Source organism: Gastrolobium bilobum, unplaced genomic scaffold, assembly GCF_033153095.1.
Source record: "Gastrolobium bilobum isolate Gb01-03AN ecotype WA unplaced genomic scaffold, APGP_CSIRO_Gbil_v1 utg1487, whole genome shotgun sequence".
NCBI lineage: Eukaryota > Viridiplantae > Streptophyta > Magnoliopsida > Fabales > Fabaceae > Gastrolobium > Gastrolobium bilobum.
The window spans coordinates 510344-574599 of record NW_026899081.1 but is presented as its reverse complement, the minus strand read 5'-3'; the positions used below and the strand labels follow the sequence as shown (position 1 = coordinate 574599).

At 32.9% G+C, this 64256-nt stretch overlaps 7 protein-coding genes across 7 annotated transcripts; 4 read left to right on the top strand and 3 right to left on the bottom strand.

Annotated features, from left to right (window-relative positions):
* The first annotated feature begins 7599 nt into the window (after nucleotides 1-7599).
* LOC133287073 (heat stress transcription factor A-1b-like) lies at nucleotides 7600-11451 on the top strand. Its single transcript, XM_061484631.1, has 3 exons — nucleotides 7600-8026; nucleotides 9385-10676; nucleotides 11169-11451. The coding sequence occupies exons 1-2, from the start codon at nucleotides 7796-7798 to the stop codon at nucleotides 10645-10647; spliced, it is 1494 nt and encodes a 497-aa protein (XP_061340615.1). The 5' UTR covers nucleotides 7600-7795; the 3' UTR covers nucleotides 10648-10676; nucleotides 11169-11451.
* A 1428-nt stretch (nucleotides 11452-12879) lies between these two features.
* On the top strand, nucleotides 12880-15646 carry LOC133287041 (binding partner of ACD11 1-like). Its single transcript, XM_061484591.1, has 5 exons — nucleotides 12880-12885; nucleotides 13441-13544; nucleotides 13674-13749; nucleotides 14750-14836; nucleotides 14930-15646. Exons 1-5 carry the CDS (start codon nucleotides 12880-12882, stop codon nucleotides 15644-15646), a joined length of 990 nt encoding a protein of 329 aa, XP_061340575.1.
* A 1513-nt stretch (nucleotides 15647-17159) lies between these two features.
* Nucleotides 17160-20432, bottom strand: LOC133287075 (mitochondrial import inner membrane translocase subunit TIM22-4). The gene is made up of 5 exons (XM_061484633.1): nucleotides 20251-20432; nucleotides 18770-18985; nucleotides 18004-18194; nucleotides 17842-17914; nucleotides 17160-17520 (listed from the first exon to the last, which is right to left on the bottom strand). The coding sequence occupies exons 2-5, from the start codon at nucleotides 18930-18932 to the stop codon at nucleotides 17435-17437; spliced, it is 513 nt and encodes a 170-aa protein (XP_061340617.1). The 5' UTR covers nucleotides 18933-18985; nucleotides 20251-20432; the 3' UTR covers nucleotides 17160-17434.
* Nucleotides 20433-27498: 7066 nt separating this feature from the next.
* On the bottom strand, nucleotides 27499-29442 carry LOC133287040 (geraniol 8-hydroxylase-like). The gene is made up of 2 exons (XM_061484590.1): nucleotides 28564-29442; nucleotides 27499-28104 (listed from the first exon to the last, which is right to left on the bottom strand). The coding sequence occupies exons 1-2, from the start codon at nucleotides 29440-29442 to the stop codon at nucleotides 27499-27501; spliced, it is 1485 nt and encodes a 494-aa protein (XP_061340574.1).
* A 7179-nt stretch (nucleotides 29443-36621) lies between these two features.
* LOC133287039 (uncharacterized) lies at nucleotides 36622-42190 on the bottom strand. Its single transcript, XM_061484589.1, has 5 exons — nucleotides 42012-42190; nucleotides 39325-39421; nucleotides 38601-39081; nucleotides 37225-38370; nucleotides 36622-37121 (listed from the first exon to the last, which is right to left on the bottom strand). The coding sequence occupies exons 1-5, from the start codon at nucleotides 42188-42190 to the stop codon at nucleotides 36622-36624; spliced, it is 2403 nt and encodes an 800-aa protein (XP_061340573.1).
* Nucleotides 42191-47559: 5369 nt separating this feature from the next.
* On the top strand, nucleotides 47560-50052 carry LOC133287079 (TOM1-like protein 1). Its single transcript, XM_061484636.1, has 3 exons — nucleotides 47560-48078; nucleotides 48650-48895; nucleotides 49590-50052. Exons 1-3 carry the CDS (start codon nucleotides 47560-47562, stop codon nucleotides 50013-50015), a joined length of 1191 nt encoding a protein of 396 aa, XP_061340620.1. The 3' UTR covers nucleotides 50016-50052.
* Nucleotides 50053-51417: 1365 nt separating this feature from the next.
* Nucleotides 51418-56078, top strand: LOC133287061 (probable arabinosyltransferase ARAD1). Its single transcript, XM_061484614.1, has 9 exons — nucleotides 51418-51886; nucleotides 51979-52152; nucleotides 52290-52447; nucleotides 52537-52684; nucleotides 53045-53160; nucleotides 53243-53381; nucleotides 53916-54026; nucleotides 54683-54751; nucleotides 55783-56078. The coding sequence occupies exons 1-9, from the start codon at nucleotides 51437-51439 to the stop codon at nucleotides 55912-55914; spliced, it is 1497 nt and encodes a 498-aa protein (XP_061340598.1). The 5' UTR covers nucleotides 51418-51436; the 3' UTR covers nucleotides 55915-56078.
* Nucleotides 56079-64256: the final 8178 nt, after the last annotated feature.

Here is a 64256-nt window from a genome sequence, read left to right as displayed (position 1 = left end):
TTAACAATGGATACTATTGCTCATTGGAGAGAGTCTTCGGATTTGTGTCCAGTTTGTAAGGCTGCTAGTGACTCAATTCTACACTCTGAGAGATTGTCATGAGGTTAAATTGATTTGGAACAATCTGGTTCCTTCCTATTTGGCCACTCGGTTTTTTAAGGATAATTTTGAGGAGTGGATTAAGTCTAATTTAATAGGCTGGATTAAGTTGAATGGTCCCACCAACTGGTTGTCTGTCTTTTTTATTTCTTGCTGGAAACACTGGCAGTGGCATAATGAACTCTGTCATAGAATTTCCATTCTTAGCTGGATTTTTAGGGAATCCACTATTCGTACTGTGGCTAAGGAGAATGATGTTGCTTTTAACAGTTTGAATAACCAGAGGCTGGGTATAAGAAGTACTATGACTACTGTTTTCTGGAGTTTCCTTGAGGATGGCTACATTAAAATTAATACTGACGGAGCCTCCCATGGTAATCCAGGTCCTGCTGCTTGTGGTGGTGTTTTGCGAGATGCGAGTGGTAGATGGCTAAATGGCTTTGCTTATAAGTTAGGTAAATGTTCTTCTTATAAAGCGGAGCTTTGAGGAATCCTTTGTGGTCTAGAATTGGCTTGGAAGGAAGGATTTCGTAATATTGAATTGGAAAGTGATTCTTTTAGTGCAATCACTTTGCTATCCAGCTCTGGTATAGCAGTCCGTGAGAGTCAACTCGTCTCCCGCACACGGACTTGGATCAAAAAAGATTGGAACATTAAGTTGCGTCATATTTGCAGAGAAGGCAACATGTGTGCGGACTGGTTTGCCAATTTCATTCTAGACAAAGGGGAAGATGTAGATGCTTTGCTGTTTCGTGTGCCTCCAAGTGACATTTCTTTTTTGCTTTTAGCTGATGTTTCTTCTGTTGGTAGGCCTCGTGCCTCTTTAGTTTCTTAATTTTTTTTCTGGGCTTAGGCCCTTTTATGTACCAAAAATAAAATAAAAAAATTCATAGTGCATTTATTAAACTACACTTTATGCCATAAATTTCAATCCCTAATATCAACAATTATATACCTTAGCTCACTAGTCAAACTTAATTAAAATTGAAAAGAACCACTTCAACCCAAAACCTTAAGGTGTTGGGTAAGAGCCTTTTTAATGATTTATATTATTCTCTAACATGCCCCATCACGGAAGAGCCTTTTGGGGTTGAAGTGTGTATATTGCATAGGCCCAATTTTTGGTTTACCTTGTGCTTATTTATTTCCACAAGTGGGGGTAGTGACTAGTGAGGATCGAACTCGTGATCTTGTGGTCACTGAAGCTCTGATACCATGTAAAAAACCACTTCAACCCAAAACCTTAAAGTATTGTGTAAGGGGATTTTTAATTGTTTATATTATTTTCTAACAGAAATGATATAGATATCTATACTAAATTAGGGAGGGTAAGTAGTAACATTATAATCACCAAAGTTTATAATAATTTTCCATTAATTTAAATTTGAGAAAAATAAGTTAAAAATGAATCAAATTTTAATATTATAAGAGATTTTCATCCAAAAAATATTATACTCAAAAATTGATAGATTTATTATCAGTAAGCACCAATGCCTACATAAACCAATAAATAATAAGAGATAACAAAATCAATTATAATCCCTTATTAAAATTTGACATCTTAAATAGTAATATGAAAGAAAGGAAATTTTTTTATAAATTTTCAAATAAACATGTCAAGATATTATAGCCCAATAGAGTAACAAAACTAAGAAATCACAAATCCAATAGGTTTGTTTTAAATTTAACTCAAAATACATGCACAATCTCATGCTTTATGACAACGTCAAGTGAGGATTAATTCATCAAATCACATTAACACATGGAGGCGTTTGGTTGAGGAGAAATTTTTTGAATACTAGAGAAATGTAATAGATAGGGAAATGATTGAAAAGTGAGATAAAGTGAGATAGGTAGGAAAATGTAAAAAAAAGTTGTTTGGTGGGGAAAAACTTTACTGGAGAAATTAGGTAACTTTTATGAAATCTATGTTTGGTTGGAGGTAAAATATAGATGGGAAAACAAGTTGGTATTACGAAAATAACCCTGATATCATTGATTGTTAAAACTACTATGACTTTATTTAACTCAGACGTGTTAAAGACATATAATGCAACAAGGGATTCACAGTACTGTTAAAACTTCGGTCATGAGAAATAACAGGTGAGCATTTCCATGTAATTTCCAAACTAAATTTGGTTGTTCCTCACAACAAGGCAACATGAGGTCATTTGTTATCAAAATTAGATAATTACAGAAAGCATTATTTCATCTCATCCACAAACTCGTTGGTGGAAAAATATAGTCATGTAAAGATACACAAACTCATGTAGATGATTACAATGTATCAAATACATATACCATACACAAACATTGATAAGCAGAGGGGGAATTCTAATTTATGTTACTTAGGTGAATATTTTAAATAGTGAAACAAAGAGGCATATGCTAAGGTCTAGGGGCACTTTGGCTAGTTGCCATGAGTCATCATGTCAGTGCAAGATCTCCCACACATTTCTCTGTTGCCATAAGTGTTCCTGGAGGAACACACTTGCACCTCGCTATTTCCATGTCTCACTTCAAAATGGCCTTGAGTGCCTACTATACGTCACCTTACACCTTCCTCCATAGTAAGCAAATTCATAAAATAACAGATAGCATCTAGTGTATGGTATAGAGTGTAGCATCTAGTGTTGTGACTGTCTTTCACATTGAGTAACAATACATTACCAAATCAAATAACAGATAGACACTGTTTTATGTTGATAACCATTTAACTCAAATCCAATATGAAGTTGTATTAACATTTCAGTTCAGACAGTAAATGGAATTGTGAACATAACCTGGTTAACATCTCACATTTATATTAAATAACAGAGTTACAAGTGAACAAAGCAAAAGGACTAAAAAAACTATGACAATGAAACCACACTGGCTTCATTAAGCAAAGGTCCATATACAATAGGATTTACATCTGCCTTCAAATCTGAAGTTTAAAACCTACACCCTACATCTTTGACAGTAGCTTGAATGGTTCATGGTGAGGGCCTTTGGAATTTAACTGGGATGATATGGATTAGCAATTTTTCACATCATCATGAGGCATACATCATCAGCTGATGCAGTACAGTCAATGGCCATAATACTGAATATATCACTCCAATTTTCTTCTCCACAACATTAGTTTTGAACCGTTGTAGCATGACAAAAAGAACATGCTGCAACAAGTAGTTGAAGCAGTGTCAAAAACAATTACACGGAGCATTAGACAATGCACACAATGAGAACCATGCTGACAGAATAAATATCATTGACTGAAACTCCAATGCATAAAAGAAATACATCATCAATGCTAGTACTTATGACTTACACATGGAGATGCAGAACAAAATTAACAACTCCCCCAAGTCTGAATCAATATTTGACCGAATCTGTCTTGCAATTATAGGACAAATTAAATCAGTTAACAAAAAAAAATTATCGTAAACGACAGGGCAAATCAGCGAAGCGTACAAATTAGTAAATTAAAAATCAAGCTATATGATCAAAATGATTCATCAAGTTAGTTCACACTACTATATGCAAGCAATAAACCTCATTGAGAATAACCATTTTGAACAGCTAAACTGAGCAGGGAAAATGGGATATATAACCATTTTGAACAGCTAAACTGAGCAGGGAAAATGGGATATATAAGATACCTTTATTGCAGCTGTTAGAGCATGACCTATATGGAGAGCACCAGTCACATTTGGTAGAGGCAAAACCTAAAATACAGCACAATCAAATTCTCAATAGACATAAAAAGGAAGCAAGAAAACATAAAGTTTTATATCATTTGAATTTGCACAGCCACTTTGCACATTCCTCAGAAGCAGTGCAAACATGCATATAGCCTAAATCTTTTCAAGATTTTAAGCAAGAACAAGACACTATATTTCATTCAAATCCAAAAAAGATAACCATTGATCAATAATACACAATTTGGGAATCTATTAGTGCAATTTAATGAGATAACATTCAACACCTAATGTAATGTTATTGAATTTTGAGAAACATCTTAATCTACAAGACAAATCACTTCAAGAAATGGAACAATGGATTTTAATTTTTCATTAGAAAGATCTCCGAAATTGGGAAGGATCACTCCCACTATTCAGCAAATGGTTACTTTGCACTCCATAACGCACACGTAAATCTCTAATTACACCAAATCGTCTAATTGTACACACATAATTGATTTTTACTCTCAGGTAGAAAAATTGGAGCCAAAACAGTTTCACATGGCATCAGAAAACAACATATATATGTTCAACAAGAAACTCACAATAACAAAAGGTCGTTTGGAGTTGCTAGCATCTGCCACAAACAACCTTGATTTCTCCCATCACTCATACCACCTAAAGTTTAGCAAACGTAAAAGATGAGCACTTAACACAATAAAAGTATAATGAGCATAAAGATGGATTTAACACCCACGATTTTTCCACGGCAGTTAGACTGTACTGTTTTGCCATTTGACTAGACATACGTTTCTTATCACCCAATGTAGTCTCGGGATCAATATAATCTTCAGGATTCTCATCCTCTGCGCCGCGCTTCACAGTTTTCTTTTCACTCTTTTTAGAAGCATTGGATGATTGTTGCTGCTAACACCAAATGAAAGAAAGGGGTAAAAATACAAAAAAAAAAATGGTGATTATGAACATTGTTTACAAGATCAAATTGATAAAAATCACACAAGAAAAATAAAAATTTGGCAAAATCAAATGTTGCAATTTCACCTGAGCTTGCTGCTGAAGAAACTTCTCTTTCTTCAATTGTTTCTCTCTTGCCTAGGACAAAGCCATAACATTGTGACATGAGGAAATATAAATTAGAAACCACTGCATATTATAATTCCATTCAAAATGCCTTCAGATAATTTTAATTTTTTTTAAAAAAAACTTGGCAGTAGCCATTCTATAAGACAAATAAACTCCCTCCATTCCCATGAGTACTCGAATTTAAGAAAAGGGTATTCAAAAAGCATAATTTTTTTCTTCATAAATCTCATCAATGCAAATCCCGATTTGCAAAACAATCAGGATCAAAAGAAGAAGAAGATGAAGATGGTAGAAAAACCTTTTCTTCCTTCTTCTTTTTCTTCTCGGGGTCTTCGGGTGTGGGTGGCACTTGCTCTTTCTTGTTGTTGTCAGAGGACTCCATTGGTGAACAGTGAAGATTCTGCTGCGTATGGAGTCCGCGCAGCCAAAGCCAACAACGGCTCTTGAAAAATGGAGACAAAGCAATGTTAGAAGCCACAGCACAAACCTAGGTGTGGTAAGATTCTGGACCATAGTTGTCGGCAAAGACCAAACGCTGAAAATTGTAAGATCAGATGTGAAGGACAAATTTGACGGTGAAGACAAAAACTTTTTTCACCTACATGCAATTTATGAAATTAAAATCTAACTCCATGGATCAAGGGAAAAACACAATCTTTGTGTGTAATTTACACCTAAAAACACAGACGAAATATTAAAGTTTTGTACCGAACCAACGTTACCTCCCACTGTACCCAACCTTCAAGCCTAAACTGATGGTTTGTTTTTCCTTTCAGACCAGAAACAGGAACATGGTGAAGACTTATTTTCACATCCAATTCCTCTTGCAAGTTTTCCTCTTCGTCTGTGAAGTCTATGGTCTTTCGCGCGCTTAATATGTGCAGAAGGTGACAAGATACAACTCTGCCATTTCGTACGGCTGTCTTCAATTTCGCGCACTTATGAGGGTACCATGGTCATCGTTGGCTTCGCAAATTTCAGCAAATTGCTAGATAAGAAGCAATACCACGATGGAAGTGGGATTATTTGCCCTGCTTTTTTTGCCTCAGAATGCCTTGCAAATGGGTTAACTAGGGAAGTGAGATAGATAGCATTTTAAGAAATCGGTTGAACCAAACACGGTACTCCAACAAACCCACTTCCAATTTACCCATCTATCTCAACAAAAACTAGCAACCAAACCCCCCTAACAGCATTCTTGTGCTTGTAATACTTCTCTAGCATCAATATAAAATGTAGTGTGCCCTTACGACAAAAGGAGACAACAAAAGAAACTAAATCATGGAGAAGCCTATGCTTTGGCACATATGAATTTTTAAATCCATCAATGATAGTTTTTTTCAATACAAGGGATAGGTTATTCTACTACCTTCTTTTTCTGCCTACATTTTTTTACCACTCTAAAATACCATTAGATCAGAATCTTAACTAATCTTTATCTTTCTCTCTTCTCTTGATATTCTGATCTAACGGTGTTGGAGAATAGTAGGTAAATGTATGCAAAAAAAAATGATAGGTAGAATAATCTATCCCTTAATCAAGCGTGCAAAAATGTAACGGTGTTGGAGAATAGTAGGTAAATGTATGCAAAAAAATGATAGGTAAAATAATACAAATTATACAGTAAAATATATATATGAGATGAACCAATGATAATCAAGCGTGCAAAATCTCCCACTAGACAAACATTATCTTGGTGATGTTCTTCACATTTTGATGAGAGAAGGAGATTGAATGATTTGTCATTAGGGTTGAGGATAATATTTATAAATATAAATTTTGAACAAAAACCAAACAGAAAAATAATAGATTGCGACAAGTAAAATTCTAATTTTCTAAGTTGAGGAAAAAATTATCAGTTTTTTTAAAATTAAAATAAAATTATATGTTTACCAAAAAAAATTATTTAAAATTATTTAATGTATAACGCTAATATGAAGGGAATGAATATACTTATCGTGAATAAATAAATTAATGAAGATTAATTTTTAATTTTTTTTTTTACAGAATATTAATCTGAGTAGCGAATAGAGAGGGAGAAGAAAAATGATTGGATTAGGAAAACACCACGCAACCCAAAATGCATCCGTTACTAATTAGTTAAATTAAGCAGTATATGAGATAACATACTCATTTTATTTACGGATTTTGCATGTCTGTTGTTGCTACACAATTTTATTGGGTGCAGCAATCGTATTCTAGTGTTGAAATTTTATTTTATTTTGCAATAGAAGAATTAGTCTTCGACTATCGATCGAAGATATCTTGAAAAACCAAAAAAAAAAAAATCCTTTAGTTATACATTAAAAATTATATTAATATTTATTTATTTATTTTAAAATAATAGCTCTTTATATATTTTGTGTCTATCATATAAAAGGGAGATGATTCTCTTATGTTGCCGAACAGAAATCATCTCCTGTTGTTTCACAGAAATTTATTTTTTAATTTTTTTTAATTTTTTTATTAATTAAAATGAAAGGACTCACATAAAATTATTTCAATCACGTAAGAGATGAAACACCCTACCTACGGCATAAGAAAAGTTTTCGCCAATATAAAATAATAAATCTTGACTTGTATTTCTCTTAAATTAATGAAAAAAAAATATAAAGACAAAAACACTTATCGTGTTACAGGAAAAGTCTGTTTTATCCTGTGACTCACAATTCGTTTTCCGTCCCAATTGTTGAAAGCCCAAAAATATAAACCCTTCCAGTTTCCAAAATTGGGGTATGCATCGAAATCTAAATCCCCAGGCAATAAAACCCACCATTTCCCCTCTTCGCTTTTAATTTGTTGTGGGTGTGTGGTGTTTCTATTACTTATATTTCTCTTTTAACTGTCACTGTCTCTGTCTCTGTCTACTATCTTTCTTGTTATTGTTCTTCTTGTTGTTGCTGTTGTTGGTCTATCAGAGTGGTGGGTGGATGATGGCGGCGGCGGCGGCGGCAGCAGGGAGCGTGAATAGTGGGGTGGCACCGTTCCTGAGCAAGACGTATGATATGGTGGATGACTCGTGTACCGATTCGATGGTGTCGTGGGGGAATAACAACAACACCTTCGTTGTTTGGAATGTCACCGAATTCGCCAAACACATCTTGCCTAAGTATTTCAAGCACAATAACTTCTCCAGCTTCGTCAGGCAATTGAATACTTACGTACGTAACACATGACATCTCTTCTTCCATTTCCTCATTCATTTATTTCACTCCTCCCTTCAATTTGGGGGATTTCTTAGGGTTTCATTTCATGATGTGTCATTCTTAGATTTTGTCTTTTTTCCTTAGATTTTTAGAGTATTGCTGTGTGGGTCAATGAATTATGGCTGTTGAAACTGGAAGACGAGATCTGTGCCTTAAAAACCAATTTTTTATTTATAAATTTATGCTTGTTTGATTACTTCATGTGCCTTGGTGACCTTGTCTTTACTTACAGTGACGAATTGAAGGTAGTTTCTTTGAATTGAGTTCATGTCACCTGTATTTTTTCTTATTCTTTAGGTGAGGCAATTAGCTTAATAGAATTTATTCATCATTGAGTTCATTGTCGAGGGATCATCAAGTGTTATAATTAGAAGCCCAAGAGTAAAGAGAATTACCTTCAAGAGGCATTTGTGATTGTAAACAAAGCAAAGGATATAGTTAGCTGTCACCATCATCATGATGCTGCTGCTTCTGCTGCCATCAGGCTACCTTACCACCACAGCTGTTGCTGCAACCACCATCCCCATCCCACCATAGGTGTTATTTTGGGAAAAAGTCCAAGATTCCTAGGAATTTTTTTTTTGTTCAAATCGAACACTTGAATAAAGTTAACATTCCTAAGAGTTTCATGAAATACTCTCAGGAATATTTTTGGGAAACCATGTTGGGACCGAACAATCACACACGCAATAGCAAAATAGAAATGAGAGGAGAGAATGAAGACACATATGTACCCTTGTTCACCCAATGTGGGCTACTTCCAGTAATATTTCACTATATTCTCCTCATCACACTTGTTACAAAGCACTCTATTTTATAAGGGAAATATAAATAGGCTTAGAAACCCCAAGCAACAGTATCTATTTATGAGCCCAAGCCCAAATAACTACAAAAGAGAAAAATAAAATAAGCCCAAACCCCCGTTGGCTTTCTCTGCTTTCTGCCTATAAGAGTAGTCATTTCACTCATTTGAGTGCGAAGTATGGGCCATACCCAACAAACCAAACACTTTTGGCTGCATTCCCAAGAATTGAAAAATAATTCTGCGCTGTATTATGCTGTACGAAAATGATTGCAATTGTGTAATAAGAATTGTAGATTCTGGTAAAGATATGTTCCTTAATGGGAATTCTTTAGTGAAGGTAGTTAATTATCAAAATCATTAAATATCTGTTCTTCAGTCAAAAGATTATATTTTTGACATCCCATCTTCCCTTCATGCATTATTAATACTTCAGTCATGCTGGATGCTTTGTATACTGTATGCATAATCTCAATCTTTATTCAATCATCTTCTTTTGATTGACAAACAGGGCTTTAGAAAGGTTGACCCAGACCGCTGGGAATTTGCAAATGAAGGTTTTTTAAGGGGTCAAAAACAATTGTTGAAGAGTATCAATAGGCGAAAATCTGCTCATGTAAATGGTATTAGTCAACAACCATCTCAGGTGCAGAACTCACCTGTTGGGGCATGTGTGGAAGTTGGTAAGTTTGGGATTGAGGAAGACATTGAAAGACTGAAAAGGGACAAGAATGTTCTTATGCAGGAACTTGTTAGGTTAAGACAGCAACAACAAACGACTGATAACCAATTGCAAACTGTTGGGCAACGTGTGCAGGTAATGGAGCAGCGTCAGCAACAGATGATGTCATTTCTAGCGAAGGCCATGCATAGTCCGGGCTTCTTGTCTCAGTTTGTACAGCAGCAGAATGAAAGTAATAGACACATAACTGGAGGCAATAAAAAGAGGAGGCTCCACAGGCCGGAAGAAGATAATTTAGCAACCAATCATCTCCATAATGCTCTTGATGGACGTCTTGTCAAGTACCAACCTTCTATAAATGAGGCAGCAAAAGCATTATTTTGCCAGATATTGCAAATGAACAATTCTACAAGGATGGAATCATCAATTAAGAACTCTGATTCATTCATTATTGATGAAGTTCTGTCAGCCGTTCCATTGGATAGTAGTAGTTCATCCACTCAAGTTTCTGGTGTAACCCTTTCTGAGGTTCCACCTATTTCCAGACAGTCATATATGGCAGCAGAATCTCAGTTTCCTGGCAGTTGTATGACCAATAGCATATCTGAGGTGCAATCTTCACCTGCTGTGTTGACTGACTGTGTCGAAGGAGCTGAATTTCCAGAACTAACAGTGCATACTTGTGACGACAATGTTTTAGATTTTGGTGAAGTCCAAGGGATGGGGGCAGAAAGCAGCTTCATGAATCCTGATCTAAAGTTTGTAGGGTCTGACACTGTGAATGATGAGGAGATAGATGTGATGTCAACTGTTTTAGATGGGTCACAATCTGTAGAAGCTGATGTTTTTTCTACTGATGCAGATGGTATTTCTAAGCTTCCAGGAATCAATGATGAATTCTGGGAACTGTTTTTGAGGCCAAGCCCACTTACTGGAGATACAGATGAAGTTAAATGTAGCTCTCTGGTATGTGGTTTGACCGAAGACCTAGAAATGTCATCAGAAAGAGAGAGTCAACAGGAAAAGATGGATAAGAAACAGCATATTGACCATCTTACTCAACAGATGGGGCTTCTAGCATCAAAGTCTTAATTGTGTATATATGTTTCTTGCAGATGAAGGTAAATTTTTGAGCTTACATTATCATAATAAGCATGCTGGTTCTCATTGTTCCTTGACTTGAAACTAGTGCAAAATTTTCTGTCATTGGCATGCTCAATTTCTGTCTTGCCTTCTTCAGTGGTGGCGGCTGTAGAGATAGAGGGAAAAAAAATATAGTTGTTTGTGAATGTCTATAATAACATAATAACATCTGACCTTGTTTGAAATGTAACTATTAGCATAGATGTACTTCCAAATTGTATTACAGGAAGAAGAGGAAGGGATTTATTTACCTCCATTTTTCCTTTGTTGTATACATTGTATAAATAAAAAATGGATTATATGCTTATTTTTGGGAGGGAAGAGGATGGAACTTTTCTTTTCTTGTTGCGGAGGAGGATGAATTTTCTTTCATTTTTCCTTTGATGTATTGGTTAGGGAGAAGAGAAGTTGAAGTTGGTTATAGTATTTATATTTTATTTTCCAATATTCTTTGTCCATGATTCCTGCAGACGTTGAGGTCCTTTGCTGCTGGGCAGACAAAGCCATTCTGTTTCTACAAAGACACCAGAAAGATATCATCAAATCCCTGTTTCTCTTTCTCCCATCCGTGTGACTGCCCCTTTTCATGTATTTTGTTTGTCATATGGGGCCAAAAAAACAAATAAAGTTTACGTAAATTCCTATATATCCTTATATGTATTTTGACAATTCTCTGTGCTCGTTCTGATACCAAATGTTAACATTAACAGTCATTCTCCATCTCCTCCTCTGATGATGTGTTAATATTTTAGTGGGGGTGTTCTGTATAATTGCATTATTGAGTTGTTTTCATCAGCATTGTTTCTTACAATTTTTTTATTTGCTGGGCAATTAGTACTAAAATACGAGTTCTGCCCAAGCAAATAAAGCTTTGTTTGGGAGTTTGGAGGGGAAGGAAAAGAATTTAGGGGAAGGAAGGGTATTTTTTCCCCTTGTTTGGGAATTAAAACCCTCCCTCCAAATTGGGGGAATTTAAATTTTAAGAACAAGAAGGGTTTTGGAAGGTTTTGTGAAAGTCCTCAAATCCTTCCTCTCATTTTTTTAAACTCACAAACAGGGAAAGGAATTAATAAAATTTTTCTCTTCCTTTTCCTCCTAAAACTTACTTTCAAACAAACCCTAAAAGAATATGTCATTGGCTGGGTTCTTTGGTGGAAGCTCATCTACGGTTATTGGGTTCGATAGAACTTTGACCTGGAAAAATAGAGAATGTGTTCATCAAAGTTTTCGGTATTTTAGTCTACTATGGAAGTCGATTGCTTTTAATAGGTACGATGCGCAATGAGCTTATTTTATTCTGTATTATGATGGAATACATGGTCTTCTTTCAAATGGATATTAGAAATAGTTTAAATTATAAAAAGAAATAATGTACATTACCATATAAAACTTTTAATGGATCATAAACATTCTGATTTTTAGTCCCTGATATAAATCAAAAGCTTAACAATGCATGGTCCCTTTACACAACGAAAAAAGATGGCACGTTTTTTTCACCAATCTAGATATTTTGTGCTCAAGGTGACAAGAAGAACTATTGCCTCCTCTGGATATCCTTAGTCCACAGGCTCACGACAGTATAGTTTCCTATGGTCTTCGCTTCACATTGAAACAATATTGGCAGTGATAATGAAACATTAGACCTACCTAACATAAACCCTTTATGGAGATTGTATGCCTTTTGGCAAAGTCTTCCTTAAAGCATGTTATTTCCTATTAGAAGCATGTTATTTCCTTCTAAACAAACCAAAGCTCGGCGACCACTCCCACTCAACCAAATTGAAGTGAATAAAATAGCCAAGAGAGACAGAAACATGTTATCATCCGTTACATTACGAGCAAAGGTCATAAATGAATGTTGAACGGTTGACACATATTTCCAAGAGGCACTCTTTTGTTGTGTTTATTAATGGAAGCATACCAAAGAGGGAACATATTTGAAACAAATAACTGATGTGGCAATTTGAAAGAGTACAATATTATAAATTTATTTACTATAAATAGATAAGATTTGATCATTAAAGGAGAAGGGGATGAAAAAGGATAAAAGACCATTCATTCTTACACAAATAAACATTATCAATAGCATCAGCAAGAATACAAAACCGCATCATTTTTCTTCTTCTTCTTCTTCTCTGTGGAAGATTGATCTCTGGCATAGGCTTCAGAATAATCAACGTTATGGCGGTCAGTTGCATGGCTCTTCCATTTTTATGTTTTTGTTCATAATTAAAAGGAACAAACGTGAGGACATTTTGTTGTAACGTGCATGATTCCGTTTTCTTGGAATTCTTCTGTTGTAAATCTGGCAAGGATTTCCAATCAATTTAAGATCTTATTCGTTTTAATTTTACTTTTTTAGCATATAAATCCGTGTATATTTTTTATCCTACATTGAAATGAGGTTATCGGTTTCTGTCCGAGGTTTTTGTCATTTGATTTAATGCTTTTCCTTTGCCTTTTTTGTGTGTGCATATTTTCATTTCTTTGATTATTGTTATTGTAAATAATGTCATTGAGGTCCCACATTGTGTATATGTCTTTGTATCTCTCTAACACACCGTCATTTGGGAGCGTGGATATGGCACAAACCCAATTTTAGTTATTGGGTTACATGGTATTAGCCTCGTGTCCCGGGTTCAATTTTCGTGTGAGGGGTGTGTTAGAGAATAATATAAACCATTAAATAAACTGCAAAATTGGAAATTGTTGGCTCTTAAAAATCCAGAAATTGTTGAACAGGTAAGATCGGTGAAAGTCAGCAACATCTCTTCAGGTGTAACACAGCAAGAATTGGAGGAATTTCTGACCTTTCCTGGCAAAATCGAATATATTGAAATGCAGAGGTTTGTTTATATTAGATTAGTTTATTTTCCATGTTATGAGGCCAATAGATGGTATTCACCAACTTTAGGATAGAGCTTTTCTGCGTTTACGAATGTGTAGATTATAAATAATTGCACTCATTTTTTCAGTGATAAGGGAAGTTCCCAAGTTGCATATGTTACCTTCAGTAATCCAGATGGAGCAGAAACTGCAGTTCTTCTATCGGTAGATTCATTTCTTAGTGCCTTCTGTCAAATTCTGTTGTTAACTAGTGTTCTCTATTTCCCATTCGCTCACTGTTTATTGCAACATGCACCTTTCTTTCTTTTTCTTTTTGGGAAAGCATTACTTGTAGTGCTATGTACCACTTAAATTTTGGTTGGAAAGTGCATCCTCTATGATTTATGACAAGTTAAACTCAAATTTTAATATAAAAAGAAGGGGTAGCCAATTAGTGTTACTACTAATCTTATCACTGTTAGATATTGATCAGCAGTTATATTTATTACCATCTTTGTATGGTTATGATTCCCTAAATTTATTGTGAAAGCATTAAATATGGAAAATTATAACCATACAAATGTGAAAATAAATATAAAGTATTAAATATAGAGAATCATAACCATACAAAGATGGAAATAAATATAACCGTTGGATCAACATAATCGATGTAACAGTGAAATTGATTGGTAGTAACATTGATAGTAACACTAATTGTTGGTTGTTACAATATCATTTCTCCGAAAAAGAGCAAGAGGTGGTACAATTGGGCTATTTAACCCTTTTACCCCTCATTAATTATTTAATAACCATTTTGCCCCTGATTGCAAACTATCTACCAATCTGCCCCTCTTTAATCGATTAAGCCAAAATTTTAATCGATTAAATGGTCAAAATAGACAAAAATCGTTGACTTGGAGATTTAGTCGATTAAATATCCCTATTTAATCGATTAAATCTCCCGTACATAAGGTTGTTCTTCTGATAAAGAGGAAGATTTAATCGATTAAGTTGAAGATTTAATCGATTAAATCTTCATTTGACCATTTAATCGATTAAATACTCAATTTAATCGATTAAAGAGGGACAGGTTGATAGATAGTTTGCAATGAAGGATAAAATGGTTATTAAATAATTAATTAAGGACAAAATGGTAAAAAAGCGGGTACAATTGACTTCATATTAGTTTTTTAAGCTGACATAAAACTTATATTGGTATCTCCAGGGAGCAGTGATGGCTGGACAGTCTATAACCATAGCTTTGGCTCCAGATTATGCTCTACCTGCCTCTGCTGCATCTACATTGCAAACTGTAGTATCTATTTTCTCTTTATTTCGTAGTTATGTGATATATCTCTGTTGAGTTGACAACAGGTTTTGACATTTTATAGTTGAATCTGATCAGGCAAATGAGACCAAAAATGCTGACACTGCTGAATCTGGTTTGAGAAAGGCAGAGGATGTTGTCAGCAGCATGCTAGCCAAGGGCTTCATTTTGGGCAAAGATGCATTAAACCGTGCAAAAGCCTTTGATGAAAAGCACCACTTTACTTCCACAGCCACAGCAAAAGTTGTTTCTTTGGACCAAAAGGTTGGTATTAGTGAAAAAATCAGTGCTGGTACAACTTTGGTGAATGACAAAGTAAAAGAAATGGATGAGAAACTTCAAGTTTCGGAGAAGACTAAATCTGCAATTTCAGTAGCTGAGAAGTCAGTGAGTAATGCTGGATCTGCCATCATGAAGAATCGTTATGTGTTAACTGGGGCTACATGGGTCACTGGTGCTTATAATAAGGTTGCTAAGAAAGCTGAGGAGGTGGGACAGAAAACAAAGGAGAAGGTTTTAGCTCAGGATAATCAAGGAAAGACAGAAGGCCATGTTGTCCACACCATTATGCCTGAACCTCAACCTCCCAATACAGCTAATCAACCATCCAAACCTGAATCTCCACAGGCCACCATGGCTGGTCAACCTCCCAATACAGCTAATCAACCATCCAAACCTGAATCTCCAAAGGCCACCATGGCTGGTCAACCTCCCAATACAGCTAATCCACCCTCCAAACCTGAATCTCCACAGGCCACCATGGCTGGTCAACCTTCCAATCCTACAACAACTTAAGGTTTGATCATCTGGTTTTGCAAGGGATTCTCTGTTTGTGTGCCTGCCATATAGTATATATGGAGTTTGAGCTATATTAATATAGTGCAGGTTATATTTACAAATTTTTTTTGTTTACAAACTATACTATCTTCTCCCGGGAGAACACTAATTTCACTATGTTCTCCCGGGAGAACATAGTGTAATTTGTAAAAATTTATCAAAAAAGTTTCTAAACGGATTCTTCCTCTATTAACATATTACTTGTTTTATGAGAAGTTGGATGGTATATGTAGAATAACCTATACTGTAAAAATAAAATAAAACTGAAGAATAATTTCTGTGTATTGATTCGTTTATGATACTCAATGCACTATCTGTATGCCATGTCTAGGTGCAATACCATGTATCTTTGGTTTTTTACACAAGTTAGTTGTCTCTATATCTGGTTCAGACAACCCAGTTAATAGAGTTGTGGAATATATAATGAGAATACCTGGAGATAAATTATCCAAAAAAACCCTTAATATATATAGGTAGATAATTGATTCAATTTAAAAACAAAAATGACATTTACATATGGTTTAACAGCTTTAAGTCCTGCTGACAGGCTTTAATTGATTAAGCTATCCGTTTAATTGACTCATTGACATATTAGGTCATGTTTTCGACTTTCCAGAACATTGTCTGATTTTCTAAAAGTTGTGTCAAGGTTAAGAATTGACAGGTTGAAAATCATTTTGATGGCTTCAAAAATATTTTGAACTTTGAAAGCCTATGAGCTCATTCGCTTGAACTCTCACCCCTTCACATATTCTATCAAATTCAAGCCTAAACGGTATTGCTCTTAAATTTTTTTAAATCTCAATTTACAAAAAAAAAAAAAAAAAAAAAAAAAAAAAAAAAAAAAAAAAAAAAAAAAAAAAAAAAAAAAAAAAAAAAAAAAAAAAAAAAAAATATATAGCCGATTTTCACACTTGTCTTGGCTCTACCAAGTCCCCTCATTCCCGTTATTATTTTTAGAAGGCTATCATAGGGACGAATTTTGCTTATTTTGAGATATTTCTGCTTGGATTAATGCAATACTGTGAATCAATAAATTTCATTCGTAATAGATTGATGTTGAATTTGGAGCTAAGGCAAATGCGGGACAATGAGAGGCTTGGTATAAATCCAAAACAACATAAAATTTTGATAAATTAATAGAGTATACATCCCTTGGAGGCTGTATTTTTCAATAGCATTCTGTCAAGGAATGCAACAATTTTGTAACTTTTAATGCAAAATTAAAACAAATAAAACCTGCACGACAAAATTGAAGCCCGAAGCAAATGTGAAGACAAAAAGTTCCATTTCTTGAATTAGAACGGAACCACATATAGATAACGGAACTGATATGAGTTTTTTAAAATAATGGCCTATAATCTGATGGATTATTAGCATATCACTTGCATAATAACATTTAATTGATTTAATCTTAGCCAAGAGCCAAAATTTAATTTATCACCGAAATAGATATATGACAACGGTGAAATTTAGAAGTGTAAGAATGTACCATAAATTCTTACAGACATAGGAATGCATTAGGAAAAAAACTATTTAAATTAGCTAATACTAAATGATATTATTACATCAGAGCTTTCCCCAGTTTGGAGAAGCATCCACCAATGACATTGTATATAAATTCCATAGAGATGTGAAATAAATATGTGCTCCCTCTCATGTTCCTTTATCAAATGGGCAAAAGATTTTTTCTCCAAGAACTCAAACTATGATTAATGAATACAAAATTCGCTGACGTCAATTTACTTACTCATGTCTCTCTAAAAACTTCTCTATCACGACGGAGAATGCCGCAAAGCCAGCACAACCGGCACATGCTGCTTTTGGACCACCTACAACAGCGGAAACATTAATGGATGTCATGGTGAAACAAAGGCAGAGAACAGATTTACAAAACGAGTTACATATTCCTCCAAAAACAGAAAATATTAAACAACTAAAAAATTATGATTTCTTAATAATATATCTGCAAAAGCTAAAGCACTTTCCAAAGTGCGCCTTAGATGCCAATCAAAGATATACAAAAGCTAACTGGAATCCTGCAGAATCACTGTTCATGGTATAAGGTTTCCGAGCCTGACTTCTGTACATGCCTTGCCAAGCCATGTATGCCTGTCATGAAAAGGACAGAAAATGAACGAAAAAAGGGTTACCTTTTGCTGATATTGCACCTCCAGTAGCACATCCAGCAACAACAGTATTTGTTATGTCATGTTTTGCTCTTGCCTGAAAAAAAGACCCCAGATGGTAAGAAGAAGAATTAACCTCACATGCTTAATGTAAATATATATAATCATTCCTCAAATCCATTAGACCTTCTCAACAACACACTCAGCAGCTGAGAATATAAAACCCATAACAGCAAATGCTTTGGCTGAACTCCAACTCCTTCGCCCCATCTGCTTTGCTTGATATACAAGCTGTTGTCTGCCAGTCATTTCCTCCTGCATCAGTGGGTTGTCTAGTGCTCCAAGAAACAAACCCATGAAGAGGCCAAGCCCACCTCCTACAAAACACATGAATCCCAAGAAACAAATTGTTTGACAATATATACCTCAACAGCTTTGCAAAGTCTAGAAAAAAGCTGAAGTTATTCAATGACATATTTGATATTTCCCAATAATTTGGCTATGTTAACATCAATTTTTTGATATTATTAGAAAATTCCAAATCCACTCCTTTTAGTTTGTAAAATGCTCTCCCTAGCGATCAATTAAGGATTTTTGTTGGCATTATTGAAACTGAGGTCATTTAATAATTTGCTGCAAAAGCCATCAATTGAAATATATAACCAGTTGACAAAATTCTCAAATTTGATGTGCTTGAAAATATATTATATTCCACAAAACAAGATTTTAACTTGCGTTAAGTCTCGTTAATTGGTACTTCATTGTCAAACACATACTAAGTAAAGCTAGGATCAGATTACCTCTACATCATTTGAAATCCTTGACAAAAAACACCAAATTTACAAAATAATTATATTAACATTTGGAGCACATTAATACAGTTTATGAAGAGGTAAAATCAAGTGTTAAAACGTATTAGGAAAATGAAAAAATGAGGCTTCAATCGTCATACCCATTACTCCACTAACAACACTGCGCATTGCACAATTGTTCCAAATGTCTTGGCCACGAATTTCCTCAACTGTGGGCAATCTTATGGGCTCAATCTGAGGCTTCTCTACTTCTTTTGAGTTCACAGAACCATTTTCAATTCCTTTTCCCAAGTCATCAGCCATTGGTAAAGCTTAAATCCAAGATATGCAAGAGCTGGCTGGAATCCCTGCAAAAGCTGTACATAATGATCAATGAATATTATTATTACTACTTTATTAAGAAGCACAAATAATTCAAAGCGTCTATCACACCAGTGTCGAACACATACCCATAGCAGATAATGTGTCAGATATTTCTTACACACCATCCGATACTTTGAAACACCTAACAATTATAGGTTACATAGAATATCCTTTATAGGATAAACTTGAAGGTACCTACTCTTTTAAATTATGCAAAGAAACAAGGAAACTTAGTGAAGTGGATCACTTATGGTAGTTTTCAAGAAAATATTCCATCTGTGCACTAAAGAGAAAGTTCATTGTCCAAATAACCCCAAGTGCTTGCAAGAAATAAGACTGATAGTTGATATTCCTTTAAACTGACATACTAAATTCCTGAGGGTCCATTCAATTTCTAAACATAACAAGTTACATCAAGAAATAAAAAGTCCATTATAGTGGGTTATTCACTTATTCTAATGAAAATTCTTCCTCGTCAAGAATATAATTATTAACTGCATAACCAAAGGCATGGGGATAACACTCGTTTACCTCTTTCTTACTCATCTCTTTAGCCTAGGAAATTATATGAACTCTCATATCATTCTTTTATAAGATTTTCAACTATTGGTCATTTACTTATCTTTATTACATCTATTGGCCCCAATCCAATTTATTTCATTCTTTCAAATTCTTAGAGGAATCTTGTTGTTAAAATTGCTGAGTTAAGTTTAATACACTTTTCCTCTTTTTGCTATTCCTATCCAGGTAACACTTAGTAAAATTGGTTAGGAAAAGTAACATATCGTTCAGGATCACAACTAGAGTTCAATTTCTACAAGACTATCATACAAGATATCTAACATCTATATTTTGAATAACATGATAAGTTCAGTGCTGTAATAACCGCCAACAAGCTTATTGTTTATACATTCACCCACCTATATAAAGAACAGAAAAGTGGTAATAAGTTCCCTGTTTCATTCCATAATGAATTACAACCTAACAATATCATCATAGCTAAATCTAATCATAACAAGCACCGAGCATTAAACGTTAATATATTATTAAAAAAAGAAAAATAGGTGAACACAATTTTACTCAGTAAAGATAGGAGATCGATTAATTTCGAATTTCAATCTTACTCTCAGCTCAGCAAACGGAAAAGGAAAAGGAAATCGCACGTCAAAATGTATCAGTTTTAAATGTAGATATCACTTTCACATTTGCTTTGAACAGAGCAACGAATTAAACGACAAATCTGCTGAAAGGAACAAACCTAAGAATTCGGAGCAACGAAATATGCAGTGATTTGTGATCGCTGCAAGCACGTCCTCCAGCGTCCGGTGGCCGGCGACGGAAAAGACCTGAAAGCTCACAGTTTGTGGTGTCCGAAAAGGGGACAGCTCCAATTCGTAATTTAGGGATTATGGGTCGGGTCGGCACCGAAATAAAATTGCCCAAAAATCAGACTGGGCTTTTATTTTTGATTTGAGGTTATGAAAAAATAAATCCTGCAAATAAAATTCCCTTGTGGCGGTTTATTGTAAGGGATTTCTTTTCCTCCTTTTACATAAAAATTGTTAAATTTTCTGCTCACACAGAGAAATAATGGGTCCCGCTATTTTATAAAATAAAAAATAAGAAAAAAATGAGGCACAATTGCCTATGTTAGTGCAGGAAAAAAAATTCACTTTCCTGTTACATAATAAAAAATTTACCGTTATTGTAAACTCCTTATAAAAATTAGGATAAACTTAGTAATACTTCTAGAGAAAAGTGTTTGTCATTTTAAATGACAGAAAGTTATGTCATTTTAATAGAGATACAGACACAGAAAATTTGAATATTAAATTAAAAAAAATCACCTACTTTCTCTCTCCCATAATTTCCGTTTTTCTGTGTCTATCTCTCTCCTAAAATGACATAACTTATGTCATTTAAAATGACAAATACCAAACCCATACTTCTAAGGTTTTAGAATTAAAGATGTCTTTTAAACCTTTTTTTAATCAGTAATATGGTTAAAAATATCTATATCCCTTCTTAATATCGTTAGTATTTTATGTCTTTGTTCCATCATTATTCCTATTTAAACAATGGATTCGTCTTTTCTGCAATAAATGCAGATAAGTTATTTGTATTGGGTCCAAAATTATATTATTTTGGAACAAAAATTAAGGTATTTTTGTAATTATAATTTATTTCAAGGTTATAATAGTCTTTATTATTATAATTTTTTAATCTTTCAATGCAAAATCACATCATTTTGGTATTAAATATAGATAACTTATATGTATTCACTGTAGAAATATTAAAGTCTTAGACAATATATATAAATATACTTTAAAGAGTTTAAGTAGTGATAATAATAAAAGAAAGACATAACTTTTTTAATAATATTAACGATGTTAATGAGACGCATAACTAAATTTTTTTTTTGGTAATAAAAACTGTGTTGCCGTGTGTCATACATATGATAATGAAGATTTAAAGTAGCTAAAGGGTATGACATTGAAAGGCATGTCTTGAAATTTCTATGAAAATGAAGGCAAAAGGGAAGAAAATATTGAAGGTATATTCCGAGTATTAGTTAGATCTTATGAAAGTTATTGATAAAACTATACCTATTGATCAAGAATTGTTTAATACTTTAGTTGATCATTCTAAAGGTCATGCAAATCAAAAAAGAGAATATTATCGTCCGTAAATAATGAGTTATGGGATAACTTATAATAAGTGAATTTAGCGTCATATTTTAATTTAAAATCTTAAACTTTATATTTATAGATCTTTTCATTTATGTTTCATATTTGACTCATTTCTTCATGATTCGAAACTTTATCACTAACTTGAATTTTCAACAATTTTTCCCTCGAGTGGGAACCTTAACAACTTTCAACACTCCATTTTTCGAGTATTTATGGGATTATCAACTAAAACTAGGCTAGTCTTAATTCCACAATATGGCTTTAGTGCAATCTACAAACCCAAATACCATGCATCATCTCCAAATACTAAGCCTAGTCAATTACTTAGTTGACACAAGTCAATCAATTCTTGACTCTGATACCACTAAAGCTCAAAATAAAGAAAACTATCATTTACAAATCAATGAAGCCTAGTCAATTACTTAGTTGACACAAGTCAATCAATTCTTGACTCTGATACCACTGAAGCTCAAAATAAAGAAAACTATCATTTACAAATCAATGAGAGCTAAGTGATAACTCACAATAAATAAATTTAACACCATACATTCACTCACACTTTAATTTTCAATACTAATCATAGACATGTGTATGTTATTGAAGACAGTGGGTGATATTAAATCACTAAGAGGCTTGAACCCATGAATAAACCAGAAGGGAGTAGATGATCAGAATTGTCACAGTGCAATTAAAAATATTAAAAAACAGACTTACTTGATATGTATGAAACAGACAGAATCAGAAGAATGAAAAATGCAGTATCAGAGGAATAAAATCCGAGCTCACAGAACGTGTCTCCTTAAGACAATTTGTCCCCTCACTGATGCCCAAGGTTGATGGACACTTGTCTCCCAGGATAGAACGGATTTCGTCTGAAGAATGGCGGCACTACCAATTAACAGCCCAAACGAACACAACAATATGCCAGAGGAAGTCACACCGGAGTATGAAAAGGAATATGCAAAACCGGAAGGAGAAAAATTCCGGCAGAGTTTCAGTGCAGAAAATTGGATTCGTTTTATGAAGGTGTCAGTGTCTATTTATAGACACTGACCGGTCACGTTTCAGAAGGCACCTATTCGACGACGAAACAACACATCTGTTGGACACGAAAAGACACATTCATTCAACACGAAAAGACACCCATTCAAGGATGAAACAACATGTTTGTTAGGATGAAACAACACATCCATTAGGATGAAACAACACTTCTGTTCGGATGAAACAACACATCCGTTCAGATGAAACAACACATCCGTTCAGATGAAACAACACATCCGTTCGGATGAAACAACACATCCTTTAGGATGAAAAGATACATCTGTTTGTCGACGAAAAGACACACCCTTTCATTACCAAACTTCTTATTCATAACCAATAGAGTGTCTACACAATTTATATATATATATATATATATATATATATATATATATATATATATATATTCCAACAATGTATGTTATTTCTAAGCAAGTGGATGATGTTAATTTGAGTGCTATACCAATTGAAGTAGAGATAGCATTTCGTCGTGAGTCGGTTGGTAGACTATACAAGATGATTTGAGTGACAATGAAAAGTTAGACATGTTTAATTTGTGAATAGCTTAGAGACTCAAGGTGAGGACATATATTACACTTCAAATATCTAAGGTTACTTAGGTACTTAGTTTTCCTATAAGATAGTCTGCAAATATAAAAGATGTTGAGTAAGTCTCTGACTATATATGTATGGCTTAGTTGAGGTTTATAGAGAAAATATACCGGTTTGAGATCATAAATTCTACAGTAGACATACTCATACCAATTTCAAGAATGCTTAAGATCCATTTAAATGAGCTTAAAAAAATTATACATTAACTTTTTAAGCATATTTTAGTATCTAGAAAAAAATTTAAAATAAAAAGCAATATTTCGGTTCTTTTTTTCAAAGGGATAGGATAATATCACCTACCTTTTTCATGTTTATTCTATCTACTCCTTTTTAATACCATTAATATATTAAAATCTTAATTAATCTTCATATTTTCTCGCTCTTCTTGATATTTCTGATCTAATTGTGTCCGAAAAGAGTAAGTTGAATAGGCATGGAAAAAAATAGGCATAATATCTTATCATTTTTCAAAAGTAAAAAAAATTAAATCTTGACTTTTAAAAAATCTCATTTTAACTTTTCTTCTGAAAGATACTTTTATTTTTTTTAAAAACTTCCTAGAGAGAAAAAGCATCCAAAGGAGCCCTTAACAAGGAATCCTTGCTAAAAGATTGGCTAGCTTAAAGAAAAGAATGAGAAGAGGGAGGACAAAAATTACGAGTGGTAATAGTGACAGGAAGAAATGACACAATGGACATACAAAATGCCCCTAAGTTAGAATAGAAATGTTTGCAAAAAGTGAACATTAAAGTTAAATTTTAATTAACAAAAAGTTTTTTGTGATAATAATTTAATAAAATGTTAGGATTTATTAATTATTAATGAGTTAACAGCTAATTAACCGAAAGATTTATTGAAATTAAAATTAAAATTTAGAAATGAATTATAATGAAATTAAAATTAAAAAAAATTAGCATACCAAAAAAAAAATTAAAAAAAAATTATTTACAAAAAATGTAAGCTTAAGTGACTCCATATACTTTTATCTTTTATAATTTATGAAGAAAAGAATTGTCTTAAAATATAAAAGGACAAGTTTCACTTTCACCCCTTGTGATTACATAATATATCATATAATCTCCTATAATTAATTTCAAACTTATCAATGAAATTTATTGTGATTACATGAGTATATCACTTAATTCAATGTGTTTTCAACCTATCACATACACTCATTATAGTTATATCAGTGTATGGCTTTGAACTCTTCTGGTCTTATAGATATTAATTTTTTGGTTAATTTTTAAATAAATTATTTTAGATGGTTTTTAATATAATTTTTTGGGTGAAATATTTAATTTAATCTCTAATTAAAAAATTTATATACATATAAAACCACAATGAACCTAAATTATATATTTTTGTAACCGTAATAACTAATAAGTCTAAGTGACAATTTGAAATCAAGTGATATACTTCTATGACGATAATGGGTTTAAATGATAGCTTTAAAATCACAAAGCTTAAGTAATATATAATGTAAATAAGGGGTGAAAGTGATTTTTATAAAAAAAAATACAAATAAACGAACCTTAATTCATCATTTCACTAGAACTAGCTCACGCACATGCCTACTTGTAAAAGATTAATTCTTTTATGTTTTGGAGCAGCTGATGAACTCTAGAATGTCCTCACGTGGATGTTGAAGGATGTTCTCAAATGAGGAAATTTTCTTCTGTAGATCGGATGTACCATTTGGGTACATCTTTTTTCTATAAAAGGTAAATCTTCTTCCCATTTAAACCTTCATTTTCATTTTTATTTCATTTCTATCCTAATTGTTTTATCCTTTTTGGACCGATGCACCATGCATCGGTAGTACCAAAGGATTGCTTCTTTGAAATTTTCTTCTGTAAATCGGATGTACCTATTTGGGTACATCTTTTTTCTATAAAAGATAAATCTTCTTCCCATTTAAATCTTCATTTTCATTTTTATTTCATTTCTATACTAATTGTTTTGCGTGCATAGGTAGTACCAATATTAATTAACTAAGAATTGCACAAATAAATATGACATTTTTTAAAAAAGAAATCGAGTCAGGCCCGCTTGAAAACCATCGAGAGAATAAAATCCTTTGGTATTTGCTTGCCAACTTTAGTTGACTCCACAGTGAAGATCGAGGACAACTCCTCCAATTAATGCTAAGGGAGTCTATTATATTCAATTTTTAATTAGAATATTCTATTCGGCTCTCTATTATATATTGCTTTGGGTTTCGGTCCAATCTTTTACCACCAAAATTAATAAATAAACTCAGTTGCATCATGATGCGCATGGCAATTTTATAATATTTACCGGAAATATAAGAATCATGTTGCAGGAATGACACTGTTCATTCCTGCAACAAGGATACGGCGTCGTATCCTGATTTTAGTTTGACTTTTTTTTTTAAGCGTGAGACCCACACTTGATTTATGTGTGTAGGAAAGTGCTATTATCATGTCAAATGACAAAAAGGGAACCCAATATTTATAGGGGTGAATCAGATCTCTTATTATAGAATATTCTGCAATAATTTTTAACTATATACTTTTGAGAGTATATAATTAAAATATTAAAGTTATTTTTTTTTTCTCTTCTCTATATCGGCAATTTTAATATTTTAATTATGCATTCTCGGAAGTATATAGTTAAAAAATAGTTACAGGACCAAAAATTCATTCTTACGACATGACAAACTGATTTTCCTATTTATATTAATAAATTGAAATATTTTATACTTTGTATTTTATTTATCACTTTGATATTTTCTAAATAAATAATAATTTAAATTAAAATAAAAAATATTCGTCTCACTCTTAAAATTAATTTCCACATTCAAACATTCATTAAACCTTTTAAACTATTAACATAATTTTATGGTGAAGGTTATATTTACAAATTTTTTATTTACAAACTATATTAAGTATGACCGGTCATACTTCAATCAAGAATGTATGACCGGACATACTTAGAGTAATTTGTAAAAAAAATCTGTAAACGGATCTTTCTCCTAATTTTATAGGCTTAACATGCACCGACTTATAATTTAGCCTGGGGATGACACTTATGTTATTTTGAAATTACATGCATCAACATTATAACAAAAGCAAAAAAGAAATAACAGTTTGACACCAATCATGCAAAAGCAACAAAACCCAAATGCCTGTTCATATCATTGCAAAGAGTTAACAAAAAATGTTTATACTAAATTTATTTTTACGGTTTACTTTAGAGTAGTACACCACATAACATAAAAATGCCTTTTCAAACAAGTTTTTTTTAATGAATTTAAAAATGTGTTTAGAAATAGAAATCAAACAGGTCTTTAAACTCTGTTATTTTAACTGAAGAGACATGTCAAAGTGCATGTAATTATTTAGAGTTTGTTCAGTTTAACTTTTTTTTTTTAGTTTAAAAACCACTTAAAAATCAAAATTTTAAAAAATTAAACTATATCTATTTAGCCATTATATAATTTTCTTAGCTTAATTAATGGTATTTTAAAACTAAATTTATAAATAAATTCGTTTGGTAAAATAATTTACATAAGTTAAAATTTTAATTAAAATTCTCAAAAAATATATATAATTGAAAATCTCTTTATATATATGAATGATAATGGAAACTTTCTATATTATTAAGAAAGTTTTAGGGATTAATGTTTCTCATGTTGTATGAGATAAAATTATCACTTGCACACATAAAAATATGTGGGGACACATGAAGAGAAGAGAGAAAAATAAAATATGGGCCCCAAAAATTTTATCTGCATGTAGGAAATAAAATTATTTTATACAATATGAGAAACACTAATCCCATAGTTTTATATAAATAAATATTGTTTAAAAAAAAAAACCAAAAAAAAAAAAAACTTAGCTTTCAAATTTTTTAAAAACAAAAATATATATTTACATATTAACGTATAAATAATATGTTTGCAAATATTATTAGGATTATAACTTTTATATTAGTAAATTGAGTATTAAATTTTTTTACGTATAAACTCTTTTTGTTTATAAATTATTTCATACAACTTTCATATATGAGAAGGTACGTAAGCAATTCATTCAGATAATTCAAAATACATAATCTACCACAATATAAGTAATTCATAATACAAAATCTACCAAACTGGGATCGAGCAATGAGAAAAGTAGCAAGGATGCAATGCCACGGTAATTTCATATTTTGATGGGAACAACCCGCAATGGTATAGCCTTTTGTAAGGTAATACCAAATATTTCATCCATGTCCATATTCTCTGATTCCAAACCATCTTCAAGCTTCCAATCAAAAGAGTTGATTAATGAGCCTAACATCAAGAGCAACATCCTCGTAGCCAACAGTGTGCCAGGACATATTCTCCGACCACCACCAAAAGGTGTAAGCTCGAAATGTTGGCCTTTGACATCAATCTTAGACTCTAAAAACCTTTCCGGTAAAAATATATTTGGACTATCCCATGTCTTTGGATCCCTACCAATTTTCCACACATTGATTAGCACTTGAGCATCTTTTGGGACGGTGTAACCATTGATGTTGACATCTCTCGCAGCTTTTCGTGGAAGTAAAAATGGTACCGGCGGATGCAAGCGGAAGGTTTCTTTAATTATTGCTTGTAAATATGGGAGTCTAGCTATGTCTGACTCTTCAATGAGTTTGCCTTTGCCAATAGTTTGGTCAAGCTCTTGTTTTGCTTTTAACATGACATTTGGGTTATGGAGTAACTCAGTCATTGCCCATTCTAATGTTGACGTTGTTGTATCTGTTCCCGCAATAAACAAATCCTGCTCAACAAAAAATTATTAGTAAGAAAAGAATCTCAACAGTTGTAATATTGAAACCAGAATTGCTGATAAAATATATTTAGGACACCAAATGGTATTAGCTCAGTTGTCACATGGGAGCTAAGTAGGTGGGGACGAGAGTATGTGTTCAAATCTCTCCAATAAAGCCTTAATCCTCGACCTGCCCCGAATCAGATTAGTTGCGAAACATGAACCGATTGGAATATTTTTTTAAAAAAATATATCTAGGACAACAATATATACCATTATAGCTACGTAAAAAATCACTCCCCGTTAAACCCGAGTGTGGGGGGAAGAAATTCTTGTACCTAATCTTACTCTTGCATAATTACAAAGAAGCTGTTTCCTGGATTCGAACTCATGACGTTTCAATTAAATGCAAAAAAAAAAAAAAAAAAAAAGAAAGAAGAAAGGAATTAGGAGGAGAGAGGAGATTACGAAAAACAAATGTTCAATGACTGTATTGTTCATCAACTTGTTCTCTTGACAAATGTTGAGCAGAGCGGCTAACATGTCGTTACTGGCATCAAAACCGGTGCTGGACCTCTGCATAATCCTTTGGTTAACCAAACGATTGAAGATGGTTAACACCTTGTTGGTGTTGGTTGACTGGTGCTTGAATATTCTCTGTGGGTCAAACATCTTCAACACAGGAAAGTAATCTGACAAGTTTGGTGTTCCAACAAGTTTTGTGATATTGGTCACTAAATCCTTGAAATCGAATGCGTTACTTGTAGAGTGAACCATGTCCTGTGAGAATATAGTGTTGGACAATAAATTTATGGTAGTCTTGAAAACTGACTTGCCAATTTCTACTGCTTCACCGATTTGGCTGCTTTGTTGGATTTCATTGATGAGTTGTTGAACTATCTTACGCCTGAGGTCTTTGCTGCCATCAAGAGTCTTTTGTGACAACAATTCAGTGCTGCATATTTTCCTTAACTCTCGCCAAAGAGGTGACACGGGCATGAAGGCCAGGCCATAGGGTTCGTGGTTGCAAATTGTTACTGAGTGGGGAACGGATCGATTTGAGAAGAATTGGTCATGGGTTTGAAGCACCTCTTTGGCCATTTCTGCTGAAGAGATTACTACTGTGGTTATTTGGCCTAGCTTTAACTTCATTACAGGGCCATGCATCATAGCTAGCTTGGCCAAAGATTGGTGTGGCTTTTTCCCTAGTTCAATGAGGTTTCCAATGATGGGAAGAGGGGAAGGACCTGGTGGATGTTTTGGGTTTGGTTTTGATCTGCCTCTTACAAGCAGTGAAATTATGCAAATCAACAGGAATAGCAGTATACAACTACTCACTGACTCCATTTCTGGGTGCCACAAGAGAGTGAGATCCAGAATTAGACTACCAGGGCTATTGGTACACCTTACCAGTGAGTCAGTGTGGTAATCAATTTATGAAGGATACTCATTCCACAAGAAACTAGCTCACGCACATGCCTACTTGTAAAAGATTACTTCTTTTATTTTTTGGAGCCGCTGATTAACTTCTAGAATGTCCTCACGTGGATGTTGAAGGATGATCTCAGATGAGTTTGATCTTTTGTAGAATGGAAGAACGTGTGTCATTTTAAACAATCTAAAGTTGTCTCATTCTAAAAGAGGGAAAGAGATACATAAAATAAGATAGAGTTGACAAAAAAATAAATAAATGTGTGGATCTCATCTCTTTATGAAATGAGAGTGAAAAAATATAAGTCGTGTTATTTTAAAGGATAAACATTTTTTTCTTTCTAAAATAACAATATTACTTAACTAAGAATTGCACAAATAAATATGACATCTTTTAAAAAAGAAATCGACTTTAGATTTGCTTGCCAACTTTAGTTGACTCCACAGTGAAGATCGAGGACGACTCCTCCAATTAATGCTAAGGGAGTCTATTATATTCAATTTTTAATTACAATATTCTATTCGGCTCTCTATTATATATTGCTTTGGGTTTTGGCCCATTCTTTTACCACCAAAATTAATAAATAAATAAACTCAGTTGCATCATGCTGCGCATGGCAATTTTAAATATTTATAATAATAAATTAAAATATTTTATATTTGTAGTTTATTTATGATCACTTTGATATTTTCTAAATAAATAATAATTTAAATTAAAATAAAAATTATCCATCTCACTCTTAAATTAATTTCCGCATTCAAGCATTCACTAAACCTTTTAAACTATTAATATAATTTTATAGACTTAACATGCACCGACTTATAATTTAGCCTAAGGATGATTATGTTATTTTCAAATTACATGCATCGACATTATAACAAAAGAAAAAAAGAAAAAACAATTTGACACCAATCATGCAAAAACAACAAAACCCAAATGCCTGTTCATATAATTGCAAAAAGTTAATAAAAAGTGTTTATACTAATTTTTTTTTTACGTTTTACTTTAGACTTTAGAGTAGTACATCACATAACATAAAAATGCCTTTTCATTTACAAAAAAAAAAAAAAAATGCCTTTTCAAACAAGTTTTTTTTTTATAAATTTAAAAATGTGTTTATAAATAGAAATCAAACAGGTCTTTAAACTCTGTTATTTTAACTGAAGAGACATGTTAAAGTGCATGTAATTATTTAGAGTTTGTTCAGTTTAACTTTTTTTTTAGTTTAAAAACCACTCAAAAATCAAAATTTTAAAAAATTAAACTAAATCTATTTAGCCATTATATAATTTTCTTAGCTTAAAGGGTATTTTAAAACTAAATTTATAAGTAAATTCGTTTGGTAAAATAATTTACTTAAGTTAAAAATTTAATTAAAATTCTCAAAAAAAATATATAATTGAAATAGACTACCAGCCCTATTGATACACCTTACCAGTGAGTCAGTGTGCTAATCAATTTATAAAGGGTACTCATTCCACAAGAAATGAAAATGAGAGTAAAAATATTTACCCATATAAATGAAGGGAAAAATAAATCTTATGTTGTAGGAAAATTCTAATATCATGTCATAGATACATCAAGTATAGGACCCACCTATTTAAAAGAAACAAAAAACAAAAAAATGAGTGACACACCTTTTTATGATGTATGTAGGAAGGCTTTGTTTTCTCATGCAACATGAGAAAAACCAACTCCATAAATGAATGAGAATTGTTTATCTCATTTAACATTTAACATGAGATAAACTTATTTTTCTACACTCACATGCATAAGAGAGATGAGAGAATAGAGAAAAGAGACACCACTCAATATGTATGTGTTTGAAAATTATTTTATCTCATGTTAAATGAGAAAATAATTCCCCATAAATTATGAGTCTATTGTGTGCAATGTTATTAGAGATAAATCAAGTGGCACTCATATTTATCTCAATGCTCGGATGTTACATACCCCTTTTCAGCATGTTTTGTCCTCACTCACACGTTTTCTAGGAAAATTTCCTAAGAGGTCACCATCCCAAAATTGCTCCAAGTCAAGCACGCTTGACTATATATGGAGTTCTTCCGTTCCATGATACCGAAAAAGTAGATGCATCTTATTATTATAGGTAGTACATATTAAATCTTTTAAGTCATTCTCAACTGTACAGTCTCATACCTGCACAATTTCTGGATCTTTCTCTTTCGGGTGTTGATTCGACTCATTCATGTACCCTTTAAGCTAGAAACATGCCAGGAGCCGCTCCTTGTCCGTGTCCTTTCGCACCAGCGATCACTCCCCGTCCTCATCAGCGCCCAAGATGTTATAAAGATAGACTCCATTAAAACCACAAGGTAAGTTTAGCTGTACAAACACTTATACACACTCAAAGCCACTATTTTGGTGTAGTGTTTGTTGAAAATCGATACACACACAAATCAAAAAACGAAAAGAGAAGAGAGATTTGATATAGAGATTTATTCTGGTTCACCCAATGTAAACTATGTCTAGATTGTCTGTACTATATTTACCTCTACTGTCACTCGTTACAAGTCACTAGATTTACAAGAAAATATAAATAGGATTTAGAAAACCCTAACAGGCAACCATAATTATTCATGAGCCCAAACTCAAAGTACTAAATAAAAGAAAATTACCATATGACAATGGTAAGATATTTAGATAAGTTATATTATATGTATTCAATTCCCACTTGTGTTAAAAAAAACACACACACCAATAATATGATTAATTAAGCTTTTAAGTGAAATAAAAACTCACAAGCTTATACACACGTGGTTCTTGAGTCAACAGCAGTTTATGAATCAACAGGCATGCATGTGATCGGCAAAAACAAATAATTAAATTGTTTAATTTTGTTGTATTGTGTGAGAATCTTTTAGACTATGTACTCAATATTAATATATTGACATATTGTTAAAAAGAGTTATACTTTTTAATGATATCAGAGTCTAATAAATTGTACACTTGTTAATAGATGCTAATCTTGATTGTTTTCAATAATTTAAGTATTTAATAAATTAAAATCTTGTTTACCAATTTTTTTTTTATAAAAATCGTTAAATACAAAATTCGATTACTTATAATGAGTACAAAATTAACTTACTATGTAAATTGATTCTTTCTTTATTTTTTAGCATTGAAATCAAGTTATGAAATAATTTAATAATATACAATTATATAAAGTATATAAAAAAATTGCGCAAACGATCAAAATTAAATTAATGAGTATAGATTCATGTCACGTGTTGATTTTCTTTTTTATCTATAATTTATACGTGAGGTGTATGCCACTTAATAATTATTTTACATATAAGAGAAGTTTTTTTTTTTTTGATACATACGCATAAGAGAATTTTATTGTAAGGGAATATCACAAGCATCACCATTTGTGTGTTTGGAATGTAAACAAAAACAATTATTTAATTGTATGTGAGATATTGTATAAGCTAAATTACTTACCTATATAAAAAAAAGAGAGCTAAATTACTTACCTCAGTGATAATTTAAAATGTAATTTCAAATTGTCTAGTATTAGAGATGAGCCAATTCTTATCTAATAATATTAAAATAAATTATACGATTTAATTTTTAAAATCTCATAAATTTCAATGATTTAAATTTAAAAAACCCTTAAAATATAATAAAATTTATCAAGATTTGATATGACTTTAAATAAATAAATTATATATACTTAATGTCTTTTTTATTTTACCTTTTACACCTAATAGCCAAGCTGTAAATGTGATATTTTTTTAAATTAATTCAAATTTACATTTTTATAATAAATTACACTCTTAAATTTATTTATTTTTTGGTAATCTAACGGGATTAAAAAAACACACCAAAGAGAAAATTAATTCAAAGCAATCTTGTGAAAATTACAAATCAAAGAAAAATCAGCCAAATAAAGAGGTCAAATACCAGGAGGTGGGGTAGAAAAATACAAAAATTATTCCTCATGAATAATCTAGCAAGTACTTGTAGACCCGGTCCCCTCAACTATTACTTTCTCTAAAACATGAACCAGGTGAATCTCTCAATCTTTCTACAACTATGCTTGAATACGAGTCACCAGGCAAGACTCTCGAGCTGTTCTTCCATTTCTGATGAGTAAATTGATAACAGAGTTTGAATCACTTTCTAATACGCAGCGCCTCCAATCTCCCGTCCAAGCAATTTCTAGATCTTTGAGGACGCTCATAATTCAGCAACTAAAGTTGAACAATGACTAATATGCAAATCCTTGTCTCCATTGAGCAATTCAAATTAAATGAAATAAATAATTTTAATTCAAATTAAGTGACATCTTTTTTATTATTAAGGGGAAATTATATAAAATCACATTTTAATTAGGGATAATTAAAACAATTCAAATATATATTATTACATCATAATGTGATTGAATATATTTATTCATTTTAGAATAAAAATACCCTTATCTTTAAATTATTACACCGCCGTATAGGCTATGGCCACCTATGAAGCACCGACACTTCAAAAACTCCGACGTGTTTTGTCCGACACTCCAATACTTCCCGACACTTCAACGCGCATTATAGAAACTCAAAAAAAGATTCAAGAGTTGCGATGTATTTTTAGTTCTAACTATTAGATTTGTTGGATTATTATTGTCATTTTATTGAATTTAATATAAATATTTGTGATATCTTATATTTCTTTGCAAAATTAATGAGTATTATAAGTTTAGCTTTATTTTTTGTTAAATTATTGAATATTAAATATAATATACGCAATATAAACTAAAAAAAATATCAAAACATGTCATAATGTGTCAAAATCTAACATTATTTAGAATTAATATATCGAAAAATCGTGTCGTATTGTGTCTCGGGTATCGTTTCGGTGCTACATCTCTCGCACCTTCGCTGCTGGCTCCCAAATTCCCAATCAAACCAGCCACCAACACCATCAACGATTTTTATTACTTATTGCTCCAAATTAACTGCATCTTACTCTCTGTTTGAAAGGTGGTGGGGTAATTACCAAAAAAATAGGTGGAGGGTTCACCAAAAGTGCTTCATTTCCAAAAGTTTTACTTATAAAAAAGTAAAACTCATGTAAGTAAATATAATTCTTACCTGTATCGGTTAAGATAATTTTAATAAGATTTGGTTGAATGATGGCCTCGAAATGAATTTCAAAGGAGTTAAAAGTCCCCAAATACATGTTGGAGGAGGGGTAATAAATTTTAAACGTGACTAAGTCTCGATTTGAAATTAATTTAATAGTCAATTCAAATTTCAAAGAGTTGAAACTCGTGAAAATACCATTTGACTAGCCTCAAAAAATAATTAGGATCATTATAATACACACATATATATATATTCTTAAACCTTCTTTTCAGCCAAGATGCGTGCTTTATATATTTTCAGCAGAATTTATCATTTCATTTTCTATTTTTGTCACCGTTTTGTAATCTTACTCACTAGCTTAAGTTTTTGAGTTGAATTGATTTTTTTTATATGATATCAGAGCTTCAGTGACTAAAAAAATCATGAATTCGATCTTTATCTTCCCTTACTTTCTAGTGGAATTAAATAAGACAAGGTAAAAAAAAAAATTGGGCCTGTGTAATATCCACGCTTCAAGCTCAAAGGACTCTTGTGTGAGGGAGTGTTAAAAAATAATATAAACTATTAAAAAGAGACATGTCTAATGCCTTAAGGTTTTGGGTTGAAGTGGTTCTTTACATGGTATCTGAGTTTCGGTTTTAGGGGTTTGATACTCACCGCCTCCCATTCTTTTATTTTTTGGATACAAGTAAGAATTGAACACATGACAAATATCTGTATCCTTTATTTTATTTTATTTTTGAGTTACCCAACCCTAATTGATTACCTCTTTGAGGTGAGTTGGCTGCCCCATTGTCCCAACAAGCTTCGGCTCTTTGGACTGGCTATGAGACTAATCTGGAGTGCTGGACGGGTCAGAGATAGAGATATTTAAACCCCTACCAAAGTGGCAAGTGAGAATCGAACCGAAGTCCTTTATTTTCTAATACTCAGCTCCCTTACTACCTATTGAGCTACCGCCATTTGATAAAAAAATTATTTTATTGTTTTGCATTACGAGAATATCTTTGGTATATCAAATGTATCGAACTCGATACATTTTTTTTTCCAAATTTGAAAAAAAAATCACCATTTTTTAAAAATTTGTATCCTTCCACATTGCAAAATTTTCCACATTGCAATTTTTTTAAATTTGAAAAAAGATATACCGAGTTCGATACATCTAATATACCATAAATATTCTCATGAATTATATGTTATTTTCTCGCTCGAAAAGTACACAATACGATTTGTATGTTCTGAGGAAAAAGCAACAGAGGTAGGCAGGTGGGAAATTTCTTTACTATTAGGGGGCGTTTGGTAGAGGAGAAGTTTTTTTATCCAAAAATCACGATTACTGGAAATATGTTAGGAAAATGAGTTTTCTAGGAATGTTACAAAAAAATTGTTTGGTAGACCCAAATATTACCGAGAATATTGACTAAGTTTTCTGAGTCTATGTTTGGTTGATGTTAAAATATTGTTGGGTAACATCGGTTGAATTTACCAAAAAAACCCTTATCATTCTAAATTCTCTCTAACTCTCAATCAACACGCAGTGAGAAAACTCCTTCTGCCTTTGTCGGTTCATGGCATTGTGTTTGCTCCCTACGCTCCGTGGTGGCGGTTGCTCCGAAAAATAAGCTTCGTTCACATGTTCCTAGGCATAGCCATGTGAAAGGACAGAAAGGGAGATGAAATTGCATTGTACCTGTGATACAGAAGTTATTTCATCCAAATCCAAGTGAACACCAACCAATGGCGGAGCCAGCCTCTGATTTTAGCCCGGGCCAAAAAAAATTACATATTAAATATCAAAGATTATATATCAAAGCAAACATAAAGGCACTAACATTTTCGGTAAGAATTTCAAACATAAGAATTGTATTTTCCTCCCACATCATAATAAGTAATGAATCAAGCATTTCCCTAAGGATATGAAAACACACAAATATAATAATTATAGGTATAATAACATTTAATAAATAATTTAAAATATAATAAAAAATTACACACCTAAAATTGTAAGCGACGCTCTTTTAAATTAACGAATTCTTCAAGGATCGAATCTGTAGTAAAAGTTTCAGCAATATCTCTTTCAACATACACAACCAAATTATTTGCAAGAAAGTCATCCTCCATTTTGTTTCGAAGCCTTGTTTTCACAATTTTCATTGCTGAGAATGCACGTTCTCTACTTGCTGTTGAAACTGGTAGCGTTAAGATAAGACGAATTAGTCTACCAACCAAATGATAAGAATTTGACTTTCCTGTCTTAGCTAATCCTTGGCACAACTCAAAAATTAAAGATAAATTTTGAAGTTCTGGATGTTTTGGGATGTCCTTGTGGAAATGCTTCAATTGACAATTCAAATGAATTCTCTCTTGCTCAGAAAAATCAAGAGGATAATATTTCTCTGCAAGGCTACAAATATCATCAACATTAAATGCTTTGTAACCATTCTTCGGATCTAATGAAGAGCTAAGTGATAAGTTCCATTGTTTGCTCAGTAAACCTTCAATTTAATTCTTGTAATTGAAAGTCAATGGTTGAATCAAAGATATCAAAATGATAGTGATGCTCAATAGTTATTTGATCATGTTGTCGACGGCCACGACCTTCAATATATTGAGCATTAAGATCTGGAACATCTATTTCATGAAGCTTAGAGAAAGTAACAACATTTTCAAGTATTCTTTTCCAACCATCATTTCGCAATTCTTGAATAAGTTCCTTTGTACTTGAAACTAATTGCATAGAATTCAAAATATCTTGAGATTTTTGTTGCAATGCTTGACAAAGAATTTCAGTGATGCCCATGATCTCCTTCATCAAAAGTAAATTAAAGATAAACTCAAAGGAAGTGATCATCTTATAAGCTGCAGTAGCATCTCCTCTTTGAGAGTAATTTGAGCCTTCGCTACGAATGTTTTCAAGTACTGAACATGATTCATTATACCCTCGTTGAAGACTGCATATAGAATAAAAATGAGAACTCCATCTAGTATCACTAGCCCGCTTTAGTGTACCTACTTGGTTAGAACCTGTACCAGTTTCAAGCTCACCAATAGTCTGCGAACGTTCAAATTCAGAAATTTGGGCAGCTTGGAATTGATCATGATGTTTAGAAGATGCAGTGATAATATTAATGATGAAATTCAAATTCTGAAAGAATTGATAAATAGAAGAAACTTCCTTAGAGGCAGCAATCAAAGCTAATTGTAATCGATGAGCAAAACAATGCACATAATAAGCACAAGGACATTCATTAAGAAATAATGCTTGCAATCCATTCCATTCACCACGCATGTTACTAGCACCGTCATATCCTTGGCCACAGATATTCTGGATATCAAGGCAATGACGTGAGAGTATTTTACTAATAGCATTTTTTAGTGTCATAGATGATGTGTCTTGAACATGATAAAGATCAAAAAATCTCTCTTTTATGAAACCATCTTTGTCAACAAATCTCAAGCCAAGAGCCATTTGTTCCCTTTTAGATTCATCATGTGCTTCATCCACAATAATACAAAACTTAGAATCCCCAATTTCTTTGCGAATATGTTTTCGCACTTTATTTGCTAGAACATATAAAATATCCTTTTGTATTTGAGGTGAGGTATACTTGGCTGTCAATGGAGCATTCTTTAGAACAACATCTGCAACTTTTTCATTGTAAGATGTCAAAAGTTTGATCATTTCAATAAAATTACCCCTATTTCTTGAATCAATAGTCTCATCATGCCCTATAAAAGAACTTCCTTGAAAAGAAAGCCAACGAGTAACATCAATTGAAGTCTTAACACGCAACCTGTTTTTTCAATTTGTTGGGAGCTTTAAGCATGCATAACTTTATCAATATGGAAAGACTGATTCATTAAGTCTACACATGAGATGAGTGCATTAGTATGTTGTGAACAAGGATCATCTCCCATGTGACTTATAAAAACACAATCCTTTCCACTATGAACTCTTTTCCAACTATTAAAACCTTTGATTGTGAATGTATCCCAACCGTGTCGCCCACCGACCTTTGTATTGAAAAGATAGCATGGTAAACAAAATGCAGCATCTATAGAAGGTGAGTACTCAAGCCACGAAGAAAATTCTTTGAACCAAGAAGCTTGAAAACGTCGAGGATGCTTTTCCTTTGAAAATGGATAAGAGCATTGAGGTTGATATGGCCCAACTATTAAATAAGCTCTCCGTATCTCATCGACTTCATTAGCTGAATATTCCCAAATTGGTTTACGTTTGCCTGGATCATGTTCAAATTTTTTATTTTTGACTGTAATAATGTCATCAGTATGTTCAATTCTACGACACTTGGAAGGAGGTTGCTCATGAGAAGGTGCATCACTTTCAGAAATTATGTTCGTAGGAGCATCACTTGATTCACTTTCAGAGACTAGTTTCTTTTTAAAGAACACATCTATACTTTTCTGTTTATCCTTACCCATACTTTTCAACAACTACCTGAATCAGAAAACACACCGAATACAAAAATATAAATTACATTTAACTAACATGACTAAGATTAAATACTATAAAGAAAAACTCATTCTTACACATTTTTAATAAAATCCTAGAATAGTGGCCTAAATATCTAATTCTTCAAACTTAGAATTGTAAAATAATATACTTCTTAAAGATAGTAAGAATGTAAAACCCAAAAATAATAGATAAGCATATGCTATCTTAAGGACATGACAAACCTGAAGACAATTATAAGATGCTATCCGAAATTTCTTCTCAGCATTAAGTACCCTAAACACTTCACTAACATCAATAAGATGCTTCCTTTTCACATACCTGAATCATTAAAATTAAACAATAATTAACTCACAAGAAAACATAACAAGTTCATATTAAAAAGTACAAATAAGCTAAACCAAGAGTTTATATAATTTCATCTCCATGTAACTTGGCTGATGACTTACACATAAAAATATCTGTCATGTGCCCATTGTCCACTAATAGATGATTTAGTTCTCCCAAAACAAAAAAATTAGAGTACTTGATAGTTATATGCTAGCATTAGAGTACAGTGAGAACCTGGAAAGCACAGACACCAATTTTTTTTAAAATTTGCGTGTCGGACCCGTGTCTGACACGGACATGCTCGGACACGCATCCGACACGCGGTCAACTCTCCGACACGTTTTTCCGACACGCAGTCAATTTTTTCCGACCCGCGGTCAACGCTCGGACACATTTTTTTTTAATCTTAATTTTATTTTGTTAACTAAATATAAAAAAAATAATTTATAAATTAATTTTTTTCTATTATGAAATTTGACATGAAAAATTAACAAAGTACGAAAAATTATTTATATTTATATTTATGTTATGAAATTTAAATATTTGATTGATTATATGACTTATTATGAACTCTTATATGTATTAAATATAAATTATATTATATATATTAAAAATCTTATTTAATATCAAAATGTGTCCCAACATGTCGAATATGACATTTTTTAGAATTAACGTGTTAGCGTGTCGTGTCGTGTCCCGTCTCCGTCTGCATCATAGTGAGAACGACAACATTGGAGTACAAATGTTGAAATCTTGTTTCCTTTTGTAACTTTATAGTTATATGCTAGCATAGTTTTCGGTAGGTTGTATGATGTATAAAGGACAATAAATGTTCCTTGGTTATTATATTCAGACCCCTTTGCAAAAGAGATTAGGAATAAATTGATTCAGTTCTAAATTTTCTCCCGTCTGAACTGCAACAAGAAAAGGTCTATATTGGGCCACTTCTGAATTATATCCTAGTTAATTAAATTAATGTTTGTTAACTATAAAAAAAAGGACCAATACCTTGAGGGAAGAATGCAGATATATAAATCAATATTGGGTATCTGATAAGTGACCAGTGTGACCAAAATGCAGATAAAAGGACGCCATACATTAAGGACAGAGCCAATTTTGAAGCTGCCTATTATCTGCTCTTTTGACACTAGACAAAGCAAAGGAATATGTGCAAAGGGGATTTGGACTGACTGAAGAACATTAAGCCACTCATTCAGAACATCTAAAATATAAAAAAATAGAGTTAGCATCATCCAATCCAATCCATTTATATATACTTTGTTGATCAAGTTGTTGTTCAAAATGTTCATAAGTCTTCAGGCAAAAAGAACAAACAGAAACAGAGCAAAGATGATAATAAGGTCGGTTTTTTGGGGGGGGGGGGAATTGAAATAATAAAAATTCCTAAAAACTTGTTGGGTTAAAGGTAGGAGCCTTAGCTTAGCTCAATTGGTAAAGAGAAAAAAGCTGAAGATGGGAAGAAGAAAAAAGCCATGATACCGAGAGAGAGAGAGAGAGACCAGTTGACCTTAGAAGTTAGAATAGGGCAAGAGAGAAGGATCATCTTATAGAAGAAATATAAATTAAGAGAGTCAATGAGTGATAATCTTATTATAGATTTTTTAATCTTATTAAATATTTTTAATTTTTTTTGAATGCAAGGTGAAATTGAACACATAACTTGATACAACCTACTCAAATCCTTCATCAAATATATTTTAATATTAGCCCGGGCCAAATTAAAATTTTAATCCAAATCAAATCATAATTAATTATATAATTATATATAATAAATAAAATTTGTTAAAATTTTGTCCGAGTCCAGACACCCCAGCCTTTACGTGGCTCCGCCACTGACACCAACACACATAGTCAAGTTTCACTTAAGGAAAGCAGAAAATCCATATAAAATCAAAGCAACAAGAAAAATTGTGGGAACGATGAGTGTGAGAGTGAGAGTCAGAGAGAGGCATGAGAATGATGACTGCTGTAAGAAGGATTTTTTTGTCCAAAAAATTAGTCAAGATTTTTCCAAGAAACCAGATTTGGGAAATATCACATAATTTGTGGTATTTGTTGATGGTGTTTGGATGAATATTTTGCACTACATCCAAATTTCTGTCAAAACTGGAATCATGGGATAAATTTTGGATTACTTATATCAAATATAGATATATTACAATCATGGCATAGCGGAGACTAAAAAAAAAAAGAAAAAAAAAAAATCATGGCATAGCATTTTCGATGCTAATCACTAATCCTTCACAATCATGGCCGGCACAATCAATCCCTTTCGTTTTTTCCATAGAACTTGCAACATAAGAATTAAATAAATTAATGTAGCTTTGTCCATAATTTTACTTTTATTTTTTACAAATTTATTCTTAAATTAGATCTAGTTATGTTACTTTGTCCAGAAAAAAAGAATATGTTATTTTATTTTGTTGGTCTTCATATAAACAAGCGCGGACCTACATGGGGGCGTGCATGGGCGGCCGCCCCCCTCTAAAATCTGAAAAAAAATGTCTACATCCCCAATAAAATACATAGTATATTTCATTTTTCATAACTGGTGGGTTACTTTAGCAAAACTAGTATTGTGTGCCCTTTGGATCTGAAATGAGTTGCATTGATTTCATCTTGTTGACGATCAGTACAGTCTTTTTGTTCAAAGCTTTCGACTTCACTTTCTGAGTCTCCTTCTTTTGCTTCATTTGATACCCAAAATCTGTTAGCATGAGAAATAAGCTTGATACCCATTTTCCTGTTGTGAGTATTTTCACTTTCTCTTTGTAAAGTTTTGATCTTTTTGTAGTTTCATGCTGTTCGAATGCTCAAAAACCAACAGAAACTGAAAGAAAAAAAATGGGTATAAAATAATTATAATTTGCAATAGTTTTCGGAATTTATTTATTTAGCTTTATGGTGCATGATAACTGAAGTATATGGGTTTGTAGTGATGTGGGCATTATGGAACTTTATGATGTTAGTTTTAGGTGCTCGCCTAATTTGGGTTCTACGAGCTTCCCCCTCTTTTTGGATTTATTTTAGTTATGTAATTATATTTGTTATTAAAATTATTTAATGGGTGCATCTCTTGAGACCGCTGTACATGTTTTTTGGTTTAAGATTGTGATCTTACTTTTCATTCTTGACATGGCACATGGCAATGAAGTAATTTGTGTTAAATTCGTTAATTTAGTATCCTTGTTAAATTATATTTTATTTAAAATTCTATAAGTTAGATTTGTTAAATTTTTGCCCCCTTTCATATCATTTTCTGGGTCCGCCACTGCATATAAAGTTCATAATTTAATTTTGTTGTACAATTTATAAATTCCTACGAATCAATGCATATTTAAAAGATACGCTTTTGTGTTGTTTTATGGTTTTGTTTTCAAATAGGTTATTTTTGGCATTTTCATTTATTGAGGGTATGTTTCACATTTTATATAATAAAACCATTTTTAACACTTAGGAGATTAAATGATAAATTATGAAATCAAAATGGATGTAAACGATAAGTTTGAAAATACAAGAGATAAAATAATAATCATTGTAATCACAGTAAGCGAAAATAAAGTTTTCCTTTATTAAAAAAATCTAATTATAGAACGTTCTATATAATTTCCCTAAACAAATAATACAGTAAGATATCGCTTCACCAATACAAATGAGCGAATGGCATAAAATGTAAAAACTTTTCAAATGAACTAATAGTTTATTATTTCGCGTTATAAAATTTAAATTTATGAGTTAATATATAAAATCAATCATCCAATGAATGTAGCTCAGTTAGCAATACAAACTGAGTAGATAAAAAGAGAATCCGAGTTAAGTCTCGACTCGATATTAGCTTCGTAGCTAGCTCAAAGAGTTCAAACCTATAAAGATATTGAGCGCCGACTTGTCTTAAGAGGTCATTATGGTTGACTCAGAAGCACCGACACACACATTTGGAAAAAAATAATGTGTCGAACACGTGGCCGGCACAAACATATTCTGACACATGTGCGACACTTGATCAATATTTTGGGAACGCAATTAATGCTCCAACACGCATCCAACAATTTTATATTTCTTCGGAGTACTTCAATAATTAGAAAATGTGAATCATCTAATTTTTATCTTACCCGTCCTTTTAATCTTCAATGCCACTTTAGTCACATTTATTAAAGTTTGTGATTTGATCTAAAATTATTTAATTTTCTATATTATTTTTTTCTATCACTTACCTTTTATGTGATATCTTTTATCGAAATCCACCCTTAATACCATGGGATATGTTATACTTATCATTATTTTTTCCTACAATCTCTTACTATCTATTTTATAATCGTTGAATTAAAATCAAATCAATTGTTACAAAATAACATCAAGTAAGAGCTGTTGATTTGAATTTGATCCAATGATAACAAGATTGATAGTAAGACATAGTAAGAAAAAAAGGTGATAATATTAAATATTGGGTTAATTTGTCCATGTTGCCTTTGCAAGTATAGTACAAAAGTACAAGAGAAGACCAAGAAGATAAGTTATAAAATATTAAACCTTAGGGAGTTTTTAACTTTTCCCTTGCAATAATTAGAAGAAAAAAAAATTGATGTAAGAAAAAATATGAAATTAAACAAGTTAATGAGGTATATGACTGCTTTTTTACCCTTATAACCCTTTATTATTAATTAATTACCGATTTGACCTTGATTATAAACTATTTCAAAAATTTAACCCCCTCAAAAAACATAACACCAATCTGCCTCTGTTTGACCGTTGACCACCAAGCCTACCCGGGTACACCCCTCTGTACCCGGGTATTTTTTTGAAAATTTTTGTCTACCCGGATAGGGAGGCGTGTACCCGGGTATTATTCTTCGCACCTGAGAAATTGCTTGAATTATTTACCCGGGTAGAGAGGGGTGTACCCGGGTAAATCTTCAACCACCCGGTATGATTACTCTTTGGATCTCCCATGCACTCTTCTTCTCCAAGCTTTGAATATGGAGGCACCCACTATCACGTGCTCTGCCTCTGCAACTTTTTTGGGTCTGTAAAGCACACAAATATTTTTCAATGATTATTTCAGAAAGGGAATTCTCAGTTAACAGTATAAATCCACAACCACAAACCTTGTCCCATGCATGTCTTCCCTGAACGTGATAATTCGTCATTTACCAGTAAAATGAAAAGCTGCATGCTCACACTAAATTTCTGTACCATGAACCCTGTCTTTATTTTCTTTCCGTCTCACTCTCCCCAATAGACCCGGTACCACATTTATATATAGGAGCGCGATTTTGACGTACATAAAAGTAGACCCCATCATAATCGATACGAACAGGGACCGCTTTGATGAGCAGTAAAGTGTTGATGTATGGAAATTCCAAATCCATTCTCAAAGCTAAAAGCTCTTCAAATTGGTTAGGCATGCTTAACTTGATAATACTGATCTATCTCATTAGCTGTAAAAAAGAGAAAAAAAAAATTACCATGAAACAATTAATTACACATCCGCAAATATAATCAACTTGTGGTAAAATCAAATAAATCATATCTGTTCTTATATCCATCAGCTACAAGTTGCCCCAGTTATAGCAAATACCAAATGGGTGGTCGAAGATTTACCCGGGTACACCCCTCTATACCCAGGTAAATAATTCAAGCAATTTTTCAGGTACGAAGAACAATACCCGGGTACACGCCTCCCTACCCGGGTAGACAAAAATTTTCAAAAAATACCCGGGTACAGAGGGGTGTACCCGGGTAGGCTTGGTGGTCAACGGTCAAACAGGGGCAGATTGGTGTTATGTTTTCTGAGGGGGTTAAATTTTTGAAATAGTTTATAATCAAGGTCAAATCGGTAATTAATTAATAATAAAGGGTTATAAGGGTCAAAAAGCCGGTATATGACCATTACAAATACAGGTATACCATCAAAATATCATCAACGTGCATCTTTTATATTTATCATATATATAGATCTTTTGACATCACATCTTAACTATTGATTTCTGCTAATCTAACAGTTATTAAGAATTAATAATTAATTAATAAGTATGACCTAATAATTAAACTGTTAGATTCACGAAATCAAATATTAAGATTTGGTATCAAAGTATCCTGCATCACACACACACACATATAGGAATACTAGTCTCATGTTGTAGGATATTAATATCTCATGCCATAGACACAAAGCATGTGGGGTCCACTCATTTATTTTTTATTTTTTTAAAGAATGGGTCTCACATACTTTGTATCTATGACATGAGATACTAGCCTCCTATAACATGAAACTAATATTTTTCATATATATATGTGTGTGTGTGTTTGCCGATCCTTGTATTTGAGTGCATTACTAAACAAATTTATTATTATCTTAATAATTTATTTTTTATTTTACATTTTATCTATTTTTTAATAATAAAAAATAATATTTGAAAAATAGTAGAAATAGTCAAATAGAGCACTAATAACAAATTTGTTTCCGCTTACCAAAAAAAAAAATTGTTTCCATTTTATAAAAAAATAAATTACAAACTGATACGTCCAATCCAATATGGACTGGGCTAAACCACACACAGTTGAAGGTTGAAGACTTTGCGTTGGGTGAAGTGATTTGTGGGCTGATGATGTCTGCAATGTAGTTAATTGATGTTGAGCTTCCTTGGCACAATGGATCTGACTAGGGAAGATACCTGCAATGACACTCTGACGCTCAAGTTAGTATCAACGCTAGACTTATGTTATATTCTTATATTAGATGATCATACATAAGTGTGTACCTTTCGTTTATATAGCAAGTCTTATGCCGCCTTTGGTAGGCGGCATGGCTTCTGATTGGTTATTCATGGGCTGCAGACTTATCTATCTCAGCTAGTGCCTTTCTGGCTATATGTCTATATATTGGTTTGTCTTCGTAGAGTGGTGGCAAGCAGGAGCTGTCTTTTGTGTACTTTTAAGTTATATAAGACGATTTTGCACAATGATGCCATTGCGCCTTTGGGTCTTTTGCGCGATGGTGATATTACATATTTCATGGGGCTTGTTTATTCTTGGACCTATTCTGGACTTTAACCCTTGTGGGCTTAATGTAGTTTATCCAGATCACAAACTTTACACTATCTAATCATAATTTAAGTAAATCGCAAGAGTGCCTAAAAATATAATCATCATCATCTCAATTTTATTTTTTTAAGCTTTTTTCTTGGGGAGAAAATTATAATGAATATTAAACATAATACCGTTTATTTACCTTGGTCATATACTTCTTTAGCTTATTCCGTTCCATATTTTCTTCACTTTATTTTTTATTTTTTTAAATTATTGCAAGGAAAAGTTCAAAAACGAACTCACCTATGGTTTAATATTTTATCTCTTACCTTCTTGTACTTTTCTTTTTTAATCACTTACTTTCCATTTTTGTTTTTTACTTATTTATTGGGCAAAATGGATAAATTAACCTAATATTTAACAGTATTAGTAATGAATTTGGACGGGAAAAACAGAGAAAAAATAAGTGATGAAAAGAAATAAATAAGGTTAAATAATTTTGGAGCAAACCATAAGAATATATATATATATATATATATATATATATATATATATATTTTTTTTTTTTTAACTTTTCCCTTGTCTTTTATAGTAAATGAGGTTGTAATATGGGAGTCTGCTCACAAGTCACAAATAATAAGCGAACAAAGATATAAGGACAAAGTAACTCACAAATATAAGCAGCGTCATAAGAATTAAGAAAACTCAGGACTAGAATGTATAGAGCATAGACGATTGAAGTTTGTTTTATGTTTTCCGTGACGTAAAATACGAGGAATTGGAATTGAGGAGGAGAGATTGACTTCGATTTCACATATGATAGGACTTTGGAGGAGACTTAGACTCCAAGAGAACATTCAAACACTTTTACTCAGTCTTAGCTCGTCCTATTCGTCTTTTTCCAACATCATCAAACAAGTGATCAAACCTGTGCTTCTATTATTTTTCAATTACGTGTGTTCCAGCTTTTGTTTTCATCCAAATTAACCATTTCACTTCAGCAATCCGAAATACACGTTAAATAAACTGGAGTTCTGTCTCTGAGGCCATTCAAAGGGTATTATCATCAAGAAGTAAAGATGAGTGAGGATTTGATTGGAAAAGTCAACGCCTTCGGAGAGCGCATAAGAATTGGTGGGGCTGAGGTTGGTAGAAAGATGAGTGCTAGCATGAGTTCTATGAGTTTCAAGGTCAAGGAGTTTTTTCAGGAACCAAACCATGCTGATAAACTTGTTGGGGATGCTACCTCTGAGGCCCTTGATGACCCTGACTGGGCTATCATTCTTCATATATGTGACTTGGTCAATACTGAAAAACTTAACACTGCTGAATTGGTGCGTGCAATAAAGAAAAGGGTCGTGACCAAGAGTCCTAGAGGTCAGTACCTGGCTTTGGTTTTGCTTGAAGCATTAGTCCAGAATTGTGACAAGGCTTTCTCCGAGGTGTCAGCTGAGAGAGTCCTTGATGAGATGGTCAAGCTCATTGATGACCCTCAGACTGTTCTTAATAACCGCAACAAGGCTTTGATTATGATTGAGGCATGGGGAGAATTAACCACTGAGCTTCGCTATTTGCCTGTTTATGCAGAGACTTACAAGGTACTTTTACAGCTTTCCATGCTTGTCAGCTAAATAAAAGAAACAGAATATGTCAATAATATTAATAAGTGAAGATTTGTTAGGACCATTTCAGCCAATAATTAAGATGCCAAAATACTTTGTAGATAAAGTTCTAGGAGCCTTAATAATTTGAATCATTTGGATAAATTACTTGTTAGTCAAAAAAATAGTTATTTTATAAAATTGCAAAAATAAAACCGCTTATAATTGTCCTTTTACTCCTACTCTCATAAAGTCATGGAGCCTTGTGCACCAGCCCTTATTTATCAGCAAATTCATGCGAATGGAAGTCCTGATCTTGTTAAGAATTATATTAGTGTGGTATTTTTGCTTTTGAACTTTCCTTGCCTTTCACTTTTTGCCATAAACCAATAAACTTAAGTTTTTAGGTGTGGCCAAGAATGAGAGCACCAAGTATCCAATTCTAAAGCATTTGATCATAAATGATATGATGCATTGTCATAAACCCAACTCTGTCATAAATTTAAACTGTTAGGTGAACTTGAAGGTTCAAGAATAGTTTTATATCTAAGACATTGCTTTGGTCCAGAGTTTGAAATCAAGGGGTATCCGGTTCCCTGCTCGTGACAATGAAAGCTTGGCTCCTTTTTTTACTCCTCCACTTTCTGCCTCTGCTCCAGAGGCTGATGTCAGTCTTGCCCAATTGATCCAGCATGATAGTCCTGTGCAAAGTTTTACGCCTGAGCAAGCAAAGGAAGCTTTTGATGTTGCAAGAAATAGTACTGAGCTTCTTTTTACTGTGTTATCTTCTTCATCGCCACAAGGTGTTTTAAAGGTATTTAATTTATTTTTTATTATGTTATACTGTTAGTTGGTGTGTTTTTTTGTCCTTATATAAATGCTCTCATTTGAGTTTGGCATTAAATTAATATATTTTGGATTAAAATCTTCTATTTATAGATAGAAATTCGTTTGTTTTTACAATGTCAATGACATAGCTACTGCATGTCAACTTTTGCTTTATATTCATCAGACCATGACCATGGTTTTGGCATAGGGTTGTGTTTTTTGTATATATGTACGAAGGAGAGGTTATATAACTTACGATGTTAAATCACCTTATATAATTTTCATGGTGTTATACCACCTATTCTGATGTAAAAGGAATGTAAAAGGAAAATAAGGAATTCTCCAAAGCAGAAAGAGCAAAACACTGCAGGTGAAAAAAAGTTAAAAATCAGCAAGGCTACCCTGTATCTATACAAGTCTAACATGGAAACTAAATGCACTAAATCCTATCCTAAAATATGAGACTAAGGCTTCAAAATTTGAATAGAGAGAGGGACTAAGGCTTCAAAAGTCATGCTGTCCTGAAATGATGCTGCATTGAAATAAAAATAAATAAAAGCCACTTCAAGTTCTCTATGTTGTGCTTGTTAGTTGTTATCTTTGAAAACGAGCTCATCCTTGGTAGCCAAAGAGATCACTTTATACGCCAACTTATGTCTGATATTTCCTTCCATATGCAGGATGATTTGGCCACCACATTAGTACAACAGTGCCTTCAGTCCCAAGCTACTGTCCAGAGAATTGTTGAGACAGCTGAGGATAATGAAGTACTGCTTTTTGAGGCCTTGAATGTTAATGATGAGATTCAGAAGGTTCTATCCAAATATAATGAGTTGAAGAAGCCTGCAGTTGTTCCACTTGAACCTGAACCTGCTATGATACCTGTTGCTATTGAGCCAGATGAGTCACCCCGTTTTACAAAAGAGGATGGATTGATTAGAAAACCAGCTGCTGGTTCAAGAGTTGGAGTCCATGGAGGGAACCACGATGACATGATTGATGATCTTGATGAGATGATTTTTGGCAAAAAGGGTGCTGATACATCCCATAGGGGACAAGATCCAAATAAACAACAATCATCAAAAAATGATCTCATCTCCTTCTAAAGTTGCCACTACAAACATACCTGAATATAAAAGACAATGCCTTTGATTTGATGGCTTGCTACTTTCATTTTTATGTGCTAATTATGAACTATGTTCAGATTCCTTGTTCCATTATTATTATTATTATTATTATTTTGAGGGGCAATAACTATTTACATGACAAAAAATAAAAACAATACTAAATAACTAGGGAATTGATTTTTTTTCTCTATGGAATATGGACTATAATTTTTAAAAGTAGCAGGAGTTGGGTTTGCAGGTGTTACAAATTGAGTTATTCTTCAAAGGAATGAAGGAAAGATCAATATATATTTTTTATTTATAAAAGAAATAAAGAGTTGTAATAAAACGTGTTTGTTTGTTTATAACTAATTTCGCTCATGACAGGCATTTTAGAAAGTAAAAATATAAAATTATAATCATTAATTAAAATATCAAGAGTTAAGATTATGATAAAATACCATGTATAATAAAATAAATGAATTAATACTTATATAAGATAATTTTATCTCCCCGTACACAATACATGGTGTTCATATTATCTTTTTCTCTCTTTTCTTCAACGGAGATAAGTTATTTTCGATGATGGGAGAAATACTTTTCCTAAGGGTGTAAATGGGCTAGGCCAACCAGGCCGGCCTACAGGACCTACGGCCTAACCTATATTAGGTCAGACTTGGCCTATTATAAATAGTAAAATAGAACAGACCTAGACTTTTAAGAAAAACTATTGAGAAAACAGGCCATAAGCTTTTTTTGTATATGTCGGGCCTATAAGCCTACATGCCGCCGGCCTATATCATATTATTTATTTTAAATAAAATAAATAAAATTATTATTTTAATAATTTTAAATAATAAAGTAATATTATTTTAATTATTCTTTTAATTGTTGAATGTTTAATAGGCTTAAACAGGCTAACAAGTCTAGACGAAGGTTTTTATTTTTTAAATATAAGTCAAGTCAGACTTTTATAATTTGGGACCTACACAGACTAACAAGTCAGGCCATACCCAATATTGTTTACACATGCCTAGCCTATTTAAGTTAAGGGAAAAGTTCACCAATGCCCCTATCCCCTGTTGTTTTTTTTCGATCACATATGCCTCTTTACTTTCTAAAAACTAAGAAACCACATGGGCATATGTGATAAAAAACATACCCTTTTACAAACCACATTGAGATATGTGATAAGAAAAAGACTATAACGACATAAGTGATTTTGAAGTAAACCACAAGGGCATTGGTGAACTTTTCCCTTAAGTTAAAGTCTAGTCTAGCCTATTTACATCCTAAACGTGAAATACATTAATCACTAAAATAAATTATGAAATTATTAAAGTTTAAGAAATTAGATAAAGCCAAAATTACTCTCCCAATGTAATGTGCTCTGTCTTCTTCCATAGCGATTGCATGAAAAAATGGCAGGAAAGCACATCCCAAGATCGAAATCGCGAATCCTCCTGATTGTTCTCTCCCTGTTAGGGTTCTCACTACTGTTGTTCCTCTTCTCTCTCCCTCCACTCCGCACTCCCTCTTCCATTCATTTCAACGTTCTCAATGCAGAGACTTCATTCGTGGCCTCACTGGAGCACTTCCTCACTCACACTCAAAAAACAATTCTCGACGACACAGTGAGAGATGCAGTTAGCGAAGAAGAGGTGAGGAAGCTCGACGATGCTGTCTATCGCTCCGAGATGGATCGGTTATATTCGGATCCTTTCTACCCGGTTGGTCTTCCCCTTAGGGTTTACGTCTACAACATGCCGTCAAAATTCACCTTCGATTTGCTTTGGCTCTTTCTTAATACCTACAAGGACACCTCTAATCTCACCTCTAATGGTAGCCCCGTTCATCGTCTCATCGAACAGGTTACCATATTTTTTTGTTTGTTTGTTAGTTAGTTATTCTCTATTGATTTTCGTTATCTGTGAATGAAATTTTTTGTTGTTTGCGAATGCAGCACTCTATTGATTATTGGCTCTGGGCAGATCTCATTGCTCCCGAATCGGAAAGGTTGTTGAAAAGTGTTGTTAGGGTTCATCGTCAGGAGGAGGCTGATTTGTTCTACATTCCCTTCTTCACCACCATAAGCTTCTTCCTCATGGAAAAACAACAATGCAAGGCCCTTTATAGGGTGTGAGTGCTCTTCTAACACTCCCAGTTATTTTCCTATCTTTAATTATTAACACCACTTGAGGCTTCGTTTTCTGTTTTTCGATCATTGCTCTAGTCTTATGGGTTCTAATCTACTCTTAGTTGTTGTCGGTGTAGGAAGCTTTGAAGTGGATCACCGATCAACCTGCATGGAAGCGCTCTGGCGGAAGAGATCACATACTCCCTGTGCATCATCCCTGGTCTTTTAAGTCTGTTCGGAGATACGTGAAGAAAGCAATATGGCTGTTGCCAGATATGGATTCCACTGGAAACTGGTTATTTTTCTAACTTGCATACAAGTTTGTGAATTCAATGCTATTAGTCATTGAAGATGGCATCTGAGTGCCCTTTTTCCATCTTTCAGGTACAAGCCAGGTCAGGTTTTTCTGGAGAAAGACCTTATTCTTCCTTATGTTCCCAATGTTGATTTATGTGATGCCAGATGTTTATCTGAAACGAATCAGAAGAGAAGCACACTGCTTTTCTTTCGCGGTCGGCTCAAAAGAAATGCGGTAAGCATATTGTGTGATTGCTGATTAATTGATTGCTGTCAGGTCAAAACCTTGAAAGCTCTATCTGCGTATGATGTCGCATGAAGTCCAGAAATATGTTTTTTTTATAATCTTTTTTGTTCAATCTCATGTTGCACTTGCAATTATTGTGGATAATATTTAGATATTTCCTTGAACTTTATCATAACCGACTATTGTGTGTTTATTTTTAGGTTGTCTGTTCTTATAGTTTCTGGGCTAGCAGTCTCTTATCATGTCTTGCCCTACTTGTATATGTGGCATTCTCTTAATTTCTTTGTCACCCGCATATTTTATATATTATGAGGTTTAGCTGCTTTCTTTATACACCTCCTATTTCAGGGAGGAAAGATACGCTCTAAACTTGGAGCTGAATTAAGTGGAGCTAATGGTGTGGTTATAGAGGAGGGAACAGCTGGAGAGGGGGGAAAAGAAGCAGCCCAAAGAGGCATGCGCAAGTAATATAAGCTCAGGACTTGAGTATATCTACCCTGGTTATTTACTTTGTAGTAATTATTTGCTTGCCTTCCACATTATTAGGTCTCTGTTTTGCTTAAGCCCAGCTGGTGACACTCCATCCTCTGCTAGATTATTTGATGCTATTGTCAGTGGATGCATTCCACTTATAATAAGTGATGAGCTGGAGCTTCCTTTCGAAGGAATACTTGATTACAGGAAGGTGTGTATGTATTTATATCACGTAATCGATTAAATTGCAATATTATTGAGAATATTCTGGTGAGGACATTTTGGGCAAGTTGCTATGTGATCATCTGTTAATCTATAAATCTGTTGTAGTGTATGTCTTCTAGAGTATATAATGGCCTAATATCTTCGGACATACTTACTATTTCAGGTAATTAATATTAACTAATTGAAGGTGTATGCATTTGGTTTCAACCAAATGCACCAAAGAATAGCATATACTGTTCACTGTCACAGAATTATGGCCTCCTTGTTATTACCAAAACCTCTAAAACAAACCAACAAAAACTGCTTTAAAGTAGCGACATACCCATGGTGCTCATCAAAAACCCCAAAAAGTTGCTCCGTAGACTAGTATCTTCCTTGCCATGCAGAAAAAAGTTGTCAGACTGTTTCCGAACTTGATTTTCATGTACATCTGGCTGCGTCGTCTATTCTTCTATCTAACTTTAATTTTGATTTTTCAGTGAGAAGTTGCTGAGTATTTAACTTGTTACTATACATGCAGATAGTGGTATTTGTTTCTTCTAGTGACGCCGTGAAGCCTGGTTGGCTTTTGAAATATTTAAAAGGCATTAGACCTGCTCGTATAAAAGAAATGCAACAAAATCTTGCCAAGGTTTGTGATCAGGGTCGTGTGAAATTTTATTTCACTTTTTTTTTCTATTTAGTGTTGTTATTTGATTCTTTTGTTGTCAATCTTGCAAGAACTTTCTCCATTGCCCAATGTCAGGCTGAAAAAATATTGTGCACTGGTTGAATGTTTGTAGCAATAATCTATGTTGCACCGACACTGACTCGGGACACGACATGACACCCCGACACGTTAATTCTAAAAAATGTTAGATTTCGACACGTTTGGACATGTTTTGATATTAAATAATATTTTTAATTTATGTATTGTATATTATATTTAATATTCAATAATTTAACAAAAAAATGAAGTTAAACTTATAATACCCATCAATTTTGCAAAGAAACATAAGATATTACAAATATTTATATTAAACTCGATAAAATGGTAATCGTAACCAACCAATCTAATAGTTAGAACTAAAAACATAACGCAACGCAACTCTTAAACTCCTTTTATGAGTCTATGCAACGCGTGTAGGAGTGTCGGACACAACACCTCAGGTTCTTTGAAGTATCGGTGCATCATAAACAATAATTAACTTAGATAATCATCATTTTCTGAAATTGATTTTTTTTTTTTTGGATTGTCTTGCTTGCCTGTTTGGTGTTTATTTATTTTTTTATTTTTTATTTTTTCAGTACTCAAGGCATTTCCTGTATTCCAGTCCGGCGCAACCATTGGGTCCTGAAGACTTGGTTTGGAAAATGGTTCGTTACTGTTTGTTTTGTTATTTAAGTTTCTGTTTCTAATATTCTTTTTAGACAGATTGTTCATACAATGAACTTGAGCTCAGGCTTGACCCTCAGTATACCCATTGAGTGTTTTCTTCCATTGTAGTTGTGTTTAGTGTTGGGAAATGAATGAATTATTATGCAATGCACTGTTGATATATCGATTGGTCCATGAGTTGTGTTAAGTTTTTTTCTAGAGGCCATATGATGAACTGAAAAGATCATTAGAAGAAAGGTGATGATCAGAATATAATAAGGTTTAATATTGATGACAAGCCTAACTTTAGCATTTCACTTTCACAAGCTTTGTTACTTTAGGAAATGTTTTGGCTTACTGGTATTTTGGAGAACTTTAGCTTTGCTTAAAATCTGGATCTGACACTTGCATTTTCTAGATGTTTTTAGGTAAGATTATGAATTTGAGTAAAATGCCAACGAGATGTGCGTTATAAGGTATAAAAGGCTGAAGTATCATACTGCTAGTAACTTGTGCTTAAGCCCATTTACTTACACATCACTTTTTAGAAAGAAGAAAGACAGGTTGGTTGTTAGCTATAGCAATTAATTGTTAACTAGTAACATGGGCTTAAGCATAGTGAGCTATTTACCTGCACATCTACTTATGCTTACATCTGTTTGTTAGCTAGCAATAAGTTGTTCTGGTTTTGGTTTACATGGATTTCTGGTCGTTTTGTCACAGATTGGATAGTATTTTCATAATAACTCCTTAGGTCATACTGATATTATTCCTTTCTGAAGAACTTGGTATTATATGTAGATTGAATTTGTGTTGGAACGCAGCAGAAACATCGGTGGGGGTACTGTGGAAATTTACTTCTAATTCTATCATATGGCTTTTGATTTCTATTTTTCTGACAATTTTTAACCATGTTGAGATGGTTTGGCAGGCATCTTAAATTGCTTTTTTTTTTTTTTAATAATAATAATGAATAATGGCAGGGACCTTCTCCTTTAACTACCATTTTCTCTATATCATGATGCTACAGATGGCTGGCAAGTTGGTAAACATCAAGCTTCATTCCCGAAGATCTCAACGTGTAGTGGAAGGATCTAGAAATCTGTGCACTTGCGATTGCAGGCCTGGCAACATCACTAATACTGGTTCAATACTCTCTTGAGTCATTTTGTTTTCTTTATAACTGTAATTTCTACGGTTTTGCTCTTTTTCTTTTTCTTGTAATTGTCTACTGCGAATTTTGTATTCTTTGGTGGGCTATTTTGTTGTATTATTTAGATAATACTTGACAGAAGAAAGAATTTATATGTTATCTTCTGTAGAATGATCAGCGTTGGATTAACAAACAAATATCATAATTGCCAATCATCGACCGAGTTCTTTGTAGCGGAAACCTTGCTGATGAGATAAAATGAAGGAAAACCTGATGTTACGGGGCAAAAGCCCAACGCTCACGTTATTTTTCATTTAGAGAATAGCAATAAAAGAAAATAAGTTTAATCATAAATAACTATTATTAATCGGAATTTTGGATTTTTTTAACGTGATTTTTGGATTTTTTTAACGTGATTGTGAGGTTAGTATATTTGAGACTTTCTAGCGGAGCTTGGTGAGAAAATGTTGCGAATGTATCAGTTTGCAAGCCCCCTCATGGCTTGAGAACGTTTTGCTTGCAGATTTCATCTAAGATTTCTAATGTTAGGCCCTAGTCTTTTGAACATAAAAGAAAAAGAAAAAAACATTTTTCGTCTATGTTTTTAGTTAAAGTTAATTGTCTTACAAGTCATGTGACTGTTTTAAGCATTGTTAATAAATCAGGATCGGCCTGACGGGTCAATATGGGAATCGATGAACAGGTCATATAATTAGTTCGAGTGAAGCAGCGGATCGGGCATGCATTGGACTCGGTTCTACCATGTCGATTTTGGTGAAATTCGGTTATCCGACTCGATTTATTTTAAAAAAATACCAATTTTTTTTTCAAAAGAAAAATCATAATTGACATATTTGAATGATCTGTTGCTTATTGATTTACATAGATTATGTACTCATAATACTAATATTATCTCAGTTATGTACTATATAGAGAATTTTGATTTGATTTATAGTTAGAGATGTCATTTACTGAACTTGAAACACTAGTATCACAAGCATTATATGTTTGTTTGATCCTTCATTGGACAACGTGTAATTTATATTTTTATATTAAAATATTTAGAATTTATATTATTTTTTTAGCTATTTGAGTATGTTTATAATTTTTTAATATAAATTATAAATTTACATATAATCATCAGGTCATGTGGTTGAACCAGTGACCCACTGGTTGACCCGGTACCTCGACCGGGTCAATGACCGGGTCAGTTTTAATAACATTGGTTTTGAGATTATTCAAGCTGAATTGATGGGAACAATGTTTTAAAACTCGATCCAGTTATTAACTCGGTCGAGTTATTGGGTCAGTGGTTCAATCGGGCTTAACTGAATTTCAAAATAATATATAATAAATATTAAATTATGAATATTATGTCCAACAAATAAAAGTGGTCCAGTGATAAGCCTTTTGATGCTCAAATAAAGGAACTCAAGTTCGAATAACGAAACTCATGTCATGACCGATTCAGTGGGTTGATACTGGTTCGACTACATAACCGATTCAATACTCAGCTCGAACTAGTGAGTGCAACAGATCACCAAAACTCGGGTCTAAAACACTGGATGGGAACGAGTAAGGTTTTGATTGAAAATAATAGCAATAACACCATCAAAATAGGCGACATTTCAGACCGCTATAGGAGATAGGATTTGAATGAGAAGAATAAAATAAAACACAGTCATAAAGGGTGTTCATCACAACCTTTCCGGAATCAATTTTTCTTTAATTCATATTCTCGGGAATCTATTATTCTAAGGGCGCGTTTGGTACGCGACTTTTCTCAGAAAGCACGGGAAAGCTGAGACGGAGAAATAGTTATACCACGTTTGGTATGCGAGATCCTGAAATTTTCCTGGGCTACACTTCATTCCGGGAAAATGGTCTTCTTTGTTAAATGTGGTTGAAGTTGCAATGGAAGATTTCCAATTAAAACATGGAATTGTTGGCTTCCCCGAGAAAAGGAAAATGAAGCGGGAATAGGAAGACCAAAATGACCCTATATTTTGTACAGTGTGTAGATATGATTTAGGTAAAGGTGAGGTTATTTTCGTAAAATAACCTCACATTTCCACTAAAATTTCATAACCAACCAAACACAAACTCAGTAAAATTAACTTCATTTTCCCGGTAAAATATGAGTCTACCAAACAGCCTTTTAGTAACATTCCAGTAAAATATATTCCCAGCTACATTCCAGTAATAATTTTTTCTCGGATAAATAAAAATTTATCCTCTACCAAACGCCCCCTAAAGGAATTCCATTTGTTGAAAAGTTTTGCCATGTGTCACTCCCTCCTTGCATCTCAGATTTCTATTCACACCATACCCACTTAAAAAATTTTCTTCTTTGGCAAATTCGAATTATTAAATATTTTAAACATTTTAAAATACGAAAGAAAAAGTTGAATTGAGTTTTGATTCAATTGAGTTGTGGTGGCAGACACCTCATTCAATTTCCAACTGTCCCAGTCCTCATTCAATGTCCCACTCAGCTGTTCAATGGAAAATTAAGTTAATCATTTATGGTGGCAGACAACTCATTCAATGTCCCACTGATTTGTTCATTGGAGTTACTCAGCTCTTTTAAATGCTTTCTACGTTACGCCCGACCGCTTCAAGAATCAACAACTATCCCCACATACTAACACGAGACTTTTCAATGTGCTTTTTCCTCACTCGCACACTTCTTGGGAAAACTTCCCAGGAGGTCACCCATCCCAGAATTGCTCCAAGTCAAGCACGCTTAACTATGAAGTTCTTCCGTTCCGGGCTACCGAAAAGAAGATGCATCTTGTTAGTATAGGTAGTACCTGTAACATTCCGAGCACTTAAGAGGGCGGGGAGTGATCGCCGGTGCAAAGAGGCACGGACAAGGAGCAGCTCTTGACAGGCTTCTAGTGGGGGGTTACATGTATGAATGAATCGAATCAACACCTGAAAGAGGGGATTCCAAAGACTGTGCAGGTATGAGACTGCACAGTTTGGGATAGCTTTTACGAATTAATTGGTACTACCTATACTAACAAGATGCATCTTGTTTTCGGTAGCCCAGAACGGAAGAATCCACAGTTAAGCGTGCTTGACTTGGAGCAATTCTGGGATGGGTGACCTCCTGGGAAGTTTTCCCGGGAAGTGTGCGAGTGAGGAAAAAACACACTGAAAAGTCTCGTGTTAGTATGTGGGGATAGTCATTGTACTAATTAATTCTTATAAGTTATCCCAAACTGTGCAGTCTCGCACCTGCACAGTTTTTGAAATTCCTCTCTTTCGAGTGTCGATTCGATTCGTTCATGCATGAAACCCTCCACTGGAAGTCTGTCAGGAGCCGCTCCTTGTCCATGCCTCTTTGCACCGGCGATCACTCCCCGCTCTCGTCAACGCTCGGGATGTTACATTCTACATTGGAATTGTTCACTCTTTTGAAATTTGAATTCTGAATTGATTTCAAATTTTGGATTTCAGTTTTAAATTTCAAATTGTAATGGTGGGAAATGATTTGCAAATAAAAAATTAAATAAATAATAATTTCTTTTAAAAATCGAAATAAAAAATAAAGGAAAATTAAGTTAATCATTTATGGTGGCAGACAACTCATTCAATGTCCCACTGATTTGTACATTGCAATTACTCAGCTCTTTTAAATGCTTTCTACGTTGGAATTGCTCACTTTTTTTAAATTCGAATTCTGAATTTGATTTCAAATTTTGGATTTCAGTTTTAAATTTCAAATTGTAATGGTGGAAAAGGATTTGGAAATAAAAAATTAAATAAATATTAATTTCTTTTAAAAATCGAAATAAATATCAATGGAAAATTAAGTTAATTATTTATGGTGGCAGACAACTCATTTAATGTCCCACTGATTTGTGCATTGAGATTACTCAGCTCTTTTAAATGCTTTCTACATTGGAATTGCTCACTCTTTTGAAATTCGAATTCTAAATTGATTTCAAATTTTGGATTTCAAATTGGAATGATGGGAAAGGATTTGGAAATAAAAAATTAAATAAATAATAATTTCTTTTAAAAATCAAAATAAAAATCAATGGAAAATTAAGTTAATAATTTCTTTTAATGTATGCCACAGTCAAGAAATTATTGGCGAAACTAGGTGTGGCACGTGTGTGACATGCACCAAGTTCGCTGAAGGTCCAAGCGAACTAGGTGCCACGTGGCACAATCTCGTTGCCCGATCAGAATTAATGTATCAATCACAATAAAACACATAAAATGAAGGAAAATGGCAATTTAATTAATGTGTCAATTAGTAATCACAATTAATGTATCAATGTACAAAATTGTAACAATGATATCACAAACAATTAATGTACCAATCGCCAATAACAAATAATGTATTAATCAAAATTAATTGTGATTGGTACATTAATTGTGATTCGTCATTGATACGTTAATTGTGATCAAAATTAATTGTAATTGGTAATTGATACATTAATTGTGATTGGTGATTGATACATTAATTGTGAATAAATTTGGCTAAAATGTTATCCATAAATCTAGTACATTTTAAAAAGTAAATGTCTCATCTAGTACGCCATAGTCAAGAAATTATTGACTACCAAGTTCGCTATCAGTGATAACGAACTTCAACATGTGGTAGTCTAGTGAATTTTACTATTCACGTGACATTTGGATAAAAAAAGTCAAGGAACAGTGACATTTTAATCACACTTCCGTATAACTTTTATGTATCCGTAAATTATTAGTTTAATTTGACTTTATGCAGCTGTGGATTATTCAGGAAATCCATTAGCTCCTATTTTATTTATTCATTTATATATTATAAATAGAGTATTATAAATATTTATTTCAAAATATTTTTTTTAAATTAATATATATGGGCAAACGAACGTAAAGTACCCGTCAAGACCGGCAAAAAAATTAAAATAATATTTTTTAATTAAATAATTATGAATTTATTGCAGTTTTGGGAAAAATTACGGATCTATTGCACACTGTGACGCCTCATTGAGGCGTCTCACCCTAAGGGGAAGACGTTCAAATGGGGCGTCTCTCATGAGGTGTTGACACGTGTCACTTTTTTTTTTTCAAAAAAAAAATTAATTTAATCATAAAATTTCTAGAGACCATAACTTTTGACTCGAGTATCCAAATCAGATAATTCTTTTTTTGATTCCACATAACTTTTCGAGATCTACGCAATGACATCTCATTTGATATATTTTATTTTTCACCAACATAATTTAAATTTAAATCAGGTAATCCTTCTTCCTTAGATATTTAGAATATTTATTTAATTATTTCTTTATTAATACAGATTTTTCAAATTGATTTTTGAGTTTAAATCACAAATCAAATCTTTATTTTGTTTTCCTTATTAATAATAATTGTTACTTTTAATTTAAATCACAAACCAAATTTTTTATAATAAAAATAAAAAAATTTATTTTTTTAATTTAAATCACACATAAAATCTTGATTTATTTTTTGTATTAAATCACAAACGCAGAACTCAGAGGCTTCTGAGTTTAAAAATGTGACACGTGTCAACACGTGTTAAAACCTAACACATCACCAATCACGTCTAAATTGGGTTTCAATCAAGAGACAATCACGTCTAATTTAGGTAATTTTATTTTTGAAAAACATTCATAAGCTATCATTAATTTCAGACCACGAATAATAACTCAGAAACTTATAGCATTATCGATTAATTTTAAAAATAATATCCTTATTCCTTAGAAATTTAGAATATTTATTTAATTATTTCTACCGATTTTTTAAATTGATTTTTTAGTTTAAATCACAAATCAAATCTTTATTTTGATTTTCTTATTAATAATAATTTTAATTTTAATTTTGAATTTAAATCACAAACCAAATTTTTGTTATAATAAAAAAAAGTATTATAAGAAAAATTTAAATCGCAAATCTAAATTTTATTTATTTTTTTATATTAAACCACAAATCCAGAACTCAGAGGCTTCTGGGTTTAACCGCTCTTATAATACCATTGAGGCAAATTAAAATTGTGTTTGTGAGAAATAAAATATGTCAAATGAGATGTCATTGCGTAGATCTCGAAAAGTTATGTGGAATCAAAAAAAGAATTACCTGATTTGGATACTCGAGTCAAAAGTTATGGCCTTTAGAAATTTTATGATTAAATTAATTTTTTTTTGGAATCGCCTCATTCCGGCGTCTTCCCCTTAGGGTGAGACACCTCAATGGGGTGTCACATGTGACGCCCCAAAGAGGTGTCACACTGTACAATAGATACGTAATTTTTTTAAAAACTGCAATAAATATATAATTATTTAATTAAAAAACATTATTTTAATTTATTTTTGCCCGTCAAGCCCATTACAGGTTTCACATCTTCCTGTTCATCACACTCTAGAACAAAATTTATATTTAAACCTATTTTTTACATTTGTCTAAATTATCAATCTTATGCAAATAACTAGGAATCACTAGTTATATTTTGATTATTAGAACAATAGAGAATGTTTCCCAAAATTTCGAAAGCTTGGACTTGATTGAGGCTTGAATAATGCGTCTTTATTATTAGGTGTAATGCGTCTTTAATGTTTGATTAAGAATTAAACACAATGCTGATAACGATAAGTTCTGAATTTCAGCAAATTAGATAATTAGTCTCTGTCCTCAAATATGGCGTCAAAATCAATGAAAGCTAGCTTATATCATCTCTGTCATAAACTTCTCTGATGAATCTGAAAGTCAGAAGCCTCCTTTACCTACAACTGTAAGATTTGCCAGAAGAACTTCCGCAGGTCGCTACAACAATTACTCCAGATATTCTCTTGACAGTGAGAGTGACTGCATGAAAGTATACAGTGCATTTACCACCAACCCCCCTGATAACCAACTTATGGATCCATCAATCCCAGAGAAAGTTGAGGAGGGACACGTGTCAAATTCACTATTCAACAGTGTTACTCGAGCCCATATAATGGATAAGGTGATAGAATTAATCTGAAGAAAACCATCAACAGATGGCTGGTATAAAAGGATCTTTATGTGCAGTTCCTGGTTGTGATTCTAAGGTGAGGAGTGATGATTTTAAGATATGTAGAGACTGCTATATAGATGGAGTAAAAACAGGAGGTGGAATATGCCCAGGATGCAAAGAGCTATATAAGAACACAGAACTAGGGGTGGCAATTTATGACACGACCCGTCAACCCGACCCGGACCCGACACGAAATTTTCGTGTTCGGGTCAACCCGTTTAAAAAATGGGTCGTGTTCGGGTTGAAGAAAAACAACATGAAAAAATTCGTGTCGGGTTACGGGTCAACCCGTAAACCTGCTGACCCGCTAATTTATAAGGTTATTGTGGTCATTTTATCTCATGGTATAAAAAGTAAATGTTAGGATTTTATCTCCCCTCTTTTTCACTCTCCGCGACGCAACGCACTTCTATCCTTTTCTCTCTCACTTCGCTAGTTCGCCTTCCAAAGACTACTGATCTCGCAACGCATTTTATCTCGGCTACTAATCTCTGTCTCTGCTGCCTGCTATCCATCTCTGTGTGCAAACCTTCTTCCACGGTTCAACCTCAACCAAACAGGTACGAATAAATCTGCCCATCTTTGTTATAGTTCTCTTCCAACGAAACCCACTGTGTATATATATAACCAAAGCCCCTGCGTACATAACCATGTCCAGTACTTTATATATATATATATATATATATTATAGTTTCACCGATTATTGAGTTGTTATTTTTAATTTATGAGTAACCCACCGGATTTTGTATATGATTTTTGACTACTTATTGCCATGTCATCGTAAATCCAATTAGGGGGATATCTCTGCTTTGTTTCCAGAGTTCCCTTTTTTTCCAAAGCACAATATATTTATTTAATAGTAACAATAGATAACAAAAACCAAATCTCTTATACTAGATTATATACAAAACAAAAAATATATACAATCTATGATATCTATGTTAAATATAAACGGTTCAGTTCAAATTATAGGGATCGGTTCAGTTCAATTTTTTTCCTATCACTCAAAGTTCGGACTAATTTTCAAATTTTTTTTAGAAAAATACAAATCTAAAACAAATGAACAAATGGACATGATTTCTATTTTGTTTTATTATTATAAAAATAGGACAAATTTTGGAGCTGTGGTTCGTGTGTCCAAATGTACATGATTTCTATTTTTGTTTTTTCAAAAGGAAATAGGGTTTTTCTTCCAAAGGAAATTATAGGTTAAGTTAGATTACATTTATTAACATTTTATGTAATAGTTAGATTTTAAGTTAGATTCTGATTTATTAACATTTTTGTTTTATATTATTGTCATCATTTGTATATGGAGATGGATTTGAATCACAAA

Bases quoted from the DNA above. Each gene is read 5' to 3' on its own strand.
- LOC133287073 (XM_061484631.1), top strand. From the start codon at position 7,796: ATGATGGCGGCGGCGGCGGCGGCAGCAGGGAGCGTGAATAGTGGGGTG. The intron at 8,027-9,384 runs GTACGTAACACA...ATTGACAAACAG, and splicing joins TCAGGCAATTGAATACTTAC to GGCTTTAGAAAGGTTGACCC.
- LOC133287041 (XM_061484591.1), top strand. The intron at 13,750-14,749 runs GTAGATTCATTT...TGGTATCTCCAG, and splicing joins AAACTGCAGTTCTTCTATCG to GGAGCAGTGATGGCTGGACA. The intron at 14,837-14,929 runs GTAGTATCTATT...GAATCTGATCAG, and splicing joins CTGCATCTACATTGCAAACT to GCAAATGAGACCAAAAATGC.
- LOC133287075 (XM_061484633.1), bottom strand. From the start codon at position 18,932: ATGGCTGATGACTTGGGAAAAGGAATTGAAAATGGTTCTGTGAACTCA. The intron at 18,195-18,769 runs GTATGACGATTG...TGTGTTTTGTAG, and splicing joins TGTTGTTAGTGGAGTAATGG to GAGGTGGGCTTGGCCTCTTC. The intron at 17,521-17,841 runs GTAACCCTTTTT...CCGCTGTTGTAG, and splicing joins AGGTGCAATATCAGCAAAAG to GTGGTCCAAAAGCAGCATGT.
- LOC133287040 (XM_061484590.1), bottom strand. From the start codon at position 29,442: ATGGAGTCAGTGAGTAGTTGTATACTGCTATTCCTGTTGATTTGCATA. The intron at 28,105-28,563 runs GTAATCTCCTCT...TTTGTTGAGCAG, and splicing joins TCATTGAACATTTGTTTTTC to GATTTGTTTATTGCGGGAAC.
- LOC133287039 (XM_061484589.1), bottom strand. From the start codon at position 42,190: ATGGGTATCAAGCTTATTTCTCATGCTAACAGATTTTGGGTATCAAAT. The intron at 39,422-42,011 runs GTAACCCACCAG...TTAATGATTCAG, and splicing joins ACAATACTAGTTTTGCTAAA to GTATGTGAAAAGGAAGCATC. The intron at 38,371-38,600 runs GTTTTAATAGTT...TTTCTTTTCAAG, and splicing joins GGATACATTCACAATCAAAG to GAAGTTCTTTTATAGGGCAT.
- LOC133287079 (XM_061484636.1), top strand. From the start codon at position 47,560: ATGAGTGAGGATTTGATTGGAAAAGTCAACGCCTTCGGAGAGCGCATA. The intron at 48,079-48,649 runs GTACTTTTACAG...GCTTTGGTCCAG, and splicing joins TTTATGCAGAGACTTACAAG to AGTTTGAAATCAAGGGGTAT. The intron at 48,896-49,589 runs GTATTTAATTTA...TTCCATATGCAG, and splicing joins CGCCACAAGGTGTTTTAAAG to GATGATTTGGCCACCACATT.
- LOC133287061 (XM_061484614.1), top strand. From the start codon at position 51,437: ATGGCAGGAAAGCACATCCCAAGATCGAAATCGCGAATCCTCCTGATT. The intron at 52,448-52,536 runs GTTATTTTTCTA...TCCATCTTTCAG, and splicing joins ATGGATTCCACTGGAAACTG to GTACAAGCCAGGTCAGGTTT. The intron at 53,382-53,915 runs GTGTGTATGTAT...CTATACATGCAG, and splicing joins GAATACTTGATTACAGGAAG to ATAGTGGTATTTGTTTCTTC.